The 72,089-nt window shown below is 40.6% G+C and overlaps 2 protein-coding genes across 2 annotated transcripts; both read right to left on the reverse strand.

Moving 5' to 3' along the window:
• Positions 1–40,862: 40,862 nt before the first annotated feature.
• LOC138898377 (uncharacterized) lies at positions 40,863–41,201 on the reverse strand. The gene has a single exon (XM_070184437.1). It carries the CDS (start codon positions 41,199–41,201, stop codon positions 40,863–40,865), a length of 339 nt encoding a protein of 112 aa, XP_070040538.1.
• A 918-nt stretch (positions 41,202–42,119) lies between these two features.
• LOC138898378 (uncharacterized) lies at positions 42,120–42,623 on the reverse strand. The gene has a single exon (XM_070184438.1). The coding sequence runs from the start codon at positions 42,621–42,623 to the stop codon at positions 42,120–42,122; it is 504 nt and encodes a 167-aa protein (XP_070040539.1).
• Positions 42,624–72,089: the final 29,466 nt, after the last annotated feature.

Here is a 72,089-nt window from a genome sequence, read left to right on the forward strand (position 1 = left end):
AATTTATCTTTTTCGTGCACCATTAAGTATTATAATAAAGAATGACATTCAGATGTAATTTGCATTTTAATAGATGAATTTAGTCCAAATTGTATTCGACTTATTAACTACAACTCATGTAATTTTTCGTGTTCGAGAGTAATGAAGAAAAATTATTTCGTTGGTCTTTTATTACATCAATGGATTTTACTTTCACGGATTTTATTGTGTTTTGCTTTGACGATGGATGTACTAGATGCGACACCTGTAAGAGGAGGTTTCATGATGTATATTATTTGCAGATGACATAGTACTCATGATTGACGAGACGGAGACAAAATTAATACGACGCGAGAGAGTTTGGAGACATACCTTTGAGTCAAAAGGTTTCAAGTTGAGTAGGACCAAAATATAGTACTTGGAGTGCAAGTTCAATGACGAGAATCATAAAGCGGATGTGAACCTGAGGCTTGATACACAAGTCCTCCCAAAAGAGAGAAAGTTTTTAAGTACCTAGGGTTAGTAATCCAAGGTACTGGGAGATTGATGATGATGTCACATATCGTATTGGTGCGGAGTGGATAAAATAGAAGCTTGAATCGTGTTTTGTGTGATAAAAATATGCCATTAAGACTTAAAGGTAAGTCCTACTGAATGGTGTTTAGATCGACTATATTGTATGAGGCAGAGAGTTGACCAGTCATGAACTCCACGTCCTGCAGATATGCGTAGCAGAAATGAGGATGTTTAGATGAATGTGTGGGCACACCATGAGAGATAAGATTAAGAATGAATATATTCGGAACAAGGTCAGAGCGGCCTCCATGGTGGACAAAATATGGGAAGTGAGGTTGCGATAGTACGGACATGTGAAGAGGAGATGCACAGATGCCCCAATGAGGAGGTGTGATAGCAAAGGCGATCCAGGATTTCAAGGAGCATGGGTACACCACTACCTTTAAAATAAATGTTTGGTTTGACTATATAATATTTTTTACGATGACCTAAGTTGACGAGTAAACTTTAATTAATATTATTAATATTATTAATATCCTCTACAAATTTTCATACTTTAAAAACATTTAATAATAACATCATTATTTATATTTTAAAATATATTACGTTCTATATAACAAACTAAAAATTATTTTAAAAAAATTCATCCATCCTATTACGTAGATCGTTTTATGTACTTAGATTTTTCCTATAGATATGTAATTTGCATTATTAATTTTTGCTTATACGGGAGTTTAAGTTTAATTTTATTATCTTTTTTCGGGTACTTCATTTCTTGACAAAATTTAAACTTTTTTTGAGAGACTAACCTTTCAATTTGAAGTTTTCTTTCAACAAACACTTACAGCCGACTATTATAAAAGATGGGATCACATTTCATGAAACAATTTAGAGAAACTTTTCTTTTAAAGAATAACTTAAGGCCGAGTTTCCAAGAAAGAATAATAAATAATAAAAAAGTATTTGTAATTAAAAAGTCCAAGGGAGCAAGCAAGGATCGAACCCCTAATGTTTGCGGCCGAAGGTACACTCCATTACCACTGAGCCAAAGTGCTCATTTGAGCATGGGTTCACACATGTTTATATAAGAACAAAATCAAAAAAATACAAGGGCGATACAAAATTCAGGGAGGGGAGTATGGGTTCATGTGAACCCACCTCTTCGATCCCATGTACATACGAGAGGTCAGCTCTGGTGTGCCTGGTGAGGAGAGGTAGAGGAACGCCAAAGAAGTATTGTAGAGAGGTGATTAGGTAGGACATGCCGCAACTTCAGGACATGAACCTGGATTGGAGAGTATGGAGGTCGAGAATTACGGTAGATGGGTAGTGAGTGGCCGAGCGTATCTCTCACCTTTACAAGTAGTATTAGTATTTTTTTCACAATTTTAAATTTATTTACTACATGTTGTTTCTTTCGCTTCGGTTATCTTACCATCTAATGATGATGTTGTCACCGCTTGTTGTTACTGTTTCTTTTTCTTTTGTCCTTGAGCCAAGAGTCTATCGGAAACCACATCTCTTTTCGTAAAAGTTATGGGTTTAGACCCACTATGTGTTATAATTTCAATAAATATTTACACCAAATTTATACTCCGTTTCGAAAGTATTAAGTTCAGATGAATCCAGTACTATAACACTAAGTACGCTTCGGATGAGCTAGTCAATAATCCAGGATTTTATAATGTTTTCATGCGAGATTAAATATGTTGAGACTCGATAATATCAGTAGGTCAAAATCTTTTTATTAACCCTAAGTTAAAACTACTCTACTACAGTTGACTCGACAATATCAGTAGGTCTTTATGTTGACACCACCAATTTCCCATCTTGCGGGAGGCCAACCAAAATGGGGAAGAATGGAGGTTCGTAGTCGATACCAGTTGAAGAGAGCAAAACGTCTTTATTGTAACAATATTCCAATGAGTCCAAGAAGTAAAACCCATTAGATATATTGATTAGACAAATTCAATGAGTCCTAATAATAATAATAATGATAATAATAATGGGAACAAAATGAAAATGTAACTTTGCTATAACTATGCAAAAGAAAAATTACATTGCTGCAATAGTAACACTTCTAATATCTAATGTTATTTTCCAGGCTATATATATATATATATATATATATATATATATATGTGGGGGGGGGGGGGGGGGGGACGTGCAGTATTTATTTGTTTGTGGGACGTGCCTGAAAAATATAATATTTATTTATTTGTGGGACGTGCAGTATTTTACTTCATCCTTTTATTTTTTGTTTTGTTTTTGTATTCTTTTTCTTGGCTTTCTTGGACTCATTGAATTTGTCTAATCAAGGAACCATAGTCACCGCCCCGTCATGACCGTTCATCATTTCTTGGCATTTTATGGCCATAAAACTGGAATTCCACCCGATTCTCAGTTTCGTGTGTTATAGCCCATGCCTTCCGCGTGGGCCCGATACCCCGGACCTGGTTCGCCTAAAAAATTTTCGGGACATCAAACACAACGTTAGGAACCATTGTCACTACCTCGCCATGACCGTTCCTCATATTTTGGCGTTTTAGGGACATAAAACTAGAATTCCGCCCGATTCTCAGATTTTCATGTGCTATAACCCACGCCTCCTGTATGGGTCCGAGCGCTCAGACCCGGATCGCCTAAAATTTTGTCGGACCTTCAAAAACAACCTAAGGAACATTATTCACTTCCTCTTCATGACCGTTACTCGTGTTTTAGAATTTTAGGACCATAAAACTAGAATTTCATCCGATTCTCCGATTTTCTGTGCAATAGCCCACGCCTTTTGCATGGGCCCGGGCGCTCGGACCCGGATCGCCTTAAATCTTGTCGTACCATAAAAAATGACATAAGGAACAATAGTCACTGCCTCATCATGATAGTTACTCATTTTTGGCTTTTTATGACAATAAAACTAAACACCTGATTGTAAGACTTTCGTGTGCTATGTCCCTCGCCTTATGCAAAGGCCCAGGTGACCGGACCCGGAGAGCCTAAAATTTTTCCAAACAATCAAAAATAACCTAGGGAACAATATTTACCTCTTTGTCGTTACCGTTCCTCGTTGTTTGGCGTTTTAGGGCCATAAAACTGGAATGCCGCATGATTACTAGATTTTCGTGTGCTATAACACACGCCTTCTGCATGAGCCTGGGCTCCTGGACCCGGATCGCCTAAAATTTTGCCAGACCATAAAAATAACCTATGGAATAATAGTCACTTCCTCACCATGACTGGTACTCGTTTGTGGTATTTTAGGGCCATAAACATGATGGTCTGCCCGATTACCAGATTTTCATATGCTATAGCCCACGCCTTTTGCATGGGCCTGGGCGCCGGACCCGAATCGACTAAAATTATTCCGGACACTAAAAATGACATAAGAAACAATAGTCACCGCCTCGCCATGACTGTTACTCAATTTTTTGTGTATTAGGGCCAAAAAATTGAAATTCCATCTAATTCCCTGATTTTCATGTGCAATAGCCCACGCCTTGTGCATGGGCCCAGGTGCCCGGACCCGGATCGCCTAAATTTTTTCTAGACAATCAAAAATGAACTAAGAACAATAGTCACTACCTCTCCATGACCGTTCCACTCTTTTGGCGTTTTAAGGTGATAAAACTGGAATTTCGCCCGATTCTATGATTTGCGTGTGCTATAATAGCCCACGCCTTCTATATGAGCCCGGCGCCCGGACCCGGATCACCAAATATATTTTCGGACCATCAAAAACTACCTAATGAATAATAGTCACCGTCTCGCCATGGCCGTTTCTCGTATTTTGGCATTTTAGGGCTATGTAACTGGAATTTTGCCGGATTCCTAAATTTTCGTGTGTTATAGCCCATGCCTTCTGTATGGACCTAGTGCCTCGATATGGATCGCCTAAAAGTTTGCCGTACCATAAAAAATAACCTAAGGAACAATATTCACCGCCTCGTCATGACCGTTACTCATTATTTGGTATTCAATGGCCATCAAACTAGAATTCCGCTCGATTACCATATTGACATGTGCTATAGCCCACACCTTCTGCATGGGCCTGGCAATCGGATTGCCTAAAATTTTGTCGTACCATAAAAAATGACTTAAGGAACAATAGTCACCGCTTCGTCATGACCATTACTCGTTTTTTGGCGTTTTAGCGCCATAAAACTAGAATTCCGCCCGATTCCCAGATTGACAAATGCTATAGTCCATGCCTTCAACATGGGCCCGGACGCCCAGACCCGGATAGCCTAAAACATTTCTAGACCTTTAGAAATGAGCTAAGGAATAATAGTCACCTCCTCGTCAAGACTGTTACTCGTTTTTTGGCGTTTTAGGGCCATAAAACAGTAATTTCGCTCAATTCCCAGATATCCGTGTTCTATAGCCCACCACTTCTGCATGGGCTCGAACGGCCAGACCCGGATCGCCTAAAACTTTTATGAACCATAAAAAATAACCTAAAGGAAAATAATCACCTCCTCGTCATGACCGTTACTCGTTGTTTTGCGTTTTAGGGCCATAAATTTATAATTTCTCCCAATTCCCAAATTTTCATGTGCTATAATCCACGCATTCTGCATGGCCCCAGGCGCCAGGACTCGATTCGCCTCAAAATTTTCAGACCATAAAAAATGACCTAAGGAACAATATTCATCACCTCTCCATGATCATTTTTCATTTTTTGGCGTTTTAGGACCATAAACTGGAATTTTGCCTGATTTCTTGATTTTCGTGTGCGATAGCTCACGCTTTCTTCATAAGCCTAGGCTCCCAGACTCGGATCGCCTAAAATTTTGCCGACCAGCAAAACGACCTAAGAAAAAATAGTCACAGCCTCGTGGTGACCTTTACTCGTTCTTTGGTGTTTTAAGGCCATAAAACTGGAACTCCGCCGGATTTCTATATTTTCGTGTGTTTGCCTTCTGCATGGACCTAAAAGCCCAGACCCAGATCACCTAAAAGTTTATCGGACCATTAGAAATGACCTAAGGAACAACATTCACTGTCTCACCATGATCTTACCTCATTGTTTGGCATTTTAGGGCCATAAAATTAGAATTACATCCAATTCCCAAATTTTTGTGTGCTATAACCCACGCCTTCTGCATGGGCCATGACACTCGGACCCGTATAGCCTAAAATTTTACCAGACCATAAAAAATGACCTAAGAAACTAGTCACCGCCTCGTCATGACCTTTATTCATTTTTTGGCATTTTAGGTCTATAAAACTAAAGCTTCGCCTGATTCTCAAATTTTCTTGTGCAATAGCCCACACTTTCTGCATGGGCTTTGGCGCTCAGACTCGGATCACCTTAAATTTTACCGGACCATCAAAAATACCTAAGGAACAATAGTCCCTTCCTCGTCATGACTGTTACTTATTTTTGGCGTTTAAGGACAATAAAACTGAAATTCCACCGGATTCTAAGATTTTCGTGTGCAATAGATCTCTCCTTCTACAAAAGGCTCGGGTGCCCGGACCCGGATAGCCTTAAAATGTTGCCGAACCATAAAAAATAACCTAAGGAATAATAGTTACATCTTCGCCATTATCGTTCCTCCTTGTTTGGTGTTTTAGTGCCATACAATTGGAATTCCGCCTGATTCCTAGATTTAAGTGTGTTATAACCTACGTCTTTTGTATGGTCCTGGGCGCCCGGACTCGGATCGCCTAAAATGTTGCCAGACCATAAAAAACGACCAAAGAACAATAGTCACCGCCTCGCCATGACCTTTACTCATGTTTTGGCGTTTTAGGGCCATAAAACTGAAATTCTACTCGATTATCAGATTTTTGTGTGTTATAACCCACGCCTTTTACATGGGCCTGTGCGCCCAGACCGGGATCGATTAACATTTTTCCGTACACTAAAAATGATCTAAGGAACAATAGTCACTGCCTCGCCATCACCGTTACTCATTTTTGGTATTTTAGGGCCATAAAACTGGAATTTTGTTCGATTCCTTGATTTTCGTGTGCTATAGCCCACGCCTTCTGCATGGGCCCAGACGCCCGGATCTGGATCGCTTACAATTTTGTCGGACCATAAACAAAGCAACCTAAGGAACAATAGTAACCACCTCACCATGATGGTTCCTCTTTTTTAGCGTTTTTGGGCCATAAAATTTGAATTTCGCCTGATTCCTAGATTTTCAAGTGTTATAGCCCATGCCTTCTGCATGGGTCTGGACGCCCCGACTTGAATCACCTAAAATTTGTCGGACCATAAAAAAGGATCTAAGGAATAATAGTCATCGTCTCGTTATGACTGTTACTCGTTTTTGGCATTTTAGGGCCATAAAACTGGAATTTTGCATGATTCCTAGATTTTCATGTGCTATAATCTACGCCTTCTTCATGGGCTTGGGCGCCCGGACCCAGATCGCCTAAAATTTTGCTGGACCATAAAAAACAACCTAAGGAACAATATTCACCGCCTTGCCATGACTGTTTCTCATTTTTGTCGTTTTAGGGCTATAAAACTGGAATTGCGCCTGATTCCTAAATATTCGTGTGCTATAACTCACGCCTTCAGCATGGGCCAAGAAGCCCGGACCCGGATCGCCTAAAATTTTGCCGAACCATCAAAACCTATCTATGGAATAATAGTCACTGCCTCGCCTTGACCGTTCCTCATGTATTTGGTGTTTTAGGGTCATAAAATGGGAATTCCGCCCGAATCCCAGATTTTAGTATGCTATAGCCCGTGGCTTCTGCATAGGCTCGGGCACCCGGATTCGGAGCGCCTAAAACTTTGCGGGACCATAAAAATTACCTAAGAAAGAATAGTCAACGCCTCGTCATGACCGTCACTCATATTTTGGCATCTTAGGGCCATAAAAGTAGAATTCCGCCCGATTCCAAGATTTTTATGTGTTAGAGCCCACGCCTTCTATATGGGACCGGATGCCCGAACCTGAATCGCCTAAATTTTTGTTGGATCATAAAAATAACCTAAGGAACAATAGTCACCGCTTCGCTATGACCGTTATTCTTTTTTGGTGTTTTAGGGCCGTAAAACTAGAATTTTGCCCGATTCCTAGATTTTCGTGTGTTATAGCTCACGCCTTCTGCATTGGCCCGGGCGCACAGACACAAATCATGTAAAATTTTTCCAGACCATCAAAAACTACCTAAGGAGCAATTATCACCCCCTCTCCATGTCCGTTCCTCGATTTTTGGCATTTTAGGGTCATATAACTGAAATTCTGCATGATTCCCATATTTTCGTGTGCATAGGCTCGTGCGTACTGACACGGATCGCCTAAAAATTTGCTGGACCATAAAAAATTACCTAAGGAATAATAGTCACCTACTCTTCATGAGCGTTACTCGTTTTTTGACATTTTAGGGACATAAAACTGAAATTTCGCCCGATTCCCAAATTTTCGTGTGCTATAGCCCTTGCTCTTTGCATGGACTAGGGCGCCGGACTTGGAGCGCCTTAAAATTTTTCAGAAGATAAAAAATGACCTAAGGAACAGTAGTCATCGCCTCGTCATGACCGTTACTCGTACCTCGCTGTTTTAAGGCCTTAAAACAAGAATATCGCCCGATTCTCAAATTTTCATCTTCTATAGCCCATGCCTTCTGCATAGGACCGGGCATCCTGACCCAAATCGCCTAAAATTTTGTCGAACCATCAAAAATGACCTAAGGAACAATCGTCACCGCCTCATCGTGGCCGTTACTCTTTTTTGGCGTTTTAGGGCCATAAAATTAGAATTATGGCTGATTCATAGATTTTTGTGTAATAGCCCATGCCTTCTTTATGGGCTCGGGCACCCGGAGCCGGATCGCCTATAATTTTACCGGACCATCAAGAATGACCTAAGGAACAATATTCACTACCTTGCCATGATCGTTTCTTATCTTTTGGCGTTTTAGGGCCATAAAACTTGAATTCCGCCTGATTCACAGATTTTTGTGTGCTATAGCCCAGGCATTCTTCATGGGCCCGGGCGCCCGGATCCGGATTTCCTAAAATTTGGTCGGACCATCAAAAATGACCTATGGAACAATTGTCACCACCTCATCATGACCGTTACTTATTTTTTTTAGCATTATAGGATCATAAAACTGGAATTCCAGCCAATTCCCTAATTTTTGTGTGTTATAGCCCACACCTTCTACATGGGGCCGGATCGCCTGGACCCGGATCGCCTTATATTTGTTTGGACCATTATAAACAATCTACGTAACAATAGTCAGCTTTTTTCATGACCGTCACTCATGTTTTGGTGTCTTAGGGCCATAAAACTAGAATTCTACCTAATTCCAAGATTTTCGTGGGTTCTGCCCACGCCTTCTGCATGGGCCTAGGTGCCCGAACCTGAATCGCCTAAAATTTTGCCGGACAATAAAAAATTACCTAAGGAACAATAGTCAACGCCTCGCCATGACCTTTCTTTTTTGTCGTTTTAGGGCCATAAACTAGAACTTTGCCCGATTCTTATATTTTCGTGCGCTAGACCCCACGCCTTCTGCATGGGCCCGGAGGCCCAGACACTGATCGCCTAAAATTTTGCCGGACCATCAAAAATGACCTAAGGAACGTTCTTCATGACTGATACTCAATTTTTGGCATTTTAGGGCCATAAAACTAGAATTTCGCCAGCTTTTTGTGTGCTATAGCCCATGCCTTCTGCATGGGCCCGGGCTTTCGGACCAGATTGCCTAAATTTTTGTCGGACCATCAAAAATGACCTAAGTAAAAATAGTCACCGTGTCGCCAAGACCGTTCCTCGTTTTTTGGTATATTTGGGCCATAAAACTGGAATTTCGTCCAATTTCCATATTTTGCGTGTGCTATAGCCATCTTCTTTTGCATGGGCCCGGGCGCCCGAACCCGGATCGCCTATAATTTTAACGGACCATCAAAAAAGACCTAAGGAACAATATTTACTTCCTTGCCATGACTGTTACTTGTTTTTAGCGTTATAGGATCATAAAAATGGAATTCCACCCTATTCTTGGGCGCCCAGACCCGGATCATGTAAAAACTTTTCACACCATCAAAAACTACCTAAGTAGAAATAGTCATTGCCTCTCCATCACCGTTCCTCATTTTTTAGAATTTTAGGGCTATATAATTGGAATTTCGCCTGATTCCCATATTTTCGTGTGTTATAGCCTACGCGCGCACATAAACGGATGGCCTAAAATTTTGCCGGACCATCAAAAACAACCTAAGGAATAATAGTCACCTCCTCGTCATGAGAGTTATGCTTTTTTGGCGTTTTAATGACATTAAACAGGAATTCCGCCTGATTCCCAGAATTTCGTATGCTCTAGCCCATGCCTTTTGCATGGGCCCGCGTGCCCAAACTCAGATTGCCTAAAAATTAGTCAGACGATCACAAAAGCCCTAAGGAATAATAGTCACCTCCTCGTCATGACCGTTACTCATTTTTTAGTTTTTTAGGGCCTTAAAATAAGTATTTCGCCCGATTCCCATATTTTCGTTTGATATAGTCCACGCCTTCTGTATGAGACCGAGCATCCAACCCGGATCGCCTAAAATTTTGTCGGACTGTAAAAAATGACCTAGGTAACAATAGTCACTATCTCGTCATGACCGTTACTCGTTCTTTGGCATTTTAGGGCCATAAAAATAACATTCTGCCCGATTTCAAGATTTTCGTATGCTATAGTCCACGCCTTCTGCATGGTCCCGGGCGCCTAGAACCAGATCGCCTAAAATTTTATCGGATCAACAAATATGACCTAATGAATAATTTTTACTACCTCGCCATGACTGTTCCTCATTTTCACAGTTTTAGAGCCATAAACTGAACTTTCGGCCGATTCTCAGATTTTAGTGTGCTACATAGCCCACACCTTCTGCCTCGGCCCAGGAATCCGTACTCGGATCACCTAAAAACCTTTTGTACCATAAAAATAATTTAAGGAACAATAGTCATCGACTCGCCATGACTGTTAGTTATTTTTAAGCGTTTTAAGGCCATAAAACTGGAATTCTACCCGGTCACAGATTTTCGTGTGATATAGCCCACGTCTTCTGCATGGTCCCGGGCGCCTGGACCTGGATCGCCTATAATTTTGGTGGACTATCAAAAACGACCAAAGAAATGATAGTCACAATCTCTCCATGATTGTTCCTCGTTTTCTGGCATTTTAGGGCCATAAAAGTGAAAATCCACCTGATTCCTATATTTGTTTGTGTTATTGCCCACGCCTTCTATATGGACCCGGGCACCCGCACCTAGATCGCCTATAATTTTTCTGGCTCATCAAAACTGAACTATGGAAAAATAGTCATCGCATCGTCATAACCGTAACTCATATTTTGGCATTTTAGGGCCATAAAACTATAACTCCGTCTGATTCCTACATTTTCGTGTGCTATGGCCCACGCCTTATGCATAGGTCCTGGCGCCCAGACCCGGATCGCCTAAAATTTTTTTGGACCATCTAAAATAAAATTAGGAACAATAGTCATCGCTTCGCCATTACCGTTCCTTATTTTTTGGTGTTGTAGGGCCATAAAACAGAATTCCGTCCCATTTCCATATTTTCGTGTGCTATATCCTATGCCTTCTGCATGGGCCCGAGAGCCCGCACCCGGATCGCCTAAAGTTTTGGCGCACAATAAAAAATGACCTAAGGAACTCTAGTCACTGCCTCGACATGGCCGTTTCTCATTCTTTGGCGTTTTAGGACCATAAAAATGCAATTTCGTCCGATTCCCAAATTTTCGTGTGCTATATCCCACGCCTTTTGCATGGGCCCAAGCGCCCGGACCTAGAGAACAATAGTAATAATCTCGGCATGACTGTTCCTCATTTTTTGGCATTTTAAGGCCTTAAAATTTGAATTACGCCCGATTCCTAGATTTTTGTGTGTTATAGCCCACACCTTCTACATGGACCCGGGTGCCCAGACCCGGATCGCCTAAAATTTTGTCAAAACATAAAAAATGACCTAACGAATAGTAGTCACCACCGATCCATGATCGTTACTCATTCTTTAGCATTTTAAGGCCATAAAACTGGAATCCGCGTGATTCCCGGATTTTCGTGTGCTATAGCGCACGACTTCTGCATAGGGCACTGACACCTGGACCCAGATCGCCTGAAATATTTTTCGTACCAACAGATACGACCTAAGTATAAATAATCACTGCCTCGCCAGGACCCGTTCCTCAGTTTTTGGTATTTTAGGGCCACAAAACTGGAATTTTATCCAATTTAGGACTCGGGCGCCTGCACCCAGGTCGCCTAAAATTTTTTCGGACAAACAAATATGACCTAACGAAAAATAGTCACCACCTCTCCATGACCGTTCTTCATTTTTTGGCGTTTTAGGACCATAAAACTGTAATTCCGCCCGATTCTCAGATTTTGGTATGTTACACAGCCTACTCCTTCTGCCTGGGCCCAGAGCTCGTATCCGGATCACCTAAAATTTTGCCATACCATCAAAAATGATTTAAGTAACAATAGTCATTGCCTCGCTATAACCATTACTTGATTTTTGGCGTTTAAGGCCATAAAATTGGAATTCTCCTGATTCCCAGATTTTTATTGCTATAGCCCACGCCCTCTGCAGGGGCCCAGCCGCCCGAACCCGGATCAACTAAAAATTTTTTGGACCATTAAAAAATGACCCAAGGAACAATAGTCAACGTATCGCCATGACTGTTCCTCAATTTGTGGCATTTTAGGGCCATAAAACTAGAATTCTGTCCGATTTCTAGGTTTTCGTGTGCTATAGCTGCCCCTTCTACATGGGCCCGGGAGCTCGGACCTTGATAGCCTAAAATTTTTTCGTGCCATTAAAAATTACCTAAGGAATAATAGCCACCGCCTCTCTATGACCGTTCCTCGTTATTTGGCATTTTAGGGCCATAATATTGGAATTCTGTCCGATTCCCAAATTTTCATATGCTATATCCCACTTTTTCAGCATGGGCTCGGACGCCCGGACCAGGATCACCTTAAATTTTGACAGACCATCAAATATGACTTATAGAACAATAGTACTGCCTCTTCTTGACCGTTACTCATTTTTTGGTGTCTTAGAACCATAAAACTGGAATTTCGCCTGATTCCCTGATTTTTCATGTGCTATAGCCCACGCCTTCTGCATGGGCCTGGACGCCTAAACCAGGATCACCTAAAAAAAATTCGGACCATAAAAATGACGTATGTAATAATAGTCACTGCCTCGCTATGATCGTTCCTTAATTTTTGGCATTTTAGAACCATTAAATTGGAAATATGTTTGATCTTAGATTTTCATTTGCAGTAGCCCACGCCTTGCACATGAGTACAAGCGCTCGGACCCGGATCACCTAAAATTTCGTTGGACCATCAAAAATGACCTAAGGAATAATAGTCACCGCCTTGTCATGACCGCTCCTCATTTTTTTGCATTTTAGGGCCATAAATTTGGAATTCTCCCGATTCCCAGATTTTCGTGTGCTATAGCCCACCCTTCTACATAGGCCCGGGCGCCCGGACACCGATCGCCTAAAATTTTGTCGAAACATAAAAACGGATTAAGGTGCAATAGTCACCGCCTCATCATGACTGTTACTCATTTTTTGCGTTTTAGGGCCATAAAACTGGAATACCGCCCTTTTTCAAGATTTTTGTGTGCTATATTCCACGCCTTCTGCATGGGCCGCGGCGCCCGAATCCGGATCGATAAAAAAAATTTTGGACCATCAAAAACAACCTAAGTAATAATATCCATGCCCTCGCCATGGATGTTCCTCGTTTTTTGCGTTTTAGGGTCATAAAACTAGATTTTCGCCCAATTCTCAGATTTTCGTGTGTTATAGCCCATGCCTTCTGCATGGGAACGGATCAGTTAAAATATTTACGGACCATCAAATGTGATCTTAGGAACAATAGTCACCACCTCGTCATGGTTGTTCCTCATTGTTTGGTGTTTTAGGTCCATAAAACTAGAATTCCGCCCGATTTCTAGATTTTCATGTGATATAGCCCATGACTTCTATATGCGCCCAGGCGCCCGGACCCGGATCGTCTAAAATTTTGCTAGAGTATGAAAAATGACCGAAGGAACAATAGTCATTGCCTCTCCATGACCGTTTCTTAGTTTATGGCATTTTAGGGCCATAAAACTAGTATTCCACATAGTTTCCTAATTTTCGTGTGCTCTAACCCACGCTTTCTGCATGGGCCCAGGCGCTCGAACCCGGATCGTCTAAAATTTTATCGGACAATCAAAAACAACCAATGGATCAATAGTCACCGCCTCATCATGGCCGTTCCTCGTTTATTTGGTGTTTTAGGGCCATAAAATGGGAATTCCGCCTAAATCCCAGATTTTCGTGTGCTATAGCCCACGCCTTCTGCGTGGGCCCGGGCACCTGGACCTGGAGAGCCTAAAATTTTGTGGGGCATAAAAATGACCTAAGAAACAATAGTCATCGCCTCGTCATGATCTTCACTCGTGTTTTGGCATCCTAGGGCCATAAAACTAGAATTCCGCACAATTTGTGCTAGAGCCCACGCCTTATGCATGTGCCCGGGTGCCCGGAACCAAATCATGTAAAAGTTTTCCAGATCATCATAAACTACCTAAGAAGCAATAGTCACTGCCTCCCCATGACTGTTCCTCGTTCTTTGACATTTTAGGGCCATATAATTGGATTTCTGCTTGTTTCCCGTATTTTCGTGTGCTATAGCCCACGCCTTTTGCATAGGCCCATTTGCATAGACACAGAACGCCTTAAATTTTGCCGGAGCATAAACAATGTCCTAAGGAACAATAGTCACCTCCTCATCAGGAGTGTTACTCATTGTTTTACGTTTTACTGACATAAAACTGGAATTCCACCGGATTTCTAGATTTTCATGTGCCATTGCCCAAGCCTTTTGCATGGACCCGGGTGCCCGGACTCAGATTACCTAAAAATTTGTTGCACGATCAAAAATGACATAAGGAACAATATTCACCGCCTCGTCATGATCGTTACTCATTTTTCAGTGTTTTAGGGCCTTAAAACAAGAATTTTGCCTGATTCTCATATATTTTTGTGTGCTATATGTTACACCCCATATTTTCGTACGTGAGAGTACGTAGTAAGTCAATTGATGTAAGCTTAAAAATAAGATTATATTTGAAAGTAGATAAAGTAAGTTAATCATATTACCGTGGAGGTTACAAATCTTTAAGATCACGGATAACATGTACCAAGAGGGTTGGAAGGCTTAGAAGCTAAACGAATCGAAGAAAATAAGTTCCGTCGAAAGTCAACAAGTTGTGAATGTTATGACATGTACTTTGGGGTGAGACTAGGGTTCTTAACATTATAAGGAGTTTATGTTATGAGTTATTTTAGTCGTATGATAGTCGTGTATTATATTTTGAAGTCAAGTGAGTTATGGAAAAAAAGTTGGCAAAGGTCATCACAAGTTACATTCATAAATGTGCTGAAACTTAGGCCAAATGTAGCTGAGCGTTTATCCAACTATACTTGAAATTATGGGGTGATCTACCTACAAAATAGATCTACGAGTTTAGTTTCTAACTCAAATAACAGTTTGTCGATACGACATCGGAGTAGAGAGATATTCACATTTTTACAAGACTGCGCAAGCAGCTCCCATGGGACCCACAAAGTCGGTGTAAAACTTCAGCTTGTATTTAAGGTAATTCTAAGTCATTTAAACTCATTTTTCTAGTCCAAAAGAGTTCCTAAATTCTCTCCAAGGGTTCCTCCATGATTCTAGGGTGAAAACCTAAGATAAAAACATGAACCCAATGCTAGAAATGCCATGGTGCTTGCTAGATCATAGTTCTTCATCTTGTGGCTGTTTTGGAGGGCTCTTCAAAGGTATGTAACCTCTGATTTCATGTTGTTATTAATGATTAAGGTAATAATCAGTCCCTCCTTCATATATATTAGATTTTCATGGAGAACTACAAGTGTTTACACACCAACCTGAACACCAAAAGTTGATTCAAGAAGAGAATACAACACCTATAGTGTTGTTGTGTCATTGAGGATAGTTATGGGATGTGCTTGGCTGAAATTTCATGTTGTTTCTACTGGTTAAGGCGATTATAACATCCTACTACATGTGCTTGAAGTTGTTTGTGTGTTGGTTGAATTTTGAGCAAAATACTACAAGAGGAGACTTGAAATAGTTCGAGATGTTATTGTTTTAATGGACTGTTTTGGAAAGGTTATTTTCATGAACTATAAATGGTTGGAAATCCTTTAAAAAGTATTGATTATTATACTGGATATATTATTAAGTTCAATCCGAGCTTGCCGCTCGTCGTGATATATTGATGACTTGTTAATGAAATATTTTGTACCCTATTATTGATGTTGTTCTTATTGTATTGATCTGGTTGTTATTGTTGGTATATGGTATTGAATGTGGCCCTTGTTACAGGGGAGATTCTTCCCAAATTAACAGAAACGAGCTACTAGTTTAAGTTGCGAACTTAGCCTTTACTCGGCACCGATTTTGAATCTCCTTATGATATGGTAGATTGAGTTAAGTTGTTTGAAGAATTACTTGGAAGTTATTAAGGACTAAAAGGAGTTAAGGTATGTTAAGGCTATTCCTTCTTTCATTTTGGCATGATCCATATGATACAACGAAACGAGCAAACACGCAACTTTCACAAGTGACTCTATTCTTAGAAGTACTAGGGATGCCTATGTTCTTGATTCCCCATGTGTCCTATTATTATATCATTTGTTCATGGGTCTCAGAAAATACGTAAGTTGATAAAGTTTATTCCATGATATTAACCGAAGGCATGTTGATCTTATGACATCCCGAGAGATCTTATTGACTTACTTCTTATGCATAACATTCATTTATACATGTATATTGACCCATGACTAGACAGCGTTATATACGCGTATATTATATGTATATAGGATATGGGGAAAGGTTATGGCATTATATATGTACCACCACCTGATCAACTAGTATACGTTGATGATTTCGCCCATAGAGGCCGAGATGATGTGCTGGGATGCCCTCAGAGGCTTGATGACATTATGTACGCATATACTTATGCGTGATATGACATTTATACGCATATATATGACATTATAAATGATTTATGATCACAGAGCTATTTAGACTTACATGTTGAGTTGTTTACTCCATGTTTCTTTCATGTCTTTTATATACTGCTTTTCATGCTTTACATACTCGGTACGGTCGGCCTATGTTTTGAGTGCACAAATGACCATGTCGGCCTTATAGGCCCGTATGTCATATGTTTAAGTTTGTATATCATGTTGGATAGTCCTATGTCTAGTATTCCCTTATGTTTTATTCTGGTTATCTCATGACAGACCTTCTAGCCCACTTACCCATGACGGTATGATAAGAAAGATATATTACGTTGGTACTCGGTTGAGTAAGGCACCGGGTACCCGTCGCAGCCCTACGGATTGGGCCGTGACACAATAGCCCACATCTTCTGCATGGGACCAAGATTCCCGTCCCGGATCGCCTAAAGTTTTGCCGGATTATCAAAAATGACCTAGGAAAAAATAGTCACTACTTCGTCATGACCATTACTCGTATTTTGGGTTTAAGGGCCATAAAACTGGACTTCTGCCTAATTCCCAGATTTTCTTGTGGCCCACGCCTTCTGCATGGGCCCGGGCACCTAAACCTGGATCACCTATAATTTTGATGGACTATCAAAAATATCCAAAGAAACGATAGCCACTGCCTCGCCAGGACCATTCCTTATTTTTGGCATTTTAGGGCTACAAAACTGGAATTTTGTCCAATTCCCAGATTTTCATGTGCTATCGCCCGTGCATTCTTCATGGGCCCGAGCGCCTGGCCCAGATCACCTAAAATTTTGTCGGACTAAGAAATATGACTTAACGAATAATAGACACATCCTCGCCATGACCATTCCTCGTTGTTTGCCATTTTAGAGCCATAAAACTCTAATTTCGCCCGATTCTTAGATTTTCGTGTGCAACATAGCCCACGCCTTTTTCTTCGGCCCAACTCTCGTACCCGAATCACCTAATATTTTTCCGCACCATCAAAAATGATTTATGGAACAATAGTCAACGCCTCGCCATGACCGTTAGTCATTGTTTGGCGTTTTAAGGTCATAAAACTTAAATTCTTCCCGATACCAAATTTTTGTGTGGTATAGCCCACGGCTTCTGCATGGGTTTGGATCGCCTATAATTTTGATGGACTATCAAAAACGACCAAAGAAATGATTGTCACTACCTCGCCATGACTGTTTCTCGTTTTTTGGCGTTTTAGGGCCATAAAAGTGGAATTTCGCCCGATTCCCAAATTTTTGGGTGTTATATAGCCCACGCCTTCTGGACTCTAGAAATTGAGCCTCAGAAGGCAGGCCCAGCAGTAAATGTATGGCAGCAGCTCACTTCACGCTTCAAAAATGCAACAAGACTGGGCTTTGGCCTTAGTTCCTTAGGAACTCGGCATGCCCAAACAAATGTACATGCCCAAAAGAAGGAGAAGGTCATTAGATACATATTCTATGTATTCAACCATGTATGAAACATATACAGATAATTGGAGCAAAAATATAACAAACTATCAATATTCAAATACTTACGAGAAAATTATACTAATGTGGCGGTTATTAGGGGTGTCAATGGATCTTTAAAAACTGACTAAACCGACTGAACTGTACCGAACTGATTATAAGGTTTAATTTAATAAAACCGTAGGTTTTTATATAAACTTTTAACAGTACCGAATAATAGGGTAGATTTTAATTTTATAAAAATAAACTGAAAAAATATCGAACCTAACCGAATAAATTTATATATGAAAAATATATTTTATATATTTAAGTTTTAAACTAACAAAAAGGTTTTTTTTTCTTGGGTCTTGGGATTATAGAAATAGTTACAACTGACTAATAATTAATATCCAAGGTCCCAACTTCCAAACCTATTCATATTGAAACTAAATTAGTTCTAACATCTTGAGTAGCAAGCCGCCAGGTATTCCAACGATTTTTGGTAGCAAGCCACAGTGCATTGGATACCTTTCCGCTTGTATAATTTAGGTTTCTTTTGTTGGATACTAATCTTTTATTAAGATCTATTCTTGAGTCCCAACTCAATTTATATATCCACTCGTATGATTTTTAATTCTCATGTTTTTGCTAAATTTATTTTACAGTATCATAGAATAGTGGGATGAATCTCTATTCTGGTTATCTTTCATGTTCCTTTGATCATAACTTTTAAAATAACAAAAATATCTAGCTAGAGAGTTTTACCAAAGTCCTATGCAAGTACATATTATCGCATTCTAACTTTAACTAGCGACTCTTGCATGATATTTTTAAAAAATACCGAAAAATTAACCAAACTGTACCGATACCAAAGAGAAATCGAGATGATTGGGACGGTTTCACAAAGTCTAATTTTGGTTATATAAAATAAAATAACCAAAAATTTGGTATGGTACAAATTTGTAAAATAACCGGCCGAACCGAACCATTGACACCCCTAGCGGTTATACATGGCAAATAATTTATATTGAAAACCTTTCATTGTCATTAAACACTAAACCCCTAAAGAGCCAAAATTGTCAATGAACTAGGGGCTAAGGAGAGAGTTCTACTCAAGTTTGATGCCCCCTTTGAATCCCTCGACACTTCAAAGTTCCCAAGGGACTCAAGGCCCAGGGCAATGCTTGTGCCGGGGAGAGCATCCCAACCTAGAGTCAAACTCCACTCCCAAATACCCCCTAACCACTAACGACTCATTTTTTTCTATGGGTTTAAATGCCAATGAGGCTCTTTCAATGTAAACTAAATAACATAATACCCCCTACCACAAGAGTATACTTTTCCTCCTAACAGAAGTATACAAAAACAACTTCATTCTATAACCTCATTTCTAATATCACATGAAGGATACACATATTAAATAAGTCATATACACATGGAGGGAAACAAAATACTAAGCTTTACTGCTAAGGATCTGAACACTTGGGACAATATTCAAAGGAATATGTAAGGAACACACAACTCAGATATGCAACAACAGGAATAGGTTAACAATTCTACTTGAGACATTCTAAAAGCATTAGTAAAGGTTCAGACAAACAGTTACAACTAGAAACTTTTACAGAGGTTGTTGGAGACATCATAAACATGATCAAAACACTTAATATTACTACAGATTCACAGATTTGAACATGGAATTCCTAAGGTACTCAGCAGGATCACATTCATAATAGTATTAACCTTAAACAAACTATTATGTTCAGGAAGTATCAAGTATGAGGTTCTTATAAGGTTTAAGGATCAGATTCAGTTCAGATTCGGGAGAGGACTGAGTACAGTTCAAAACAAAAGCATGGGATCAGGAAGCCAAGCAGGGGAACATACAACATTTAAAATTAATTATACACAGATACTTTAATGATCTTACAAAGGCAGGGTAAACTTTACCTATTATAGAATCAAATCAGCAATACCATGAAGGGAGGGAGTTATAGAAGGATTATACTAAATAGGTTTTACTCAAGTGTATAGGCTAAAATTAGCATCTGAATATGAAGCAGTCATGTTAAGTTGAAAACAGTTATCACTCAATTATAACAAGAATGACAATGCCCTATTTTTATGAAAGACAACTTGATAATAGCTGAATGTAAACTTCACAAAGTCAGTGGTGTCACAAAGAAATTTTAAGCCAGAAAAGGTATTGTACCAAATAGGTTTATCTTAACCATATAACTAGAGGCTTTATCTAGACATGAGAGCAGTTATGTCAAACTTGAAGATAGCCATAACTATGTTTGTTTTATGAAAAACAACTTGATAACAACAGAATGTAGGCAAAAAGGTCACTGAGCTTCATAAGAGTTCATCCTAACAACATTGCTTCATATAGGTACAACCAGTAATTAGATATGAATACAAGATTGTCACAATGACAACTCAGAAGCTATTCTCAAGTTGTAAACTATGAATAGAGAAGATATAGAGAATGAGAGCATTTAAACACTTAGACTTTCATGCTTTAGTTAAATGGTGAAGGGTGTAAACTATGAACTCTCAAGTTTTGTCCTAATGAGGATTATCAGACAGTGATCTCGACCATAAGATAACAGGATGCAGGAAAAACAGTACAGAGACAAAGATCACAATAGAACTATTGACAAAAAATCTGAAGTTTAGACAAGCATGAAAGTCATTAAAGCACATTAAGGAAGTTTAATCATGTTGGCTATCTCAAATTCATCAAGGTTACATACAATTCAATCAATACCATTTAAAGATACTTATGAGCATAACAAATTATCACAGATGAACACAATTTTATCACAAACTAAAAAAAACATTTTTAGCTCTAGTGATAGACATTATAAACTAATACAATTAGGAGACAACAATATGTTCATAGCATTCGAGTAAGACAATTAAAAGAGAGGAGGGTGAAGGTATACTGACCTTCTCTAGGGCAGCAGACCAAACAAGGATTTCTCTTAATTGCTTAAGACCCAAAACTTCAAGCTCGAAACAATGATAGCACTCAGAAATTAAAAAAAAAGGAGAAATCAGTTTCATAGCCTCCCGAAGATAAGTACAGACGTCTCCGTACCGATCCGCGAGACTCTACTAAACCGGTTTGTGACTCACGACAACTATGAACCTAAAGCTTTGATATCAACTTGTCACGACCCAATTTCCCCTCCGGGTGACGTCGTGACGTCACCTAGTCTCTACAACTAGGTACGCCTAATATTTTACGGAAAAATAAAATAAAAATATAAACCTAACCAACTATTCAAAAGTACACAACAAATCCCAAAACCCAGAATATCGTGAATCCCAAACTACAGAAGGAAAAACAATCTAGTGTCTCTATACATTAGAGTCTAACAAGGAAATATATAGAAGATAATGGACATAAGAAAGACTAGAAGGGGACTCCGAGGTCTGCGGATACAGCAGATATACCTTGAAGTCTCCAAAGCTGTCCCGACTCACTGATAGTGCGGCTGGTAAGGTGCACCTAGATTTGCACACGAAAAACATGTGCAGAGAGTAGCATGAGTATACCATAATCGGTACCCAGTAAGTGCCAAGCCTAACCTCGGTCGAGTAGTGACGCGGTCAGGTCAGGGCCCTACTGGTAAATATATAATAAAATAATATAGAGTGTAATACCACAATAAAATAAAGAATGAAATTTAACAACAATGAAATCATAGAAGGTAACAGCTCAGTACACAGAAACACAATAGGGGATAGAGGATCTCCCGAGATACTGTCGCGTAGTCCCAAACGTAAATGTACAGGGGGATCTCCCGGAATATCGTTCCATAGTCCCAAAATAAATGTGCAGGGGGATCTCCCAGAATACTGTTCCGTAGTCCTAAAATAAATGTGCAGGGGGATCTCCCGGAGTATCGTTCCGTAGTCCCAAAGTAAATATACAAGACAGGGGGATCTCCCGTAATATTGTTCCATAGTCCCAAAGAAAATATGCAGCGCGAATGATAGAAATACAACTACATCACGAAATTCTCACAATTTAGACTAAGTACCGGTCAAGGAAGAAGAAGGAAGTTCATTAAGCATGCTGCACATAATTCACCTACACATATTGGAATAACTCAATTAATAATGAAAATAGATTAGTACTCATTAAAATGGTATAATTCAAAATAACAGGAAAATATGTTGCTGCTCAGTAAGAAAATCGGGTTTTTCCACAACTAGCCCGTGTACGTACTCGTCACCTCACGTACACGGCGCTCACATAGCACAATAGTTCCAAATCTTAAGGGGATTTCCCCCACATGAAGTTAGGCAAGCTACTTACCTCGAACCAAGCTCAATCAATTGGTCACAATGCCTTTCCCACGAATATCCGGCTCCAAATGGCCCAAATCTAGCCAAAAGCAATTACATATCATAAATACAACAATAATAAACTCATCTAATTAACGAAATCAACACTTTAACGAAAATTCTGAAATTAACTCAAAATTGCCTGTGGGGCCCAATTCTCAGAATCGGGTAAAAGTCCCAAAATATGAAATCCCGTTCACTCACGAGTTTAACCATATACAATTTACTAAAATCCGACACCAAATGGTCCTCCAAATTCACAAATCAAACTTTTAAATCTCTAACCTCCAATTCCCAATTTCCACCTTAAATACACACTAACTAGGTGGGAAAATACATGGGGAAAAAAGATTATTGATCAAAAATAAGCACAAGGGACTTACCTCAAGAAAACCCTCAAAAAGCTCTCAATAAATCACCAAACCCGAGCTCAAAATGTTGAAAATGAGCAAAAATCGCGAAGACTTGCATTTAAGTGTCTGTCCAGAAATCTCGCACTTGCGGTCCATAGTCACACCTGCGACACTGCACCTGCGGAATTTCCATCGCAAGTGCGGAAATGACTTAAGGGGATTGGGTCCGCATCTGCGAGCAATGGGCCGCACCTGCGCGCCCGCTCCTGCGGAATATTTTCGCTTCTGCGATCCCTCACGCCCTGGCCCTTTCTGCTTCTGCACTCCATCTTTCACATCTGCGGATGCGCAGATGCGGTTCTACCTCCGCACCAGTGACCTCTGGCCTTTTCCTTCCAAACCGCACTTGCGTCCCTATGCTCGCTTCTGTGAGGCCTCACCTACGGACTTCCCACCGCAGGTGCGAAAACACCAGAACCAGCAACTTCAAAATTCTTCTAAGTCCAAGCTTTCACCCATTAAGCACCCGAAACACACCCGAGGCCCCCGGGACCTCGACCAAACACACTAACCAATCATAAAATACCATACGAACTAAGTCGAGCCCTCAAATCACATGAACTAACGCTAAAATCACAAATCATCCTCCGATTCAAACTTAAAGAACTTAAAACTTTCAAATTCGATAACCGACGCCGAAACCAACCAACCCAAGTCCGATTGACCCCAAATTTTGCACACAAGTCATATTCAACATTATGGACCTATTCCAACTTCCGAAATCGGAATCCGACCCCGATATCAAAAATTTTGCTACCGGTCCAAAACTCCAAAAAATTCGATTCTCGCCAATTCAAGCCTAATAAGCTGCAGACCTCCAAAACACAATTCGGACACGCCTCTAAGTCCAAAATCACCTAACGGACCTAACAGAACCAACTAAACTCTATTTTGGAGTCGTCTTCACCCAGTTCCGACTACGGTCCAAATCCTAAGGCTTAAGCTCTCATTTAGGGATTAAGTATCGCAAAATACTTCGAAACTCAAAAACAATCATCCCGGCAAGTCACAGTAGCAGAAATAGATATGGGGAAAGCAGTTAATAGGGGTTCGGGGCTCTAACTCTCAAAAACACCGGCCGGGTCGTTACATCCTCCCCCTCATAAATTAACCGTTCGTCCTCGAACGAGCATAGAGACATACCTGAAGTGGTGAAAAGATGAGGATAACGGCTGCGCATATCCTGCTCGGTCTCCCAAGTCGCCTCCTCGGATGACTGTCCCCTCCAATGAACCTTTACGGAAGCAATTTTCTTTGATCCTAGCTTTCTGACCTGCCTGTCTAAAATAGCCACTTGCTCCTCAACAAAAGATAGATCCTTGTCCAATTGAACTGAGCTGAAATCCAGCACATGGGACGGATCGTCGTGATACTTTCAGAGCATAGAAACATGGAATACCGGATGGACTCCGGCTAGACTGGGAGGCAAGGCAAGCTCATAAGCAACCTCCCCAACTCGACGCAATACCTCAAATGGACCAATGAACCTTGGGCTCAGCTTGCCCTTCTTTCCAAACCTCATAACGCCCTTCATAGGCAAAACCCGGAGCAAGACTTGTTCACCAACCATGAATTCAACATCACGAACCTTTCGGTCCGCATAACTCTTCTGTCTGGACTGGGATGTGCGAAGTCTATCCTGAATCACCTTAATCTTTTCCAAGGCATCCTGAACCAAGTCCGTACCAACTAATCTGGCCTCAACGGGCTCGAACCAACCCACTGGGGACCGACACCGCCTACCGTACAAAGCCTCATACGGTGCCATCTGAATGCTGGACTGATAAGTGTTGTTGTAAGAAAACTCCGCAAGTGGCAAGAACTGGTACTAAGAACCCCCAAAATCTATCACACACGCACGGAGCATATCCTCTAATATCTGAAAAGTGCACTCGGACTGCCCGTCTGTCTGAGGGTGAAATGTTGTGCTCAACTCAACCCTAGTACCTAATTCATGTTGTACAGCTCTCCAGAACCGTGATGTAAACTGCGTACCCCGGTCAGAGATAATAGATACCGGTACGCCATAAAGCCTAATGATCTCACGGATGTAGATTCGAGCTACCTGCTTGAAAGAATATGTAGTCATCACAGGAATGAAATGAGCCGACTTGGTCAGCCTATCCACAATCACCTAAACTGCATCAAACCTCCGCTGAGTCTGTGGGAGTCCATCAATGAAATCCAAAGTGATCTGCTCCCATTTCCACTCCGGAATCTCTAACTTCTGAAATAATCCACCTGGTCGTTGATGCTCATATTTTAGCTGCTGGCAATTTAGACATCGAGCTACAATACTCTACTATGTTCTTCTTCATTCTCCTCCACCAGTAATGTTATTTCAAGTCCTGATACATCTTTGCGACACCCGGATAAATAGAGTACCGCGAACTGTGAGCCTCCTGGAAAATCAACTCATGCAAACCATCTACATTGGGCACACATTGCCTACCCTGCATCCTCAATGCACTATCATCTCCAATGGTGACCTCCTTAGCATCACCGTGCTGGACCGTGTCCTTAAGGACAAGCAGATGAGGGTCATCATACTGACGCTCCCTGATACGATCATAAAGAGAAGACCGAGAGATCACACAAGCCAATACTCGACTCGGGCCATGGGCCTCTCTGTTGCTGGTAGATATGCTAAACTCCCCAAACTCTCTACCCGGTGACTCAAAGCATCGGCCACCACATTGGCCTTCCCAGGGTGGAACAAAATAGTGATATCATAATCCTTAAGTAGCTCCAACCACCTCCGCTGACGTAAGTTAAGATCTTTCTGCTTAAACAGATGCTGCAAACTCTGATGATCGGTGTAAATCTCATAAGGAACACCAAACAAATAATGCCGCCATATCTTCAAGGCATGAACAATAGCTGCTAACTCAAGATCGTAGACATGATAGTTCTTTTTGTGCACCTTCAGCTGTCTGGACGCATATTCAATTACCCTACCATCCATCAACATCGCGTCGAGACCAATCCGCGATGTATCACAATATACAGTATAAGACCCTGAACCTGTAGGTAATACCAATACTGGGGCTGTAGTCAAAGCTAACTTGAGCTTCTGAAAGCTCTCCTCACATTCCTCTGTCCACCTTAACAGAGCACCCTTCTAGGTCAGCCCGGTCATAGGTGCTGCAATAGATGATAATCCCTCCAAAAAGCGACGGTAATACCACGCCAAACCAAGAAAACTCCGGATCTCTGTAAATGAGGATGGCCTGGGCCAACACTGCACTGCTTCAATCTTCTTCGGATTCACCTGGATCCCCTCACTCGATACTATATGACCCAAGAATGCCACTGAGTCTAGCCAAAACTCACACTTTGAAAATTTTGCATATAACTTCTTTTCTCTCAAGGTCTGAAGTGCAGTCCTCAGGTGCTGCTCATGATCCTCCCGACTCCGGGAGTATACCACAATGTCGTCAATAAACACAATGATGAACGAGTCAAGATAAGGCCGGAACACACTGTGCATCAAGTGCATAAAAGTTGTTGGTGCATTGGTTAACCCAAAAGACATAACAAGAAACTCATAGTGACCATATCTGGTGTTACACCCTATATTTTCGTACGTAAAAAATGCGTCGTAAGCAAACTAATGTAGGACCAAAAATGAGATAATATTTAAAAGTATATAAAGTAAGTTAATCATGTTACCTATGAGGTTACAAATATTGAAGATCATGAACAACAAGTACAAAGAGGGTTGGACAGTTCAGAAGCTAAAGCAATTAAATAAAACAATGTTTCATCGAAAGTCGACAAGTTGGGAATGTTATAACATGTACCTTTGGGGTGAGACTAGGGTGATTAACATGATAAAGAGATTATGTTATGATTTATATTAGTCATATTACATCCGTGTGTTATGTTTTTAAGTCAAGCGAGTTGTGGAACAAAAGTCGATGAAAGTCATCACAAGTTACATTCATAAGTTTTACTGAAACTTTGGGTCAAATGTAACTGCAATTTTCTCCCAATATACTTAGAGTTATGGTGTGTTCCACCCATCAAATTAAAGATCTATGAGTCTATTTTCCAACGCATTAAACCATTTGTCAATACGACATCGGAGTAGAGAGATATGTGCATTTTTGCGATACTGCGCAAGCTGCTAGGTGACAAGTAGGTGTGTCACCTACTTGCTTAAATGAAAGCCCAAAAATGGGCCATTTCGGGTCGTCCAAAGAGGCCTTTTAAGGGCCTATTTTCTTCATATATTAGACTCAAAATAGAGCATAATAACCAGACATAAGCTCTGCAAAGAATCCTCCCAAAAATTTCCCACAAACCCTAATTGATTTTCTCTCCCTTTCAAGTTCCAATTGGAGGTAAAACTTAGAGTTTGAAGAACCAAGATAGGAGCTGAGTTATCCAACAAATAAGGTGAGTTTACTGCTCTCTTTCATCCATTTTTTCTTCTGTAAATTCATGGTAAGTCGTTCTATACTTGTAAGAACTCACGGGATGGTGATCGGAAGCCGTGAGTTCGAGTTATTCACTTGTAGCGGACTGTTTTGTGGACTGTTTTGTGTTGCTGTTGGGCTGCGTGTTTTATTACTATTTTTGTGGAGTTTTGGAGGAGGAAGGGGGTTTATAAACACCATATAAATGTAGGGTGGTTGGCTGGTCGTTCGTCATAACATTTTCGGGTCGTTTGACACTACTACGGTGGTCGTTTTGTGTACGAAGAGATTGGGGTGTGTTGGGCTGTTTTGTAGTATTTGATGGTGTATATAGGGCTGGAAAATGATGTATATATGTTGTTATTGTTCTGTCCTTGTATTGTTGGTGTTATCTTGAAGTTGGAGGAAGGGCATATTATAGGGGAGATGCTGCCCGTTTTAATACAAAATAGGTTTGTCGTTCGTTGTGCGATAGTTGTACCTTTCGTAACTTAACGATAGTATTATTATCATTCTTGTAGATTAAGGTGCGAAGAGGTGAGTTCAACTTGGTGATTGAAAAGATTGTGATAAGGTATGTTAAGGCTAAGCCTTCCTTCATTTTGGCATGATCTCGTAGCTACATGTGTTAGTAATGAGACAAAAAGAGAAGTTCATATTCATGAATTTATTCACACTATTCTAGTCTCATAAGTTACAATATTATTCCTTATCGAGACTCTATATTCAATTTTAGTATTGTCTTCTTTCAGTCAAGAGAGCAGCAAGCCTATATATACAGTATTACAGTATTTTCATTACCATCGAGCTATAATCGATGGGCAGGCCCCTATTGGGCAACCTCTGATCAGATGGAAAGTTATATACCGAGCCTACTGTGGCCGAGCGCCTATGAGCGAGCCCAGCATGGTCGAGATACATAGCCTAGTATGGCCGAGCGCCTATGAGCGAGCCTACTATGGCAGAGCAGTTATATATACCGAGCCTTATAAGGCCGTACAATTATTTTACTTACTATATTGAAGGAGTTGAGTCAGTATCAGCAGGTAAGTATATCTCCAGATCATCTTTGACTCCCAGTTAATTTCAGTTATCATATTATCAGTTCAGTTTCAGATTTCAGTTATTTTATTGCCTTACATACTCGGTACATTATTTCGTACTGACGTCCCTTTTTTGGGGGCGCTGCATTTCATGCGTGCAGGTTCAGACAGACAGACGGGTAGACCTCCTCAGTAGGTGTTTCCCGAGTTCCGCCTGATCGGTAAGCTCCACGTCTTTCGGAGTTGCCAGGTCTAGAGTTTTGTGTACATCTTATGTATATCTGTATATATGTTATGGGTAGGTCGGGGCCCTGTTCCGATCACAGTACATCTATCAGTAGAGGCTTGTAGGCATATCCTGTTGGTTAGTGCAGTATGTTGGGTTTGTATAAATTGGTGGTTTGTCAGCTGTAGTAGCTATGACGGCCTTGTCGGCCTAGCTTTATATTGATATTTAGTTAGTGCTAGTTTCCATTCAGTTTTATATTTTGCTTCACAAATTGTCTTGCAAGGTGGCCCCATGGCCAAAGTATGACATTATGTGTTCAGAGTCCCTTAGTCGCAATTTGGTACGCCAGGTTAGGTGAGGCACGGGGTGCTTGTCTCGCTCCTAGGTTCGGGGCGTGACATCTGGTCCTGAAAGTAGTCTTCGGGATATCTGGCTCCCGAATCTTCAACTGATGATAACCTGAACGTAAGTCAATCTTGGAAAACACTCTGGCACCCTGTAACTGATCAAATAAGTCATCAATACGGGGTAATGGATACCTGTTCTTCACTATGACTTTGTTCAACTGGAGGTAATCAATACACATCCGCATAGAACCATCCTTCTTCTTTACAAATAAGACAGAAGCACCCCAAGGTGACACACTGGGCCGAATGAAGCCTTTATTAAGCAATTCTTGTAACTGCTCTTTCAACTCCTTCAATTCAGGAGGAGCCATACGATATGGAGGAATAGAGATGGGTTGAGTGCCCGGCAACAAATAAATGCCAAAATCAATATCTCTGTCGGGCGGCATGCCCGGAAGATTAGCTGGAAACCATCTGGAAAGTCCCTCACTACTAGAACTGACTTAACTATAGGGGTATCAATACTGATATCTCTCACATAAGCTAGATACATGTCACACCCCTTCTCAACCATTCGTTGAGCTTTAAGAAAAGAAATAACTCTGCTGGGAGTATACTCTAAGGTACCTCTCCACTCTTATCGCGGTAAACCTAGCATAGCCAGCGTCACGATTTTAGCGTGACAATCAAGAATAGCATAATGGGGTGACAACCAATCCATGCCTAAAATAATATCAAAGTCCACCATGCTGAGCAATAATAAATCGGCTCTGGTCTCGAAACCACTAAGAGCAATCAAACACGACCGATACATGCGGTCCACAATAACAGAATCTCCCATAGAGTTAGATACATAAATAGGGGAACTCAAAGAATCCTGAGATACGCCCAAATACGGAGCAAAATAAGATGACACATAAGAATATGTAGAGCCTGGGTCAAATAATACCGACGCATCTCTATGACAGACCGGAACAATACCTATAATGACAGAATCAGAAGCAACTGCCTCTGTACGAGCAGGAAGTGCATAATATCTGGCCTGGCCCTCCCCTCTAGAGAGACCTCTACCTCCTCGACCTCCACCTCGAGCTGGTTGAGCAGGTGGGGTGGCAGCTGGTGCTGTAATCATAGCCTGAGGACCCGGTTGAGCACGTTGTGGCTGAAAAGTCTATGGAGGTGCACCCCTCCTAATCCTGGGGCAATCCCTCACCATGTGGCGAGTGTCGCCACACTCAAAACAAGCTTTGGGAGGGCGTGGCTGCTGTGACTGGCTTGGGCCAGGTCTGCTGGACAGGCCGTTAGGAAAACCCCGTGCAGGAGGCACACTAGATACTGGCGGTGCATAATAAGGCTCATGTGGTCTAGAAAGAGATGGAACACCGCTGGAGGCTGGAAGAGCTGAATGAATGGGATGGCTCACATAGCCCCTACCATGGTGAGCTGCTAGGGCACGAGCTCCCGAATAATAACCAGCCTCTCGAGACCTCTTGGCCTCCCTGTCCTCTCTATCCCGGGCAAACATGCCCTCGATTCTCCTGGCAATACCCACAACCTGCTGATAAGAAATATCCATCTCCAATTCCCTGGCCATACGACTCCAGATGCTGGGATGGAGACCCTCAATAAACCGTCGAACTCTCTCTCGAACTGTGGCCACTAAGGCCGATGCATGTCGGGCCAAATCACTGAAGCGAACCGCATACTCTGACACAGTCATAGCACCCTGACGCAGCTGCTCAAACTCCACGCGCCATGAGTCCCAGAGGCTCTGAGGGACATACTCTCTCAAAAACATGTCCGAGAACTGAGTCCATATAAGTGAAGCTGCCTCAGCCGGACTACTCAACTCATAAGCACGCCACCACTGATAAGCTGCTCCTCTAAGCTGGAATGTGGTAAAAGAAACCCTGCTCGTCTCCACTAAGACCATAGTACGAAGAATACGGTGACACTCCTCCAGAAAACCCTGAGCATCATCTATAGCCAATCCGCTAAAAGTAGGTCGGTGGTACTTCTTGTACCTCTCAAGTCTGAGTTGCTCCACCTCAGAAGTTGCTGCCCTAACTTCAGGCTGCGCTGGAGCTATCGGCTGCATTGGTACAATCTCTAAAACATGGTCGACTTGAGCCCGCTGCTCTGGAGTACCGTCGACGGGAGCCTGTGCTCCTCCCCCGGCCTGAGATGTGGCAGGAGCAAGTGGAATCAATCCAGCCTGAGCTAAGGTGCTGAACATACTCAGAAACTGGGCTAGAGTCTCCTGGAGGGCTAGTACAGGAACAAGTATCTCAGGTGTCTGCCCTCCAGCTTGAGCTACTGGGGGATCCTCTGTAGCATCTCATGCGGGTGATCTGGCTGCACCACATAGACGTCCTCGGCCTCTACCCCGGCCCCTCTCGCAGCTCTAGCAGGGGGTGCGGGTGCCTGGTTATCAGATCCTCTTGTACGTGTCCTCTCCATCTGTGAGAGAATAGAATACATAATTTTAGAATCTTTGAACTCAACAATTTTTGCACGACAAGGAATCAAAGTAGTGAAATTTTCCTATCAGTTTCATAGCCTCCCGAAGATAAGTACAGACGTCTCCGTACCGATCCGCGAGACTCTACTAAACCGGTTTGTGACTCATGACAACTATGAACCTAGAGCTTTGATATCAACTTGTCACGACCCAATTTGCCCTCCAAGTGACGTCGTGACGGCACCTAGTCTCTACAACTAGGTACGCCTAACATTTTACGGAAAAATGAAATAAAAATATAAACTTAACCAACTATTCAAAAGTACACAACAAATCCCAAAACCCGAAACATCGTGAATCACAAACTACAGCAGGAAAAACAATCTAGTGTCTCTATACATTAGAGTCTAACAAGGAAATATATAGAAGATAATGGACATGAGAAAGAGTAGAAGGGGACTCCGAGGTCTGCGGATTCAGCAGATATACCTTGAAGTCTCCCAAGCTGTCCCGGCTCACTGATAGTGCGGCTGATAAGGTGCACCTGGATTTGCACACGAAAAACATGTGCAGAGAATAGCATGAGTACATCACAATCGGTACCTAGTAAGTGCCAAGCCTAACCTCGGTCGAGTAGTGACGCGGTCAGGTCAGGGCCCTACTGGTAAATATATAATAAAATAATATAGAGTGTAATAACGCAATAAAATAAAGGATGAAATTTTACAACAATGAAACCATAGAAGGAAACAGCTCAGTACACAGAAACACAACAGGGGATCTCCCTAGATACTGTCTCGTAGTCCCAAACGTAAATGTACAGGGGGATCTCCCGGAATATCGTTTCGTAGTCCCAAAATAAATGTGCAGGGGGATCTCCCGGAATACTATTCCGTAGGCCCAAAATAAATATGCATGGGGATCTCCCGGAATACCGTTCCGTTGTCCCAAAGTAAATATGCAAGACAGGGGGATCTCCCGTAATATCGTTTCGTAGTCCCAAAAAGAATATGCAGCGCGAATGATAGAAATACAACTACATCACGAAATTCTCACAATTTAGACGAAGTACCGGTCAGGGAAGAAGCGGGAAATTCATTAAGCATGCTGCACATAATTCACATAAACAATTAAGACGCGTAGACATATTGTATTAGACTAAACATAATAGCTACACATATTGGAATAACTCAATTAATAATGAAAATAGATTAGTACTCATTAAAATGGTATAATTCAAAATAACAGGAAAAGATGTTGCTGCTCAGTAAGAAAAACGGGTTTTTCCACAACTAGCCCGTGTACGTACTCGTCACCTCACGTACACGGCGCTCACATAGCACAATAGTTCCAAATCTTAAGGGGATTTCCCCCACACAAAGTTAGGTAAGCCACTTACCTCGAACCAAGCTCAATCAATTGGTCACAATGCCTTTCCCATGAATATCCGGCTCCAAATGGCCCAAATCTAGCCAAAAGCAATTACATATCATAAATACAACAATAATAAACTCATCTAATTAACGAAATCAACACTTTACGAAAATTTCGAAATTAACTCAAAATCGTCCGCGGGGCCCACTTCTCAGAATCGGGTAAAAGTTGTAAAATATGAAAGCCCGTTCACTCACGAGTTTAACCATATCAAATTTACTAAAATCCGACACCAAATTGTCCTCCAAATTCACAAATCAAACTTCTAAATCCCTAACCTCCAATTCCCAATTTCAACCTTAAATACACACTAACTAGGTGGGAAAATACATGGGGAAACAAGATTATTGATCAAAAATAAGCAGAAGGGACGTACCTCAAGAAACCCCTCAAAAAGCTCTCAAGAAATCGCCAAACCCGAGCTCAAAATGTTGAAAATGAGCAAAAATTGCGAACACTTGCATTTAAGTGTTCTGTCCAAAAATCTCGCACCTGCGGTCCATAGTCACACCTGCGACACCACACCTGCGGAATTTCCATCGCAGGTGCGGAAATGACTTAAGGGGATTGGGACTGCATCTGCGAGCAATGGGTCGCACCTGCGCGCCCGCTCCTGCGGAATTTTTCCGCTTCTGCGATCCCTCACGCCCTGGCCCTTTCCGCTTCTACGCTCCATCTTCCGCACCTGCGACCTCTGGCCTTTTCCTTTCAAACCGCACCTGCGTGCACCTGCATACTTCCCACCGCAGGTGCAAAAACACCAGAACCAGCAACTTCAAAATTCTTCTAAGTCCAAGCTTTCACCCGTTAAGCACCCGAAACTCACCCGAGGCCCCCGGGACCTCGACCAAACACACCAACCAATCATAAAATACCATACGAACTAAGTCGAGCCCTCAAATCACATCAACTAACGCTAAAATTACAAATCATCCTCTGATTCAAACTTAAAGAACTTGAAACTTTTAAATTCGACAACCGACGCCGAAACCAACCAACCCACGTCCGATTGACCCCAAATTTTGTACACAAGTTATATTCAATATTACAGACCTATTCCAACTTCCAGAATTGGAATCTGACCCCGATATCAAAAATTTCGCTACTTGTCCAAAACTCCAAAAAATTCGATTCTCGCCAATTCAAGCCTAAATAAGCTACAGGCCTCCAAAACACAATCCGGACATGCCCCTAAGTCCAAAATCACCTAAGGGAGCTAACAGTAGTGACGAAACTCCATTCCGGAGTCTTCTTCACAAAGTTCCAACTACGGTTCAAATCCTAAGGCTTAAGCTCCCATTTAGGGACTAAGTGTCCCAAAACACTTCGAAACTCAAAACCGATCATTCCAGCAAGTCACAGTAGCAGAAATAGATATTTGAAAAGCAGTTAATAGGGGTTCGGGGATCTAACTCTCAAAACGACCGGCCTTGTCGTTACACTTTTGGTGTCACATATACAACAGACCAGGACAATCGTGGAATTTTGGCTTTAAAAAAAGTCTCTAGGGTTTTAACAAATTCAAAATAATAGTAGAAAGTGACAAAAGATTGACGATGATAGCAAGATTGAGTGAAATCAGAAAGAAACAGAGGGAAAATAATTTAGGGATTTACCTTAGAAGAGAAAAGCTAATCGATGAGGTGCGAAGGACCGTTCATCAGAACCCTAATACCCAGAGGACATTGCATTTGACCTCTGGTGTTGAATATCAACATTGAGGCCAGCTAACATCCCAAACTTGCCTTTGATTTGAAAAGATAGGTTAGGAGGTCTAGCGAGTTGATGTTTCACCATTTGGTATGACCTCTTCAAATAGGGTTATTGAAATTGAATGAAAAAATGGAAAGAAATGATGAGCTTCGTAGTGCACAGGCAGAATGAATAGCCATGCATGCCATGGATTTGAAAAGCCATAGTCAATTTGAAGTTTTCATCTCCAGGTTAGGGTTTTTGGATTTGGAGCTTTGATTTTCAAAGGCGAAATGAGTAAGGATTCAGAGAGAATCTTGGGTAATGAAGGAAAAAAGAAATGTTTTCTGGGTGATTTGAGACCTTGCAAGAATTTGTGCAAGGTTTTCTTGACTGATTAGGGTTATGGGAGTTGAGATAATAGAGAGAAAAGGGGAAAAGAGGTGGCCAATTTTTTGAGTGAATGATTAGGGTTTGGGGGAATTGGGGTTGGTCTCGTGGGTTAAAGTTGGGAGATAGAATCTGGGTCATTGGATCATTAGATCAACGGCTCTGATAAATTAGGGATTAAAAACTTTTGGGGCGAAATTTCGGTGTCTGTTAGATCATGAGACTTTGGACGATGGGATGAGATCTCTGGGGCGGGTGTTTAAAAATCAACAAAAAATTGGAGATTAAATGTGAGTCATTGATCAGATAGACCAACGGTTCAAATGCATATGCGTTTATTTTGTGAGTGGTGAGGGAGGGTGACGTCGCACATGGTGATTGGTGTAAAGGTGATGGCAAGGATTGCTAAAGTGGAATGAGATGGGGTGTTTGGAATGGGTCAGATCTGTTTAGGCTTGGCATTTGGGCTGAAAATTATTTAAGAGATGGACACTTTGCCTTTAATTGAGTATAGCAATTGTAGCCTTTTGACTTTTAATCCCATTTTAAAATTAATTTAAATAAACCTAACAATTTTCAATAAAAATGTAGTAAAATTATAACTACTAATTATTTTAATTAATTATTTGTAAAAATGCTTTGTTTTCTAAATCGTAATACTAATTTTGAATTATTAATATAGTAGTCTAATTAACTAGAAATTAAAGAGTAATTCATTAAATTAACTATATAGGCCTATGTGATGTATATAAAAGTTATTTTAATAATCTTAAAATAGTAAAAATATTTTTAATTACATAATATTAATACTACATGCTTGATTTTAAAACTAATACTTAATTAATTTATAAAAATAGGTTTTTATTACTAGAAAATACTTTTAAAATATTTATTGTAAATTATTAGGTACAAATAAAGTAATTTTAAAAGGGAGGGTCAAAAGTGGTCGTCAACAACTACCCCTCTTTGACCGGAGATGATGAAAGAGTTTTCGGGCAAAGAAATTGAACCTAAAGCCAATTTTGTCCCGAATTCAGGCGTGCATTTGCAGGAGTAGCATGAAGATTATGAGTTGCAGGATTGAGTTAGGAAATTCTAGGAAGATTTGGGAAGAACTTTTGAGATATTGGGGCTGAATTCTGGCTTTGAATCGCTTACATACATCGGGCTTAACGAGGATCAGGCCTCATGTAGTTCTGGAGTGAATATATTTTAGGAAGCAAAACTGGTAGGACTTGCACCAGTACCATATTATGACGATGCAGTGAGACAGAGGATTGGGCACCCATGTCAACTTGAATTTTGCGGCTTGTTTTGAAGGATCAAAATATTTTGAGTTTCACTGGTCGTTTGTGTTTGAACTTGGATCCTTAGCCCACTAATGGGTTTGTTGTCCCTCATAGCATTGTAGTTTGGTCTACTGCTTAGAAAATCTCCACGTTACGATGTTTGTTCCTACAAAACAAATAAAATACACGCATACTAATATATTGCAATACAGAGTATATTAAAAAAAGATGTAAATGATGCAGGAATGATGATGCCTGGCTGTCGGCGAGCCGTTAGTTGGGATCAGGATGATGGGATACTTGATTTTGACTCGATTTGTTAACCAGACTATGTACCGTTCTGTAGTTATTGGAGCATTTAAAAATTGTCCCTGCTTGTTGGGAGAGCTTGATTTGTGGAGTGCGTCTCCACTTGATGGGAGAGCTTTGCACTAAGAAATGTCTCGCTTATTGGGAGATCTTGATTTGTATAGTGCATCTCCGCTTATTGGGAGAGCTTTGTAATGAAAAATGTAAGGTAATTTCCGCTTTTGTGACGACTCGACCGGTCGTTTTGAGCATTTACGCTCCTTTCAACTATTTGATGTCTTGAATAACTTCCTACGAGGTATTATGACTTGTGTGAATTGTCGATTTTAGTTTTAAGGTATTTCGGAGATAGATTGGAAGAATAAATTTAATGTTGGAAGCTTAAGTTGAAATAGTTAACCGGATATTGACTTATGTGTAAACGATCCCGGAATAGAGTTTTGATGATTTCAATAGTTTCGTATGGTGATTTTGGACTTAGGAGCGTGTCCGAAAAATTATTTGGAGGTCCGTAGTGAAATTAGACTTGAAATGGCGAAAGTTGAATTTTTGAGAATTTTGACCGGGGGTTGACTTTTTGATATCAGGGTAGGAATCCAGTTCTGAAAATTTTCATATCTCTGTTATATCATTTATGACTTGTGCGCAAAATTTGAGGTCAATCGGAATTGATTTGATAGGTTTCGGCATCGAATGTAGAAGTTGGAAATTCTTAAGTTCCTTAAGCTTGAATTGGGGTATGATTCATGGTTTTAGCATTGTTTGTTATGATTTGAGGTTTCGACTAAGTCTGTATGATGTTATAGGACTTGTTGGTATGATTTGACGGGTCCCGAGGGGCTTGGTGTATTTTTTTTTGGATCATTGGTTGAGAGACTAGTAAGGTTAAGAAATTTGGGAGTTTGACCATGGTCAATATCGGGTCAAGACGACCTCGTTTCAGTGTTTTGAGTGCATGAGCAGGTCCGTAGTGTGTTTTATGATTGAAATTAATATATGGTTTGTGTCCAGGAGGTTTTGGATGGTTAATGGATCAAAAGTTGGACTTAAACAATTGCTGCAAAAGCTACGGCAATTTTTATTCTGCTGGAAATTCGGGGGCACGACCGAAGGCTGAGGATCGAAGGTCGAGGACCGAAGGCCAAGGATCGAAGGCCGAGGATCAAAGGTCGAGGATCTAAGGCCAAGGACCGAAGGCCGAGGATCGAATGCCGAGGACCGAAGGCCGAGGACCGAAGGCCGAGGGTCGAGGATCGAGGATGAGGGCCGAGGGCCTGGACAGAACTGTAAGTTATAAAGCAGGGGACTTTGTCCTATTTTCCATTTTTGTCAAATTGGAGCTTGGGGAGAGAAGATTTTTGGGAGATTTTCAAAGAAAACATCAAGGTAAGTGTTCTTAACTCAATTATGGTTAGATTAGCCGAATCCATCATTTGTTTTCAACATTTAATTAGTGTTTTGAGATTGAAATTTGGAAAAATTTTAGAAATCTCATAGAAACGAATTTTTGAGATTTCGGGGTCAGATTTGAGTGAAACTAGTATGGTTGGATTCATAATTGAATTGATTATCGGATTTTATAAGTTTCATCGGATTCTGAGATGTGGGCCCCACATGTGATTTTTGAGCTACAATTCGGATTTTTATGCAAAATTAGTATTTTCTTATGGAATTAATTTCAATAAATTTTATTGACTGAATCGAATTATTTGTGGCTAGATTCAAGGCGTTTGGAGGTCAATTCACGAGGCAAAGGCTTAGCGAAATAAGAATTTCGCAGTTTGAGGTAAGTAACAGTTTTAAATCTGGTCTTGAGGGTACGAAACCCCTGATTTTTGTGTCATGTGATTATTTTGGAGGTGACACACATGCTAGGTGACAGGCATGACCGAGGGGATTGTGACTTGGTCCGTCCCGTGAAACTGTAAAGTTGAATAACTTGTTGTTAGCTATATGCTCTCTATGTGTTAAAGAAATTTGACTGTAAATTATGCTTAGGCTATGTGATAGTACAGTTGGGACCCGCAGAGGTCGCGTACTTGTTGAATTATTTACTAATTGCTATCTTGTACTCAGTCATGATTATACCTGCGTATCATACCTCAGTCTTTCTTGATTTTTGTTGATACACTATGTTATCTTTGTTTGGGATGATCTTTGTGATTTTTGAGAGCCCGAGAGACTAGAGAGGTTGATGACTGAGTGAGGCCGAGGGCCTGTCGGTGAGGTATGGATATTATAGCATGTGAGTTGTCTGTGCAGCACGTGAGTTGTCCGTGCAGCATGTGAGTTATCCGTGCAGGATATTATAGCACGTGAGTTGTCCGTGCAGCACGTGAGTTGTTCGTGCGGATTATAGCGCTTGGGCTGTAGGAGCCCCTCCGGAGTCTGTACACCCCCAGTGAATACGGGTACCCATTGAGTGTGAATGCTGAGGGCTGGGAGCCCAATAAGTGATTGTTATCCTGAGAGGTTGTACTTGCTTTTTATTTGTTGTTGCACTTAGTTGCTATCTATCATTGTTGTAAAATTTTCTGAAAGATTTTATATCCGAATTATATGAACTTGAACCGTATAAAACTGATTTCACTTAAATTGCTGGATTTGGAAGCATGCTTATTCTTTGCTGGAATTACTGAAAGTGAACTATAATTGTGTAGCTCGTCACTATCTTCAGTTCCTTATTTATTATTGTTACTTACTGACTTGGTTGTACTCATATTACACCCTACACTTCGTATGCAGATCGAGGTATTCCCGGATATAGCGGGTGTTGATTCTTTTGTACGGTTGACTTTTCAGAGATTCAGAGGTAACTGCCGTGTTTTGCACACCTTGCCTCTCCTTCCCTACCTTCTTATTTACTACATTTAGTCTTAGACTATTATGGATCGTATTTCCAGACTTGTATTTATACTAGATGCTCATGTACTCAGTGACACCAGGTTTTGGGAGTGTTTATATATGTATTTTTGAATTTTCTTCCGCTGAATTTAATCATTTTGTTTTTTTACATAAAAGATATGGGAGTTTATTGAGATTGTCGGCTTGCCTAGTATTGAGATAGGCGCCATCACGACAGGTGAGATTTTGGGTCGTGACAGCTTTGGAGTGATTAACTAAGACCGTAATCATTCCTGAAGCTGCATGAACAAAACATCAAAACATTCAAAGTAATTGCAAATGAAATAAATGTATGCCCAAGAGATACTCTTGACTGCGAAGCTAAGTTGCGGCCATCGATTGGCAAAACATCGGTGACGAGGTTTGCGACTATCTATTCTGGCATCCGCTGCGACAGAGCGGCAATGCGAATTGCTTTGTTGGCGAAGTTTACAATTTTGCTATATACAAGGCTCCGGTTGGCGAAGCCGACGTTGGATTTGTACTGGGCACTCCGATTGATTGAATTGACGGTTTGCTACATACACGGCTCCAATTGGTGAAATTGATGGCTCGTTTGTACAGGGTGCTCCGATTAGTTGAGCAGGCAGTTTGCTATATACTGGGCTTTCTTTGACGAATCCAATGATCAGTTTTGTATAAGGTGCTCTGGTTGTTTGAGCAGGCAATTTGCTATGTACAGGTTTTTCCGCATCAGTTGTCTAATTCTGAAATACCTGCAAAGGATTCAGAGGTTAGATTTAGTTGTACCAGATGGAGGAAGATAGACAATCTTAGGCAAGTGGCGGATCCATCATTTTCCCCAGTATGGTCTTAGTGCTTCCTTACTCCCTATTGACCATGCACTCAAAGAAAAATTCTTAGTGGGGGCGGGGAAGTTGGTTTGTGTCGATCACTGTGTTGGTTTGCTCCGGCCTTAGACATGATTGCGTCACGACATTCTGTAGATGGAACAAATTACTGTCTATATATTTTATTTTAGAAAACATTTTGAAAATACTTTGCTTTTAAAACGAGCGTCGTTCCGGATTATGACATGTTATGAAAGTTTCTCCACACGCGAACGTATCCTCTTGAAAACTTTGTCCTGTTGATGTCGACCAACATGACTGCTTGCTATTGCAACTACGTCCTAATTCAAACTAATGCATTACAAGGTTTTCCTAAGGTTAAGACTGAACCCTTTCAGGTTGCCTACCTATCCAAAACGGAATCAAGTCTGAACGTAGTTCGTGGATTATGATAAAATATGATGAAATGACCGAGCCTGACTCAGGCAACCTACGTTTTCAAATAGAATCAAGTCAAAGCGTAGTTCGATTACAACAGATGCAAAATGATGAGATTAAGAATGAAAATGCCCAAGTCTGACTCAGATGAGGATTGCCTACGTATTCCTTTCTAAGGAAATCAATTCAGCGTAGTTCCTGAGCAACATAAAAAAATGATATTTGGTTTTTTTATTACAAAAGAGAAGGGGTAGAGAAACTAAACCCTACGTGGTTGCCTACGTATCCCTCTGTAGGAAGTCAGGTTGAACGTAGTTCTGTTACATCAAAACCTAACTCTATTTGTCTTCAAACATAGTATCTCTTGATTGCGTCTGAGTTGATAGGCTTTGTATTGACTCTTTCATCCATTTCTTTCAAGATTAGAGCTCCACCCAACAGTGCTCGGTGAACTACATAAGGACCTTGCCAGTTTGGTGCGAACTTTCCTTTAGCTTCCTCTTGGTGGGGAAAGATTTTCTTCAATACCAACTGCCCCGGTGCGAACTGATAAGATTTCACTCTTTTGTTAAATTCACTGGTCACCCTGTTCTGATACAACTGACCATGACATACTGCATCCATTCTTTTCTCGTCAATGAGAATGAGTTGCTCTTGCATGACCCGTATGCACTCTGTGTCATCCATTTTTTCTTCTTAGATAACCCTTAAAAACAGTATTTTGACATTTACGGGTATCACAACTTAGTGTCGTATACCAATATATACGGCATTGCCCTAGTGGATGTTCTCATGGTAGTTCGATAACCGAGTAAAGCGAAAGGTAGTTTCTCGTACCATTGTCTGTGATTGTCCACTATCTTTCACAGAATTCTCTTGATATTCTTGTTGGCTGCCTTGACTGCCCCATTCATTTGTGGTTTGTAGGCTGTAGAATTGCGGTGGACGATTTTGAACTTCTCGCAGATTTCTCTCATGAGGTCACTGTTGAGGTTAGCGACATTTTAAGTGATAATAGACTCTGGTATCCCAAATCTACAAATGATGTTATTTCGGACGAAATCTGCTACTATATTCTTTGTGACGGCCTTGTAAGTAGATGCTTCGACCCATTTGGTGAAATAGTCGATAGCTACCAAGATGAAAGAATGTCCATTTGATGCGGCAGGCTCTATAGGTCCAATCACGTCCATGCCTAAAGCGGCGAACGGCCAGGGTGAACCCATTACGTTTAACTCATTTGGCGAAACTCGGATGAAATCTTGTGAATATGGCACTGGTGACACTTCTATATGTAGCGGATACTGTCATTTTCCATAGTCATCCAAAAATATGAAGATCTCAAGATTTTCTTGGCTAATGTGAACCCATTCATGTGGGGTCCGCATGTTCCTGCATGTATTTCCTCCAATAATTCGCTTGCCTCGGCGATGTCTACACATCTCAACAAACCTAAGTCTGGGGTCCTCCTGTACCGGATTTATCCATTGAGGAAAAAATTGTTTGCCAGCCTCTTGAGGACTTGCTTTTGACCATTAGTAGAATTCTCTAGGTATTCTTTGGTTGCAAGGAATTTCTTGATGTCGTGATACCATGGTTTACTATCTAGTTCTTTATCTTCATGGAAGCAATAGGCATGTCGATGTAGTTCTTGTTTGGATGTTGAATCATAGATGATAGGGTTGCAAGGGCGTCAACGAACTCGTTTTGAATCCCGGGGACATGCTTGAACTCAATCTTTGTGAACTTTTTACATAGTTCATTCACGTAATGCACGTATGGAAGTATCTTGAAATTCTTGGTGGACCATTCCCCTTGGACTTGGTGTATCAATAGATCGGAATCCCCTATGACCAAAATTTCTTTGATGTTCATGTCGACTGCCATTCTAATCCCAAGGATGCATGCTTCGTATTCAGCCATATTATTAGTATAGGGGAATCTTATCTTTGATGATGTTGGATAGTGTTGTCCGGATTCTGAAATCAGGACTACCCCAATTCCGACTCCTTTGAAGTTTGCTGCTCCATCAAAAAACATTCTCCACCCAAGGTACGATTCTGCAATATCTTCTCCATCAAATAATACTTCTTCATCGGGAAAATACATGGTAAGTGGCTCGTAATCCTCATCCACCGGATTCTCTGTGAGGTGGTCGACTAAAGCTTGCCCTTAGATAGCCTTCTGAGTTATGTACCCAACATCAAATTCGTTGAGGAGATAGCTAGCTTTTCGGTAGGCATTGGCTTCTGGAAGATGCACTTGAGCAGATCGAGTCACGATATCAGATGCGTAGTGTATGCTGACATATAATGCCTTAGTTTCTAGGCAATCCAAGTCAGAGCACAACACGTGCATTCTATCAGAGTATACTTGGCCTCGCATGGCGTGAACTTCTTACTTAAGTAGTAGATGGCATGCTCCTTTCTTCCAGTTTCGTCATGTTATCCCAACACACAGCCGAAGGTATTATCCAAGACTGACAAATATAGTAACAATGGCTTCCCGAGTTCGGGGGGAACCAACATTGGTGGATTTGATAGAGACTCCTTGATTTTGTTGAAGGTTTTCTAGCACTCTTCAGTCCATTTTGTGGCAGCATCTTTCTTCAACAACTTGAAAATAGATTCACAGATTACCATGGACTGGGCTATGAAGCGACTGATGTAATTCAATCTACCCAAAAAACTCATTACATCTTTTCTTCTCTTTAGTGGCGGCAATTCTTAAATAGCCTTGATTTTTTATGGGTCCAGCTTTATCCCCTTCCTGCTTACAATGAAGCCCAACAGCTTTCCAGCAGGGACTCCGAACACGCACTTTGCTGGGTTCAACTTCAAATTGTACCTTCGTAGACGTTCGAAAAATTTCCTCAAATCGTCCAAGTGCTCTGAACTCTTTCGAGACTTTATGATGACGTCATCCTTATACACTTCAATCGCCTAATGAATCATATCGTGAAAGAGGGTCGTCATGGCCCTCATGTAGGTGGCACAGACGTTCTTGAGACCGAACGACATAACTCTATAGAAGTAGACTCCCCAAGGTATGGTGAAGGACGTCTTTTATGCATCTTCCTCATGCATCAAGATTTGGTGATACCCAGCAAGACAATCCACAAACGACTGCAATTCCTGCTTCGCGCAATTGTCGATAAGGATGTGGATATTTGGTATAGGGAAATCGTCCTTTGGACTAGCTTTGTTGAGATATCGATAGTCCATACATATTCTAATCTTTCCGTATCTCTTGCGTACTAGGATGATATTTTCCAACCAGACTTAAATCGAGCTTAAATTTCCTGGGTTTGTGCTTGACCGGCGGTCAGGTAGGGTCGGTGGACAATCGATGCGAGACAATGTCAGTACTTAATCCCGGCATGTCATCATATGACCATGCGAACACATCGATGCACTGTCGGAGGAGCTCAATCGGTTTTTCCTTCTGCTCAGCTTCTAGGTGAATGTTGATTCTTGTCTTTTATGTCTTGTTCTATTCCAAGGTTGACCACTTCTATTTATTCGAGGTTGGGCTTTTTCTGACTCTCCAACTACCCGATATCCTGCGGGAGATTGTATGGCATCATACTCTCATCATATTCCTTGTAATCTGGATCATTGTGCTCGACGGTTTTGTTACATGTCATAATCGCGGAACGTGGGTTTTTAGCTCTAAAAAAAGTTGCAATATTTGAGAAAGTGATTCTTTTTATTTCATAAAAAAAAACGTCTTAAGAGATCAAAAGAGGCAAATGACAAAAAGGTACAAACACGGTGCATGCCTCAATTGACCGTGCACTATTCAAAAGAAAAACTTTTAAAGTTCCATACTACCAAGACTCCCGACATACCAAAGATGGACCAGCGGTCCAATTCCACAGCTCTTCCCCTGGTTCGGCATCCCTGATAGTCGGTGTCTTGATGTCAATCCCTTCACAGTACTCTTCAATCATATTCACGAACAGCTTTCCCATCCCGTCGATGATATCATCTTCTGGTAATGAACTCTGACCCTGACTTGCAACATGCTCTAGCATAAAACCTTTTTCTCATAGCTAATGGTACGAGCTTTACCCTCCAGAGGTTGATATCCTATGTCGGCCCTTCCTTTTTTCCCATTATGTTCAATTGGCACTGTGATTACGTCCGACTAGGCTCCCAGCCCTGTTCCTGGCCTGTATCCATATTTTATCATCTCCCTCATAGCCATCTTGGATCTATATGGAGATTGCATTCCCAGGTTTTTTCAGTCTCTTCCATTTTGGTAGTCTACATGATTTACACTGCATGGAAAGCGACCCCATCTAGCCCTTCAATGAACGGAATAACATACTCCAAATAAGCGAGATGACCCACTCACCATGAACCACGATCTCTTGACATCCCTACTCAAATTTCATGCATTGGTGTAAAGTGGACGGGATTGCCCCTGCCATATCTATCCAGGGTCTCCCCATCAGCAAGTTGTAGGAAGAGGAGATGTATATTACTTGAAATAATATGGGAAATTTGACCGGCCTGATCTGGAAGGCCAAATAAATTTCTCCAATAACATACTTTTGCGAACCGTCAAAGACCCTCACCCTTACGTGGCTTTCCTTGACTTCCCTCAAATGAATTTCTAACTCCCATAGGGTGGAGAGCGGACAAATATTGACTCATGACCTTCCATCAACCAATACTCGGGACACCACTTTGTCCCCACATTTGACAATGATATGAAGAGCTTTGTTGTGACTTGCGCCCTCAATAGGAAGTTCATCTCTTCTGAAAGTGAACATATTTGCTTCGACCATTTTCCCAATTGTTGCGGCCAGCACCTCACTGGTGGTGTTACTTAGTACACTTACCATACTTAGGAATTTCAACAGGGCATCCGTATGACTGTCGGAACTCATTAACAGATCCATGATTAATATATGTGATGGGGGTTTTTTCAGCTGCTCCTCCACAGAATACTCTTTGCTTGACCTTCCAAAACTCGGCGGCTTCTGGGTTTGTTACGTTCCTTATTTGAATTTTCTCTCTTCCCAAGTTCCTTCAATTGACATCTTCAGGAGCATAGTATCTCCCTGACCTAGTCATACCATGGGCTACGATAGAGTCTATCATTTTAGCCTTCCCTTTTTGCTGGTACGTCCATGGGACGGTATCCTATTATCAACTTTCCTCGTCTTTTGTAGAAACGGAAAGTTGACGCTGATAAGTTTGAACAGTCACTGTAGGTCTCACTTGTACTGTAATCATTGGAGCCCTTTGAGGAGGGATCCTGACGGCTTCTGCATTTCTTATAGTGACAATCATTCTCTTTAGGTCATACTCTTCATCCGATATGATCATGTTAACTCCCTGGTTTCGGTGATTTGGTAGTGGATTGCATTTCACATTGGGCGGTGCCGGAGTGCATTGAATGGCTCCGCTCTTGATCAGCATTTCAATCTCATTTTTTTAGCTTAAAACAATCTTCAGTACCATGCCCATGTACCTTAGAATGGTACATGCATCTCTTAGTTGTGTCAAAATACTTGGAGGGGTATTTAGGAACCCTTCCTTCGATCGGGTATATCAATCCTGTTGTTCTCAATCTCTCGAATAATTGGGCCAGAGGCTCAGCAATCAGGGTAAAATTTCTTGGACCCCTCTCTTTAAAGTTGGGACAACGGCATGGTGCATAAGCAGGTTGGTTTTGGTGAGTAGTGGTTTGGACAAGAGCATATGGTCATTATGGATTTTGGTTATTGTTGGCTCGAGGAGGGTTGTATTGTGGTTGAGGATGGTAATATGGCTAGGTGTTATAGACTGAAGCGTAAGTGGGTGGTGGTGAATGATTGTTTGGGGAATAAGAAGTGTTTCCGTGATGTGGGTTGGATTGATAGTAAGAGATAACTGTTGAGACCTCCTCTTTCTTCTTCTTTCTGCTACCGATTGACCCGGATTGGATGGCCTTGTTGGCCGCTTGTAGTGCTACCAAGGATTATACTTTACCAGATTTTATACCCTCTTCTAAGAAATATCCCACCTTGACCAGCTCGGGGAATTTATGTCCCATCGTTCCCATTATTTTTACAAAGTATATTCCTTCCTAGGTGTCACGACCCAAACTAGCCCTGTCGTGATAGCGCCTATCGTGGAACTAGGCAAGCCGACTCATTTCCAAAACAAACCAATATTTTTATTTCAAAGAACATTTCAAGGCTATTTAACATTAAAAAAACCTTTGTACAGGAGTTCAAATCAAAACAAAAATGCGGAAAAGACAAGCTCGACATCAGGTTGTCACTAGTCATGAGCATCTACTATAATTTGTCTAACAATATTGAGACTAACATAGTCTGGAAAATTGCTAAATACAACTAAAAGAAGATAAGAGGGAGAAGAGCAGGGTTGCGATCGCCAGGCAGCTACCTTGTTATCCCCGAGAAAATCTACAACCGGAATAGTCAACAGCCTCTACCGTGTTCAGCTACACCTGGATCTGCACACGAGGTGCAGGGAGTAACGTGAGTACACCAACTCAGTAAGCAACAACAGTAAATAAAGACTGAGCAGCAGTGACGAGCAATAACGCATATAAAATTCATATCATGAAATCTCGGTAAAATACAACATGCTTTAAAAATCAGTGTTTGAATCAAATCATCTCGTTTAAACCCAGTTCCAGTAAAAACAATCATTTAAAGATATTTTCCAACAGTGTTTCAAACAAAGACTCAATGCAAAGGTGAGCAAAAATGAGAAAATAATAATCAGCCCCTCGGGCAACATCACTCGTATACAGCCCCTCGGGAAAACCTCACAATCACTCATGCCTCTCGGGCATACCTCAGAATCACTCAGCACTCGGCACTCGCACTTAATAGGTACCTGTGCTCACTGGGGGTGTGTACAGACTCTGGAGGGGCTCCTTCAGCCCAAGTGCTATATCAAGCCAAATCATGGCATAAATCACTCAGGACCTCAGCCTATATCAAACATGTTGGGACGTGCAGCCCGATCCCATAAATATCCTCACAAATCAGGCCATCGGCCTCACTCAGACATAAACCTCTCATCTTAGTAAAAATAGGGTACTCATCCCAAAACAGCATTTATATGCATCAAAACAGAGTAATGAAACTGAGTTATGCAGTAAACAGGTATAACCATGACTGAGTATAGATTTTCAATCGAAAACAGTAAGAGAATAGTAAGAAAAGGGCCCTAAGGGTCCAAACAGCACTGGCACAAGACCCAAACATGGCATTCAGCCCAATTTACAGAAAACTCTTTCTAAAACATATAAGTATCATATAGTTTCAACAAAATATGTAACTTTACAGTTGCTACGGGATGGACCAAGTCACAATCCCCAAGGGTGAACGCCCACACGCCAGTCACCTAGCATGTGCGTCACCTCAAAGTAGTAAAATGATACAAAAATTCGGGGTTTCATACCCTCAGGACTAGATTTACAATCGTTACTTACCTCAAGCCGAGAAAATCTCTACTCTGCAATGCCCTTGCCTCTCGAATCGGCTTCCAAATGTTCCGAATCTATTCACAATCAGTACAATATCATCAATATAGTTAAAGGAACCACTTTCACAAGAAAAACACCAAATTATAGCCAAAATCCGAAATCGTCCCAAACTCAGCCCCTGGGCCCATGTCTCGAAATCCAACAAAAGTCACAAAACTAGAAAGCTCATTCACTCACGAGTCCATACATACAAAATTTATCAAAATTCGACCTCATTTTGTCCCTCAAATCCTTAAATCAAACTCTCCAAAATCCCAAGTCTTAACCCCTCATTTTCACCCTTAATTTCCACTAATTAAATGATTAAACAACGAAAAATTACCATATATATGAGTAATAGAGCCCAAACAACTTACCTCACTGAAATCCCTTGAATCACCCTTAAAATATTACTCCAAAAACCAACTTGAAAATGGTGAAAATGAACCAAAATTCGCGAAGTGTGCTATCTATACATTCTGCCCAGGTTTTCGCACATGCGGGCTCTTTCCCGCGCCTGCGGGACCGCACCTGTGCTCAAAACCATCGCACCTAAGGAATTCACTTAAGAGACCAGGTTCCATATCTGCACTTGCGCACCTGCGCATTTCTCTCCGCTTCTACGAAGCCTGCCCAAAATCCTTCTCTCCGCATCTGCGACCCAGGCCTCGCACCTGCGGGCTCGCAGATACGATAGCCTTCTCCCACCTGTGAATCCTACCTAGCCCAGCACTGCCCGCACTGCGAACTCCCCATGCGCACCTGCGACCTCGCACCTACGGCTCTCCCCCTCCGCAGGTGCAAAAATATCAGTAGCAGCAGCTTCAACTGCATTTTCCAACTTCAACCAATCCGTTAACCACCCGGAATCACCCCATGGCCCTCGGGACCTCAACCAAAAATACCAATAAGTCATATATCAACATACAAACTTAGTCGAACCTTCAAATCACTCAAAACAACATCAAAACACCAAATTACCCTCGGATTCAAGCCTAAGAACTTCTAATCTTCTGAATTCCACAAACAATGCTGAAACATACCAAACCACGTCCGAATGACCTAAAATTTAACACACACATCAAAAATGACACCACAAACCTACTCCAACTTCCGGAAATCCATTCTGACCTAATATCAAATTTTCCACTACCTACCGAAAATCGCCAAATTTCCAATTTTTCCAATTCAAGCCTAATTCTACCACGGACCTCCAAATCACATTCCGGATGCACTCCTAAATCCAAAATCACCTAACGGAACTAACGGAACCATAAAAGCTCAAATCCGAGATCGTTTACACATAGGTCAACATCCAGTTGACTTTTTCAACTTAAACTTCTAAATAGGAGACTAAGTGTCTCAATCCACTCCAAAACTACTCCTGACCCGAACCAACTAACCCGGTATATCATAATATAGCTTAAAATCATAAAGGAAGCAGAAATGGGAGGAAACGGGGCTATAACTCTCGAAACATCTGGCAGGGTCGTTACACTAGGCTCTGAAATACTTGGTTAATTCACTATCGTCTAGCAGGGGTTGCGCCCTGGCGGCCTCTGTCCTTCACCGACATGCATATTCTTGGAATGAATTATATGGGTTTTTCTACAGGTTCACCAGTGCGAACCGATCGGTAGTGATTTCTGTGTTGAATCGAAAACAATTCATGAATTCCTCCGCCATATCTTGCCAAGTTCTCCAATTTCGTGGATCCTGTCGAGTGCAATAGGTGAGCTTTTCTCTCATAAAACTTCTTATAAATAACTTCATCCTTAGCTTCTCATTCCTCCCCACTCCGACTAACTTATCTCAATATGCCCTCAAATGTGCATGAGGATCACCCGTCCCATTGAAGATATCGAACTCTGGGGGTTTATAACCTGCTGGCATATCCACATTCGGATGAATACACAGATCATTGTAGTCCAAACTTTCACTTCCTCGGGAAACTTGGAGGCTCTTTATTTGCTTTCTCAAAATTTACAACTACTTAGATATTGACTTTCTTCCTTACGTGTGGCTTCCCTCTCCATTTCGGCGTATTGATCAACCTCATAAGGCACCTTGACCGTGACAGGTGCTATAAAGGTAGGTTCAAAATGGCATATACAGGGGGAACCTACCGCTCATTGGCGATGGCATGTGCCACAGGTATGTGATGGTTAGTGATTAAAGTGACTCCGTCACGAGGAGGGGTATGAGTTACATTGGTAGTAAAAGGCAGGTTTTTGTGGTGTCTGAATGTACCGGGGTACCTACGGAATGTGGATAGGGGGATTTGGTGGATTTGCTAGGGTTACTAGGGTATGACTTGAGTGACAGGAGCTGATATTGGGGTGTTGTTGTTTGGCGTAATGTGGAAGGAAAGTGGTCAGGGATTGAATCCAAAGAAGGGAATCGAGGTGGTTGAGGAAGTATTGTCACGGCCAGGTGCGCTAGTTCCCTGATATGTTATAACTCCTACCTTAGGGACTCTATTTCCTCGGTCATCCTGGCCATGTTTTCATCATTCCTTGTGTCATCCTTTTCCCTCGATCGCCCTGGTCTGTCGGGTATGACCAGAGCATGTTTAGTTAGGTTTTCTACGACTGACATCTTTCCCTTTGACCTTAGATTATATGGTGGTTCCGCTAGTTTTGGTCGACACAAACCAACTTTCTTTCTCTTTTCGGGGGTAATAATAAATCAAAAGAAAAATAAGAAGAAAGAAAAAGGAACAAGAGTGAGTTTCTGTATTTATACAAGCATGAAATCACATAGAGCAATTAATTTGTGAATTAAGGCTAGCTCATTTCCTAAAATTCATGGGAACCTTTCATTGCCGGAGGTAATCTTAAATCACAGATATTTAACAAACATTTAGGCTTGACACATTTTTATCCGAAGCAATTTTTTTTCATTGATAATTTGGACTGATATAAGTGGGAACAAAGACTACATCACTGTTTCAAAGAACTGCATGGGCTTGGATAAATTGCCCTTTTGGAAAGTAAAAGAGAAAACTAGGGATAAGGGTACAAAGTGGGAAGGAAAGGGTAAATCAACCAACTCTAATAGCCATCCCCTGAGTCATTTCCCATCTCTTCTCCTTCCTTTGGCTCCTCTTCCGGATCCTCATCCGGGTCTTCTTCAAACTCCTCCTCGTCATCGTTGAACTCGGACTCCTTCTTCGGATCTTCTTCTGGCTCTGTGTTAGACTCTATTTGGATGCACTTCACTACCCGGTCATCATCTTCAGCAGGTGGCAACATGTGATTAACGGATCCTGGGACCACTTGATGGTGTATCAAAGTAGTCACGAGGTAATGTGGCAGGATCTCATGGTAAATCTGCAAAGCAGCCACCGCATCCTCTAATCAAGCTATACCCTCTCTTCTTGGTCGGGCCAGCTCTTCTTCCTCGTTGATCCAAACGTAATACTCATGAGTGCACCGTGAGTTTTGACCTATGGGTATTGTGACCAGGTTGTTCCACTCTTCTTGGAGCATTATTATCCGGGGGATTGGAATCTGCCTGTTGTACTTATCTTCGTATAGCGATGTCCTTGTCATAGAGGCCCATCTTGGATCATCCCGAATTATCTGAGGACCCGCAAGGGTGAATATGGTTGAATACCTTCAAGTCCGATCAGCTCAATGAAGTATTTCTGAGGGCTCCTCAAGATTTCTCTTCCACCTAACCAGGATAGCTTCAAGATGATACATTCCCCACTCAGGTTGATCAGCATTTCCCTCCACTCTTCTTGACCATGTGGGGAGACCCAATGTCTCATTCTTTCATTGTGGTTGCAGATCATGTTATCGACGTCCACAAAGTAGTAGATGGTTGCCTCTCGCTGGAAGAAATGTTTAATAGACCAGATCTGGAGAAGCAAAATCATACCCTTGTGCACATGTGGAAAAAAGCCCAAGCATCTTAGCTAACACCATCGGCACCAAAGTAGCTTGACGATTGTCGCGGAAGGTCGCGTGAACCACAGGTAATAGGTTAATGTTGATCTGACCCCTTCGCTGCGGGAAGACCAATTATCCTAATAGTGCCATTGAGAAAGTGATAGGTCTGAGACTCTCCCACGTAGTTTGGTCACATTGAAACTCTCCTGAATACCACTCGTAGCTTTCGCGGTGCCCAAATCTGTCGAACAGTTGGTCGAGGCTCACCCATCTGTCCTCGATACCTCTGAGACTCCTACTATTGGCTAGTCCTAAAGCATTCAAGAACTGCTAATCGGTCATAGTAACTGGCAATATTGGCTTCATTCCATTGAACAGCAGCTCCGTGAAACTCGTGACTTCCTCCAATGTCGGTACTAACTCATAGTCGGCAAATATGAACACCACCTTAGCCGGATCCCAAAATTCTATCAACAGGCGAGTGAGCACCCTGTCTACTTGGATATTCAGCAAAGCGGTTAATGCCCCCAGGTACGTCTAAACCTCATCTTCACGACGAATATTCTTCCACCACTGTTTCAATTTATGTGGCGCTCCCATTACCATTCTAATCTCAGAGACGTTTCAGTTGATTTCCATTTTTCTGTGGTGGTTAAAAGAAAGATGTTTGGTAAGTGTTTGCTTCGGATCTTTAGGTGCCTTGTCAGGTTTGTTTATCTTTCCACAGAAGTCATGTCGTTAGGTACATTACCCGTTGATATTAAGGTGGCTTTCCTAATTGTGCGTCGATGCCAAGTACCGGCTAACCTAAGATTTATGCAGTATGACCTATTTTACTAGAGTACACTGTTTCCTACTTTTGAGTTGGACTGAAGGTTGCGAGAAATTATGTCAGTTGACCTGACAAAGCCATTCTCTGAAACTAGAGAGTTTTGAAAAGAAGGTTCGGAGGGGTGTAAAAGACAAGCCTCGCATGCCAACGTGTGTGATAGTGTACGGCAAAGACTCGATAGGAAGAAATGTGATGACAGTGTATATAAAGCAGTAACAGACATGGGTGTAGCAACAATAAGCATGATAATAAGCATAAAGAGCATATAAAGTAGGTAAGCATGTAATTGCAATTTTATCTACAACTAAAGCAATGTACAAATAAATCTAGATGCCAAATTAGTCTAAGTTTGCTAAGGTCAAAACCTAAGTGTGATTCCCCAGCAGAGTCACCATGTTGTTGCACCCTATTTTACACTAGTCAAAACAAGATTCAACTTGTGGTTTCTCTGTTGTTGATAAAATAGAGTCGCCACCTAATATTTAAAGGTATACTAGGGTACCTATTTAATTACTAAGTCATATTCATTATTAGTCTGCTAACCCGTGAGATTATGGGTAAGGGTTCTTATTCTTCTAAGGGGAAGGTGTTAGGCACCCCTTAAAATCTACCTGAGGTAGCTCTATAGGACTTAGACTAGATTTGGAATCAATTATTTATACTATGCCTAAATCAAGGTTTTACAAACATGACTTACCATATATTAGGACATAATTCTTAGAAAAGGTAGGTATAATTTAAAAGGGATATGAATTATAGAGAAAATAGCGTTAGAGTATATATACTTGAAAAAGCCTTTTGAATAGAGATATAAGGATGTTTATACTTAAAAGTATATGAAAAGGAACTAACTTATTTTTAAAGCATGGAGGTGTATATTACTCTAATGAGATGGGATAAGCCTAAGATATACCTTGATTTGAGGACTTGAAGACAGACCATTTTGTTGAAAATCCTTTAGGGCGATAGTACTTCACTTTTTATGAAAATTCTGATTTTGCCTCTTTGATGGTAAAGTTTGCGATTCAACCCTGATTTTTCTTTGGAAAGTGTGCTCTTGTTTTTCGCTAAGTTTGGGTTTCAAAATCTTGTTAAGAAAAGTAGGTGAGCGAAAAACATAATATGATATAAACAAATGTAATTAGAGAAATAGAGATTAATTACTAACTAATTCTTTTAGTCCTATATTTTTTTAGGGCTTGTATAAGTTTTATACGACACTAAAACATAAAATAAAGTATGTAATTTAATATATGAGTGTTGTATACATATAAGGTAGAATAATAATAAAAAGGCATAACAAAATGTAACAAGGCGGTGAACTAACTAGCGAAGCAGTAGACAAGTTGAGGGAAAAAGAACTCGACTTTGGAAATTGGGCCTCATAAGGTAGGCCCAGCAGTAAAGGGACGGAAGAAGCTGACTTTAGGCTTCAAAATTGCAACAAGACTCCCAGATTTTTGTGTTTTATAGCCTACGCCTTTTGCACTGGCCCGGGCTCCCGGACCCGAATCCCCTAGAATTTTGTTGGACCATAACAAATATCCTAAGGAACAATAGTCACCGCCTCGCCATGACCATTACTCATTTTTTGGCGTTTTAGGGTCGTAAAATTGGAATTCCGCCCGATTACTAAATTTGCATGTGCTATAGCCCACGCCTTTTTTATGGGCCCGGGCGCCCAGACCCGGATCGCCTAAAAATTTTTCGGACCCACAAAAACTACCTAAGAAACAATAGACACCGCCTCGCCATGACTGTTCCTCATTGTTTGACGTTTTAGGGCCATGAAACTAAAATTTCGCATGATTTTCAAATTCTCGTGTGCAATAACCCACGCCTTTTTTATAGTCTTGTGCGCCCAGACCCGGATCCCCTATAATTTTGTTTGACCATCAAAAACGATCTAAGAAAAAATAGTCACCGCATCGCTATGACCATTCATCGTTTTTGGCATATTAGTTCCATAAAACTTGAATTTCACCTGATTCTAAGATTTTCGTTTGCTATAACTCACGCCTTCTATAGAGGACTAGATGCCCAGACCAACATCATATAAAAAAATTTCGGACCATAAAAAAAGACCTAAGGAACAATAGTCACCACCTTGCTATGATCGTTCTTCACTTTTTGCGTTTTAGGGCCATAAAACTGGAATTTCACCTGATTCCCAGATTCTCATGTGTTATAGCCCACGCCTTCCCCATGAGCCCGGGCTCCCCGACGTTGATCTCCTAAAATTTATCCAAATCATAAAAAATGACTTAAGAAAAAATAGTCACCGCCTTACTATGATCGTTCCTCGTGTTTTAGCGTTTTAGGGCCATAAAACTGGAATTCCGCCTGATTTCGAGATTTTCGTGTGCTATAACCCACGCTTTCTGCATGGGCCCGGGCGCCTAGACACGGATCGCGTAAATATTTTGAAGGACAATCAAAACAACCTATATAACAATAGTCACCATCGTGCCATGATCGTTATACAGTTTTTGGCGTTTTATGGCTATAAAACTAGGATTCCGCCCGATTTCCATATTTTCGTGTGCCATAGCCCATGCCTTCTACATGTGCCTAGGTCCCAAACATCGATTGCCTAAAATTTTATCGAATCATTAAAAATGACCTAAGGAATAATAGTCACCGCCTCTCCATGACCGTTACTCATTTTTTGACATTTTAAAGCTATAAAATTGGAATTTTGCCCGATTCCAATATTTTCGTATGCAATAGCCCACGCCTTCTGTATGGGCTCGGGCGCCCAGAACTGGATCACCTAAATTTTTGTTGGACCACCAAAAATGATCTAAGGAACAATAGTCACCTCCTCACTATGACCGTTCTTCATTTTTTGGCGTACTACGGCCATAAAATTATAATTGCTCCATATTCTCAGATTTTTGTGTGCTAGCCCACACCTTCTTCATAGGCCCGGACGCTCGGACCCGCATCGTATAAAATTTTGTCGGACCATAAAAAATGACCTAAAAATAATAGTCACCGCCTCCCCATGATCTCCCTTGTTTCGTTGCATTTTAGGGCCATAAAACTAGAATTCCATCTGATTTTTATATTTTCGTATACTATAATCCACACCTTCGGCATGGGCATGCATGCCCGGATGTGGATTACCTAAAATTTTGCTAGACCATAAAAAATAACTTAAGGAACAATAATCACCGTCTTACCATGACCATTCCTCATTTTATGGCGTTTTAGGACCATAAAACTGGAATTTCACCCGATCACCAAATTTTCCTTAGCTATAGCACATGTCTTCTACATGGGCCCGGGCGCCTGGACCTAGATCGTCTATCATTTTTTCAGACCATAACAAATGACCTAAGGAATAATAGTCACCGCCTCGGCATAATCTCTATTCGTTTTGGGGGTTTTAGTGCCATAAAACTGAAATTTCGCTCGATTCTCGAATTTTTGTGTGCTATAGCCTACGCCTTCTGCATGGGCAAGGGCGCCTGAACCCAGATCGCAAAAAAAAAATCTGGACCAATAAAAATAACCTAAGGAATAATAGTCACCGCCTCGCCATGATCGATACTCATTTTTTGACACTTTAGGGCCATAAAACTAGAATTTCAAACGATTTCCAAATTTTCTTGTTCAATAGCCCACGTCTTCTGCATGGGACCGGGCGCCAGACCCGGATCCCCTAATATTTTGTTAGACCATAAAAAATAATCTAAGGAACAATAGTCACCGCCTCGCCATGATCATGTGCCGTCTTTTAGCGTATTAAGGCCATATAATTAGAATTCTGTCTGATTCCCAAATTTTCGTGTGCTATAGCCCGCGCCTTTTGATAGGGCACGGGCGTCCGGATCCGGATTGCCTAAAATTTTGCTGGCCCATCTAAAACGACCTAAGTAACAATAGTCATTGTCTCGCCATGACCGTTACTTGTTTTATAGCTTAAAATTGGAATTCCGCCTAATTCCTAGATTTTCATGTGTTATAGCCCACGCCTTCTGCATGAGCCCGGGTGTCCGGACCCGGATCACCTAAAATTTTTGTCGGACCATCAAAAATGACCTAAGGAACAATAGTCACTACCTCGCCATGACTGTTTCTGGTTTTTTGGCGTATTAGGGCCATAAAATTGAAATTCCGCCCGATTCACATATTTTTGTGCTCACTCCTTCAGCATGGGCCAGGGCTTCCAGACCCAGATCGCCTAATACTTTGCCGGACCTTAAAAAATAACCTAAGGAACAATAGTCACCGTCTCGTCATGATTGTTACAAAAAAAAATTGAACCATCAAAAATGACCTAAGGAACAATAGTTACTGCCTCGCCATGATTGTTACTCATTTTTTTGTCGTTTTAGGGTCATATAACTGGAATTTCGCCCGATTTCTAAATTTTCGTGTGCTATAGACCACGCCTTCTGCATGGGCCGGGCGCCCGACCCGGATCGCAAAAATAATTTGTTGGACCATTAAAAATGACCTAAGGAACAATAGTCACCGTCTCGCCATGATCGACACTCATTTTTTGACATTTTAGGGCTATAAAATTAGAATTTCATCCAATTCTAAGATTTTCGTATGCTATAGCCTAGGTCTTTTACATGGGCTCGGACGCCCGGATCCCGTATCATCTAAAATTTTGTCGGGCCATCAAAAATAACTTAATGAACAATAGTCACCGTCTCTCCACGATCGTTCCTCATTTTTTAGCATTTCAGGGCCATAAAACTATAATTTCGCCTGATTCCCAGAAAATCGTGTGCTATAGGCCACGCCTTCTATATGGTCACGGGAGCCCGAACCCGGATCGCTTAAAAAATATTTGAACCATCAAAAACGACTTAAGGAACAACAATCACCGCCTTTCCATGACCGTTCCTTATTTTTTGGCATTTTAGGGCCATAAAACTGGAATTCCGACTGATTCCTAGATTTTCGTGTGCTATAGCCCACGCCTTCTGCATGGGCTCGGCGCCCGGACACGGATCGTCTAAAATTTTGTCGGACCATAAAAACGACCTAAGAAACAATATTTATCGCCGACCGTTCCTCATTTTTTGACGGTTTAAGGCCATAAAACTAGAATTCAGCCAATTTTCAGATTTTCGTGTACTATAGATCTGTTGATCTCTAATTTCATCCTTATAAATCTTCATCAACATAGATGTGTAGTTCATCCATGAAGGATTTCTTTTCATTTTATTAGATCTGAACCTTTTCTACCATTGAAATAAAAAACCAAAGGAGAGAGAAAGCAAAGAAGAAGAAGAAGAACAACAACAAAAAAAAGAGGAAAGGAAGATTTTCAGACCTCTATAATACGATGTTTTTAGATTTGCATGTAGGTTTTTGAATTTATCGTTTTTTGGTTGATGAATTTTCAGATCTATGTGTTAGAGAAAGAGGAGAGAGGCGTTAGATGAAGGAGAATTAGGTCTAATCACATGGGTTGTTTAATGAATGAAAAATTAAACCTTTACATATTATGTACAACATGGGCGAAGAAAATAATATATGGGCTTAAATAAGTAGGGAACTCATCCGATGTCGTTTTCCTTGTAATTTTCTCATTATCAGAATATGCAGAAGCATAAGCACGAATAATTTATGCTAAATGTTGAATGACTAAAATATTCCTCAAATATTGATCGACTTTTATACCCTTAAATATTTATATAATTTAAGGATATAATCGTAAATTACCTAAGGCTGAAACTCTTTTTTGATTTAAATTAAACTACATATACGCCAAGCCTACAAAGTTGATTTTGGGTCAAATACTTTTGGTACATCATGAACGTAGCCTACCAAGCCTACAAAATTGATTGTCTAATACTGAAGGAATTTTATACTAAATAAAATTGTTATGTTGAATATATAACAATTTTATATCATTGCCTAATATTTAGAGCCCGGAATCTTCAAAGTTTTGCCATATATTTTACCCTTAATAAACTTTGTCCTTTCTTTATTATATTGGAACATATATATTCTCTCGGATCAGAAAAAAATATGTATTCTCATCTTTCTAACCTTTCAAAGATGGAAAGCACAAAACTTTGAACGAATTGACTAAGAATTTCAATTCTTTTCGGGTTTAAAGTTCTTTTATTGAAGAAAATTCCAAATAGGCTCTTAAGTCTTAATCAATTCCCATATCTTATAGTTTCAAACAAGCGGAAAAAAAAAGTCCAAATAAGAATTACTTTCGGAAACTGATGTGGTACAATAAATAAGTTAGATTGCATTAAAATACTTCTTTTAAGGTAGTTGTTAATGAGATTTGTTTCTAAATAGTAAATTAATTTTAATATTGGAAACGTATTACAATTAATCAATCTAGACATTGTCATTAATGAATCTTAAAATAAGAAGGTATTGTTAAGGCGGAACTAAAGTAGATTTTTGCATTAAAAAAAAGAAGGTATTGTTGTATTCTTAACGTGATTTTACAAATTTAATCTCTAACTATGTGATTCCAAATAGTCTCGTTTTATCCTGTGATTGCGTCAAAACTTTATTGATGAGTTTAATAAACTTTTTTTATAAGGTTAATGAGTTTATTAGACTATATGTTATATTCTATAAAAATAATGTTTTAAGGAACTGGTTATTAAAATTCGTTCAAATCCAAGATTGATTTTATAGTATATATGCAATTAAAAGTTTTTTTTATTTTTGGTACACGTTATAATATTTGACAAATGATATTCGTGCATCGCACGAATGTAGAGACTAGTACTATATTAAAAGCACGAAGGCCCTTAACGAAATTGTCACGACCCCAAATTCCCTCTGTAGGATATCGTGATGGCACCTAGTCTTTAAGACTAGGTAAGCCTATCAATGCGGAATAATAATAAATATCTGAAATAAATAAACTACAATTCAAACAATTTCAACTCCCAAAACCCGGTAGAAATAAGCCACAAGCTTCTAAGAATTTATCCTCACTGCATATACATAACAGAGTCTAAGAAAATAGGGAAAGCAACACAACAATAATAGAAGGGGACTCCGGAGTCTGCGGACGCTCGCAGATATACCTCGAAATCTCCATGCACACGTACTCGCTGATGTCTGGACTGGTAAGAAGTACCTGGATCTGCACAAAAAGATGTGCAGAAGCGTAGTATGAGTACACCTCAGCGGTACCCAGTAAGTGCCAAGCCTAACCTCGGTAGAGTAGTGACGAGGTCAGGTCAGGCCCTACTGAAAAATAATAATCAATAGCATGGTAAAATATTTCACAGTATAATAAAATAAAATAAAAATGGAAATGAATCAAGTTACCATTTAATTGCACAAATAATGGCAAATAATAACTCGTGAAACAAAACAGAATTTCTTTTCGACCTTAAGAAAAATCACAACAAAATCAAAGGCAATTACGGCCATAAATCAATATCAACAAGGGCACTCCAGAGGTACCGCCTCGTAGTCCCAAATCATAAACAAATTCATAATATCTCATTTCCTTATATCACCGCGGGAGCCTTCACAATTTATTTAAAGAAAATATGTTTTCCCGAAATAGCATCCTGTATTTTAGCCACCCTTATCATACCGCATGACTTCTAGTAGTCACCCCTACTGGCCACGCGTATCAAGCCACCCTTATCTCACCGCATGCGTTTTAATACCCAGATTTTATACCACCCCATGCGTATCAATATCACAATATATTACAATTTGCACCTCAAGTGCTCAATATTTAAATTTTTCAAAATAAATCAACAACAATATTTTTCAATAATAAAGAGCTCATGGCTCATGCCAAAATAATCTAACAATAATATTTTTCCATAATAAATAGCTCACGGCTCATGCCAAAATAAATCTCAATAATATTTTTTCACAATAAAGAGCTCACGACTCCATCACAGTGAGTACAAAAATCTTACGAAAATATTCAGGAATAAATAATTCAGGAGAATAATACTTCAAAATCTTTAATACGTTGCTTCAATATCAAATTTAAAAATGGCAAATACTTCATATTAATAATATTTAATTTAAAGAAAATCAACCTTCAAATAATGCACAGTATGAAAGAAACAAAGTTTCAATTGAACAGGTAAAACAACTAGTAGGAAAAGGTTAAACAAATTTAAAGTATATATCTCAGATCAATGATGAAGAATATAACAAGATAAAATAATTTAATAAATGCGCAACAGTGATATACACAATTTAAAAATATAGTCTTTCATATTTAGCCCGTGTACACACTCGTCACCTCGTATACACGACTTTCAACACATTTCAATAATCACATCAATACTAATCCTAGGGAAAATTTCCCCCACACAAGGTTAGACAAGTCACTTACCTCGACTTGCTTCAATTTAACCAAGTATTATATTTTTTCCTCGATTTTCCGACTGCGATCGACTCGTATCTAGTCATAATTAATTCGATACAGTCAACAAAACTTATAGGAATCGATTTCATAAGCAAATACTACGTTTTTCAATAAAATTCGAAATAAACTCAAAAATGGCTGTCTCGGAAATCCGGCGAAAGTTACGAAATATGAACTCCCATTTAACCACGAGTCTACCCATACTAATTTTACCAAAATACGACCTCAACTTGGCCTCCAAATCTAGATTTCTCATTTTGAAATCGCTAGGCCCAAATCCTCTAATTTCACCTCAAAAACATATAATTTATTCGAAATACTCAATGATAATCCAATATAATTGACTAACAATGATCACATGTGACTTAAGTTTCCCCGTGAATTCCCTCTACAAAATCGCCCAAAACCGTGTTGAAAATGTCCAAATGACAATAATGTCGGAACCCCTCTATTTTTATAATCTAGTCACTGCTTCCGCACCTGCGGACCAATTGTCGCTTCTATGAAGTCGCATTTGCGACCACATTTTCGCTTCTGCGAAGAAGCAATCAACAGCCCCCTCGCACCTGCGAAAAATGGTCCTCTTCTACGCAACCGCAGGTGCGACCATGCCTTTCGCTTCTGCACATCCTTCGCTTCTGTGGTGGGTTCAATCGCAGGAGCAGCTTCGCTTCTGCGGATCTCTTTCCGCTTCTGCGGCTCCAACTAGGCAGCCCTTCGTCCGCTTCTGCGAGCCACAACTCGCTTGTGCGAGTCCGCACCTGCGGTCAGTCCCTCCGCAGGTGCGATGACACTAGAAGCTGCAAATTTTAGAATTTGCCTAAGTCCAAAAATTGATCCGATTTCGATCCGGATACCACTCGGGGTACTCGGGACCCCGTCCGAAAATACCAACAAGTCCTAAAATATCATACGAACTTAGTTGAAACTTTAAATCACATCCAACAACACTAAAAACGCGAATCGTGCATAGATTCAAGCCTAATGAACTTTGAAACTTTTAATTTCTACAAACGATGCTGGAACCTATCAAATCAAGTCCGATTGACCTCAAATTTTGCACACACGTCATAAATGACATAACGGAGCAATAAAAATTTTCGGAACTGGATTCTGACCCCGATATCAAAAAGTCAAATCCCCGGTCAAACTTCCAAACTTTAAATTCCTATTTTAGCCATTTCAAGCTTAATTTCACTACGGACTTCCAAATAAAATTCCAATCATGCTCCTAAGTCCAAAATCACCATACGGAGCTGTTGGAATCATCAAAATTCTATTCCGAGGTTGTTTGCACAAAATTCGACATTCGGTCACTATTTGAACTTAAACATTTAATTTTTCATCAAAATTTCATATCTCGGGCTAGGGACCTCGGAATTTGATTCCGAGCATACGCCTAAGTCCCAAATCACGATATGGACCTACCGAAACTGTCAAAATACTAATCCGAGACCGTTTTCTCAAAATGTTGACCAAAGTCAACTCAGCTGAGTTTTAAAGCTCTAATTCACATTTTAATCCATTTTTCACATAAAAACTTTTTGGAAAATTTTACGGACTGCGCATGCAAGTCGAGGAATGATAAATAGTGCTTTTCGAGGTCTTAGAACACATAATTAATTATTAACTTTAAAGATGACATTTTGGGTCATCACATTCTCCACCTCTAAAACAAACGTTCGTCCTCGAAAAGGTTTAAAATTATACCTGGAGTGGTGAAAAGATAAGGATAACAGCTGCACATATCATGCTCGGTCTCCCAAGTCACCTTCTTGACCAGATGACCCCTTCACTGAACTTTCACGGAAGCAATGTTCTTTGACCTCAGCTTTCGAACCTGCCTATCCAAAATAGCCACTGGTTCCTCAACATAAGATAGATCCTTATCCAACTGAACCGAACTGAAGTCTAACACATGAGACGGATTGTCGTGATATTTCTGAAGCATAGAAATATGAAATATCGGATGAACTGCAGAGAGACTAGGTGGTAGTGCAAGTCTGCAAGCCACCTCTCCAACTCTTTCAAGAATCTCAAAAGGTCCAATATACCTAGGGCTCAACTTTCCCTTCTTCTGGAACCTCATAACACCCTTCATAGGCGAAATCCGGAGCAAGACCCGCTCACCAACCATGAACGCAACATCACGAACCTTCCGATACGCATAACTCTTTTGTCTAGATTGGGTTGTACGAAGTCGATCCTGAATCAACTTAACCTTTTCCAAGGCACCCTGAACCAAGTCTGTATCCAATAGTCTAGCTTCACCCGGTTTGAACCAACCCATTGGAGACCGGCACCGCCTGCCATATAAGGCCTCATACGGAGCTATTTGAATGCTCGACTGGTAACTGTTGTTATAAGCAAACTCCGCAAGTGGTAAGAACTGATCCCAAGCACCCCCAAAATCTATCACACACGCACGAAGCATATCTTCCAGTATCTGAATAATGCGTTCTGACTGTCTGTCTGTATGAGGGTGAAATGTTGTACTCTACTCCACACGAGTACCCAACTCTCGTTGTACAGCTCTCCAAAACCATGAGGTAAACTGTGTACCCCGGTCAGAGATAATAGATACCGGTACACCGTGAAGTCTGACAATCTCGCGAATATATACCTAAGCCAGCTGCTCTGAAGAGTAAGTAGTAATCATAGGAATGAAATGAGCTGACTTGGTCAATCTATCCACAATCACCCAAACTGCATTGAACTTCCTCTGAGTCTGTGGGAGCCCAACAACGAAATCCATAGTGATTCGCTCCCATTTCCATTCTGGAATCTCTAACTTCTGAAGCAATCTACCCGGTCGATGATACTCATATTTTACCTGTTGACAATTTAGACACCGAGCTACATACCCCACTATATCTTTCTTCATCCGCCTCCACCAATAGTGTTGTCTCAAGTCCTGATACATCTTTGCAGTACCCGGATGAATGGAGTACCGCGAACTGTGAGCCTCCTGGAGAATAAACTCGCGCAAACCATCTGCATTAGGCACACATAGCCTGCCCTGTATCCGTAATACATCGTCATCTCCAATAGTGACTTCTTTGGCATCACCGTGCTGAACTGTATCCTTAAGGACAAGCAGATGTGGGTCATCATACTGACGTTCCCTGATACGATCATAAAGAGAAGACTGAGAAACCACACAAGCCAAAACTCGGCTCGGCTCGAAAATATCTAGTCTAACAAACTGGTTGGCCAAGGCCTGAATATCCATGGTTAAAGGCCTCTCCGCTACTGATAAATATGCTAAGTTGCCCAAACTCTCTGCCTTACGACTCAAGGCACCGGCCACTACATTGGCCTTCCCAAGATGATAGAGAATGGTGATATCATAATCCTTAAGCAACTCTAACCATCTCCGCTGGCACAAATTAAGATCCTTTTGTTTAAACAGATGTTGTAGACTCCGTTGATCGGTGTAGACCTTACAACGGACACCGTACAAATAATGCCGCCAAATCTTCAAGGCATGAACAATAGCTGCTAACTCAAGGTCATGAACCGGATAATTCTTCTCATGTACCTTTAACTGCCTGGACGAGTAGGCAATCACACTTCTGGGTCACAATACACAGTATAAGCCCTGAACCTATAGGTAATACCAATACTGGGGTTGTAGTCAAAGCTGTCTTGAGCTTTTGGAAGCTCTCGTCACATTCCTCGGTCCACCTGAACGGAGCACCCTTCTGGGTCAATTTGGTCATAGATGTAGCAATAGAAAAGAAACCCTTTACAAATCGGCGATAATACCCTGCCAAAACCAAGGAAACTCTAGATTTTCGTAACTGAGGACAGTCTGGACCAACTCTGCACTGCTTCAATCTTATTCAGATCTACCTTGATTCCCTCGCACGAAACTATATGACCCAAAATTCCCACTGAATCAAGCCAGAATTCACACTTTGAAAATTTTGCATATAACTTATTTTCTCTCAAAGTCTAGAGCACAGTTCTCAGGTGATGTTCATGATCTTCCTGACTCCTGGAATATACTAGAATGTCGTCAATAAAAACAATGATGAAAGAATCCAGATATGGCTAAAATACACTATTCATTAAGTGCATAAATATTGTTGGGGCGTTGGTCAGCCCAAAAGACATCACAACGAACTCGTAATGACCGTACTGAGTCCTGAAAGCAATCTTCGGGATATCTGGCTCCCGAATATTCAATTGATAATGGCCTGAACGCAAGTCAATTTTAGAGAATACCCTGGAACCCTGAAGCTGATCAAATAGGTCATCAATATGTGGCAATGGATACCTGTTCTTCACTGTAACCTTGTTCAGCTGGCGATAATCAATACACATCCGCATAGAAGCACCCCAAGGCGATACACTGGGCCGAATGAAGCCCTTATCCAGCAATTCATGTAATTGTTCTTTTAATTATTTTAACTCTCATGGGGCCATGCGATATGGTAGAATAGAAATGGGCTGAGTGTCCGATAACAAATTAATGCCAAAGTCAATATCCCTATCGGGTGGCATACCCGGAAGATCTGCTGGAAATACATCAGGAAAATCTCTTACTACAGGAACTGACTCCACGGTAGGAGTATCAACACTAGCATCTCTCACATAGACCAGATGCGTATCATACCCCTTCTCAACCATTCGTTGAGCTTTAAGAAATGAAACAACACTGCTAGGAACATGATCTGAGGTACCTCTCTACTCTAGCCGTGGTAGAACTGGCATAGCCAACTTCACCGTCTTGGCGTAACAATCAAGAATAGCGTGATAGGGCGATAACTAGTCCATGCCCAAAATAATATCGAAATCCACCATACTGAGCAATAATAAATCAGCTCTGGTCTCAAAACCACTGATAATAATTATACACGACTGATACACACGGTCCACAATAATAGATTCACCTACGGGTGTAGATACATAAATAAAAGAACTCAAGGAATCATGTGATATGCCCAAATACGGGGAAAAATAAGATGACACATAAGAATAAGTGGAGCCTGGATCAAATAAGACTGATGCATCTCTATGACAGACCAGAATAATACATGTGATAAAAGAATCGGATGCAACAGCATCTGTCCTAGCAGGAAGGGCATAATATCTGGCCTGGCCTCCCCCTCTAGGGCGACCTCTATCTGTCCGGCCTCCACCTCTAGCTGGCTATGCAAAATGAGTGGCAACTGGTACAGTAATCATGACCTAAGAAGCCTGAGGGCCCTGTGGAATAGGTGGGGCCTGAGAAAACCGTGGAGGTGCACCCCTCCTAAGTCTGGGGCAATCCCTCATGATATGACGAGTGTCACTACACTCAAAACAAGTCCTTGGAGGACTTGGCTGCTGGGACTAGATCGGGCCTGATCGACTACACTACCCGCTGAAAGCACCCCGTACAGGAGGTACAGAAGACACTGGCGGTGCATAATATGGAACCTGAGGTCTAGGAGTAGCCGGAATACCACTGGAAGATGGAAGTGCTGAATGAATAGGACGGCTCACATAACCTCTACCATAACGGTCTGCAACTGGGGCACGAGAATTATTATATGTGCCAGAATCTCGGGGTCTTTTAGCTTCCCTCTCTTCCCTCTCTCGAATCCGCATACCTTCTAATCTCCCAGTATTTGACACCACTTGTTGGTATGTAATATCCATCTCTAGCTCTCGGGCCATACTGTATCTGATATTAGGGTGGAGACCCTCAATAAATCTGCGAACCCGCTCTCAAACAGTAGTAACCAAGGCTGGTGCATGCCTCACCAAATCACTGAATCAGACCGCATACTCTAACACGGTCATAGAACCCTGGCGCAAGTGCTCAAACTTTGTGCGCTATGTATCTCTAAGACTCTGAGGAACATACTCCCTTAAGAACATATCTGAAAATTGAGTCCAAGTGAGTGAAGATGCCTCAGTGGGACTATCCAACTCATATGCCCGCCACCACTGGTAGACTGCTCCTCTAAACTGGAATGCCGTGAAAGAAACCCCACTGGAATCAACAATACCCATAGTACGAAGGATACGGTGACATTCCTCCAGAAAACCCTGAGCATCCTTTGAATCTAAGCCGCTGAAAGTGGGAAGGTGGTACTTCTTGTACCTTTCAAGCCTGAGCTGCTCCCCCTCTGAGACTGATGTCCTAATCTCAGGCCGAACTGGGGCAACTGGCTGCACTGGTATAACCTCTAGGGCATGGTCAACTTGGGCCCGTGGTTCTGGAGTACAGACGGCGGAAGTCTGTGCTCTTCCTCCGGCCTGAGATGTGGCAGGAGCAAGTGGAATTAACCCTGCCTGAGCTAGAGTGCCAAACATGCTCAAAAACTGGGCAAGAGTCTCCTGAAGTACAGGAGTAGTAACAGGTGTCTCAGGTGCCTGCTCTCCAACTAGAGCTACTGGTGGCTCTGGTGCAGCAGCTTGTGCAGGTGCTCTGGCTGCACCACGTGGTCTTCCTCGGCCTCTGCCCTGACCCCGGTCACTTGCGGCTCCAATAGGGGGTGCGGGTGTCTGATCATCGGATCCAGTTGTGCGTGTCCTCACCATCTATGAGAGAATGGAAAGATAATGGTTTAGAACTTTGAATTCAACAATTGTGCATTATAAGGAATCAAAGAAGTGAATATTTTCCTAATAGTTCCATAGCCTCTCGAAGATAAGTACAGATGTCTCTGTACCGATCCGTAAGACTCTACTAAACCTACTTGTGACTCATAACACCTATGAACCTAGAGCTCTGATACCAACTTGTCACAACCCCAAATTCCCTCTATAGGATGTCGTGATGGCACCTGGTCTTTAAAATTAGGTAAACCTATCAATGCGGAATAATAATAAATATCTGAAATAAATAAACTATAATTCAAACAATTTCAACTCCCAAAACCCGGTAGAAATAAGTCACAAGCTTCTAAGAATTTATCCTCACTGTATTTATATAACAGAGTCTAAGAAAATAGGGAAAGAAACACAACAATAATAGAAGGGGACTTCGGAGTCTGCGGACGCTGGCAGATATACCTCGAAGTCTCCGTGCACAGGTACTCACTGATGTATGGGCTGGTAAGAAGTACCTGGATCTGCACAAAAAGATATGCAGAAGCGTAGTATGAGTACACCTCAGCGGTACCCAGTAAGTGCCAAGCCTAACCTCGGTAGAGTAGTGACGAGGTCAGGTCAGGCCCTACTAAAAAATAATAATCAATGGCATGGTAAAATATTTCACAGTATAATAAAATAAAATGACAATGAAAATGAATCAAGTAATAAGTCACCATTTAATTGCACAAATAATGGTAAATAATACCTCGTAAAACAAAACAGAATTTCTTTTCGACCTTAAGAAAAATCACAACAAAATCAAAGGCAGCTACGGCCATAAATCAATATCAACAAGGGCACTCCCGAAGTACCGCCTCGTAGTCCCAAATCATAAACAAATTCACAAGATCTCATTTTCTTATATCACCGCGGGAGCCTTCACAATTTATTTAAAGAAAATATTTTTTCCCGAAATAGCATCCCGCGTTTTAGCCATCCTTATCACACCGCATGACTTCTAGTAGTCACCCCTACTAGCCACGCGTATCAAGCCACCCTTATCTCACCGCATGCGTTTCAATACCCAGACCTTATACCACCGCATGCGTATCAATATCACAATTTGCACCTCAAGTGCTCAATATTTCAATTTTCCAAAATAAATCAACAACAATATTTTTCAATAATAAAGAGCTCACGTCTCATGCCAAAATAATCCAACAATAATATTTTTCCACAATAAAGAGCTCACGGCTCATGCCAAAATAAATCATCAATAATATTTTTCCACAATAAAGAGCTCACGGTTCCATCACAATGAGTACAAAAATCTTACGAAAATATTGAGGAATAAATAATTCAGGAGAATAATACTTCAAAATCTTTAATACGTTGCTTCAATATCAAATTTTAAAATGTCAAATACTTCATATTGATAATATTTAATTTAAAGAAAATCAACATTCGAATAATGCAAAGTATGAAAGAAACCAAGTTTCAATTGAACAGGTAAAACAATTAGCAGGAAAAGGTCAAACAAATTTAAAGTATATATCTCAGATCAATGATGAAGAATATAACAAGATAAAATAATTTAATAAATGCGCAACAGTGATCTACACAATTTAAAAATATAGTCTTTCACATTTATCTCGTGTACACACTCGTCACCTCGTGTACACGACTTTCAACATATTTTAATAATCACATCAATACTAATCCTAGGGAAAATTTTCCCCACACAAGGTTAGACAAGTCACTTACCTCGACTTGCTCCAATTTAACCAAATATTATGCTTTTTCCTCGATTTTCCGACTGCGATCGACTCGTATCTAGTCATAATTAATTCGATACAGTCAACAAAAATTATAGGAATCAATTTCATAAGAAAATACTATATTTTTCAATAAAATCCGAAATAAACTCAAAAATGGCCGTCTCGAAAATCTGGCGAAAGTTACGAAATATAAATGCTCATTCAACCACGAGTCTACCCATACTAATTTGACCAAAATACGACCTCAACTTGGCCTCCCAATCTAGATTTCTCATTTTGAAATCCCTAGGCCCAAATCCTCTAATTTTACCTCAAAAACATGTAATTTATTCAAAATATTCAATGATAATCAAATATAATTGACTAACAATGATCACATGTGACTTACCTCAAGTTTTCCCGTGAATTCCCTCTAAAACATCGCCCAAAACCGTGTTGAAAATGTCCAAATGACAATAATGTCGAAACCCCTCTATTTTTGTAATTTGGTCAGTGCTTTCGCACCTGCGGACCAATTGTCGCTTCTGCGGAGTCGCATTTGTGACCACATTTCCGCTTCTGCGAAGAGGCAATCAACAGCCCCCTCACACCTGCGGAACATGGTCCGCTTCTGCGCAACCGCAGGTGCGATCATGTCTTTCGCTTCTGCGATGGGTTCAATCGCAGAAGCGGCTTCGCTTTTGCGGATCTCTTTCCGCTTATGCGGCTCCAACTGGGCAGCCCTTCGTCCTCTTCTGCGAGCCACAGCTCGCTTGTGCGAGTTCGCACCTGCAGTCAGTCCCTCCGCATGTGCGATGACACCAGAAGCTGCAAATTTCAGAATTTGCCTAAGTCCAAAAATTGATCCGATTTCGATCCGGATAGCACTCGGGGTACTTGGGACCCCGTCCGAAAATACCAACAAGTCCTAAAATATCATACGAACTTAGTCGAAACTTTAAATCACATCCAACAACACTAAAAACATGAATCACGCATAGATTCAAGCCTAATGAACTTTGAAACTTTCAATTTCTACAAACGACGCTGGAACCTATCAAATCAAGTCTGATTGATCTTAAATTTTGCACACAAGTCATAAATGACATAACGGAGCTATGAAAATTTTTGGAACTAGATTCCGACCCTGATATCAAAAAGTCAACTCCCCGGTCAAACTTCCAAACTTTAAATTCCTATTTTAGCCATTTCAAGCTTAATTTTACTATGGACTTCCAAATAAAATTCCGATCACGCTCTTAAGTTCAAAATCACCATACGGAGCTGTTGGAATCATCAAAATTTTATTTCGGGGTCGTTTGCACAAAATTCGACATCTGATCACTATTTGAACTTAAACTTTTAATTTTTCATCAAAATTTTATATCTCGGACTAGGGACCTCAGAATTTGATTCCGGGCATACGCCCAAGTCCCAAATGATGATACACACCTACCGAAACTGTCAAAATACTGATTCGAGTCCGTTTGCTCAAAATGTTGACCAAAGTCAACTCAGCTTAGTTTTAAAGCTCTAATTCACATTTTAATCCATTTTTCATATAAAAACTTTTCGAAAAATTTTACGGACTGCACAAGTAAGTCAAGGAATGATAAATAGTGCTTTTCGAGGTTTTAACTTTAAAGATGACATTTTGGGTCATCACAGAAATGTCGTTTGCCTTTTTTACCCTTTAAAACTAGAGTTCAGATTACACAAAATAGACTTTTAATTATTATCCTAATATTTATGAATATTTATTTAATTATCTCCCTAATATTTAGGAATAGACATTTAATTGTTTTCCTTATATTTAGGAATAATTATTTAATTATTTTTCTAATATTTAGGGTTTCGAAATTAATTAAAATTTTAAATATTAAATCACTCCTTATTCGAACTATATACAAACTTCTATATCGAAGAATTGAAAATAAAGAAAGATTTTAGCTATATAAATTCTTTCCTTATAAAATTTATTATTTCTAACGCCAAAGATTTAAGCAATAACTCTAAGCTAAATATTAAAAATGATTTGACTTAAATATTATCTTAACAAATATTAGGAAGTTTGACCCTAGATGTCGTATCAATTTAAAATCTAAGAACTAAAATAAATTCAATTTAAGGAATTTACTTAATGACAAGTAAAAGAAGGGTGGACAATACTTTTAATTAATTAAATTTTATGCATTAAATCCTTCGCTATTTGAATTGTATATAAATTTTTAATATTACATATATCATACGAATTCTTTTATTATTTAAATTATGTAAATTTTTATTTTATAACTCAAATATAATTTTAATATAATATTTATATAATTATTTTAAATATATTTACTCATTGAGATAAGGTACACGCGCTTTGCAGGTACCTAAGACTAGTACTTAATAAAAAAAAGGCCGTATATGAACAACAAATTAGAAGTTACAATGCTTATAAAATTCCATATGACTCCCGATATTAATTGTCTCTCCTTTCTCTCTCACTAGATTTTGCTGTATTTTCTACAACATATTACATGCAGTAGTTTATTTGGGTAAATTATTTTAGGAATAACCCCTTATTAACGCGATTAAGTGGTTTGATTTAGCTATAAAGATTATTTTGTATTCTCAGAAGTAATTAAAAGGCAAAAAATGTATTCTTTCCTAGCAATTCATCACTTTCACCTATGTTATCTTGTTAATTTACTTTGAAGATCGCCT

Source organism: Nicotiana tomentosiformis, chromosome 9, assembly GCF_000390325.3.
Source record: "Nicotiana tomentosiformis chromosome 9, ASM39032v3, whole genome shotgun sequence".
In the NCBI taxonomy this organism is placed as follows: domain Eukaryota; kingdom Viridiplantae; phylum Streptophyta; class Magnoliopsida; order Solanales; family Solanaceae; genus Nicotiana; species Nicotiana tomentosiformis.

Coding starts and splice junctions, on each gene's coding strand:
- LOC138898378 (XM_070184438.1), bottom strand. CDS start 42,623: ATGTATTTTCCCGATGAAGAAGTATTATTTGATGGAGAAGATATTGCA.
- LOC138898377 (XM_070184437.1), bottom strand. CDS start 41,201: ATGGATGACACAGAGTGCATACGGGTCATGCAAGAGCAACTCATTCTC.